We start from the raw sequence: 72089 nt of genomic DNA on the forward strand, positions 1-72089 counted from the left end.
CTTTGTATGTAATCTATGAGGGCATGAATGTAATATCATACGAAGTTGTACGACTCCCTATAAATAGATGAACAGTGCCCTCAATATGGGACCTTTTTTTGGTGGACGGTACGATTGCTTTGTAATTCTCTCTCCACAGCATCTCTGTTGTAATTCTCTCTACAACGGCCAAAGGTATACTTGTAAAGTTAATTTAAGTTAAGAAAAAGATATCAGGAGGATATCTCAATCGAGTTATTATATTTGAAATCTTTTGTATTCCTTGCTCGTTTATGAAAGGGAAATGTGTCCTTGGGCAATTTCTATAAGCATTTTGGTGATTAGATGTCCAACACATTATTTGAGTACTTATGTGCTAAATATGTGAAAGGTGCAAATCAAAGTAAAAGGTACATTTCTAGACTTAGTACATTGTTTTTGTGAACTAACATTGTGTGTCTAAGTGCTAGAAACAGTGCGGAAAAGAGAGGAATCGGATTGCAAAAGACTTGGCTGTGAGCAGCCAAACTTCAGCTCAGTCTGGCACACCGGACTATCCAGTGGTGCACCAGACAGTGTCCGGTGCGCCAGGCTGGTTCGCGGTGAACTCGCCGCTCTCGGGATTCGACGGCGGCGTACGACTATAATTCACCGGACTGTCCGGTGGTGCACCGGACTATCCGGTGAGCCAACGGTCGCCAGTGCAACGGTCGGCCATGCAATCTTCACGCGACATGTGGTCGCGCCAACGGTCGGTTGGGCACAACGGACTGTCCGGTGTGCACCGGACAGTGTCCGGTGCGCCAACCGATCCCGAGGACCAATGGTCGGCTGTTCTCCGTATGGAAAGAAATCGAGCACCGGACATGAACAGTAGCTATCCGGTGCACCACACGACAGAAGACAAGATTGGCCTTCCAAGATTATCTCCAACGGTTCCTAGCTACCTTGGGGCTATAAAAGGGACCCCTAGGCGTATGGATGACATATCCAAGCATTCACTAAGCATTCTAAAACTCCCACACTCCGTCTCCGCGCATTTGATCAATTGTGTTAGTGATTTGAGCTCCGTTCGAGTTGTGAACTCTCTGTGCTACGTTTAGAGCTCAAGTCTTGGCTTGTGTGCGTGTGTGCTGCGGATTTCTGTGTTGTGTGTGTTGCTCTCCTAGCCTTACTCTTGTGCCTTCTTTGTGATCTTTATTGTAAGGGCGAGAGGCTCCAACTTGTGGAGATTCCTCACAAACGGGAGAAAAACTATAAGGAAGAAAGACGTGGTATTCAAGTTGATCATTGGATCACTTGAAAGGGGTTGAGTGCAACCCTCGTCCATTGGGACGCCACAACGTGGAAGTAGGCAAGTATTACTTGGTCGAACCACGGGATAAAAATCGCGTGTCACTTGTGTTGCTTTCTTTGTGATTATTGTCTTCACAAGAACTCGCAACTTAGTCGTACTAACACCTGTAAACTAAGTTTTTGTGGCTATTAGTGTTTGATTTTACAAGATCACCTATTCACCCCCCCTCTAGGTGCTCTCAATTGGTATCAGAGCCGTACTCTTCATCTAAGGGACTAACCGCCCGAAGAAATGGATCCTAAGGGAAAGGGGATGGTGGTCAACGACAAGGAGAAGGAGTCCCTCTTCAACGAGCCAAGGGACGACAAGCCCACTGACTCAGGATCAAGTCACAAGAAGGGGGACGGGAAGAAGAAAAGGCGCATCAAGAAGATCATTTACTACGACAGCGATGCCTCCTCTTCTTCACCAAGAGATGACGACGACGACTCTTCGTCGAAAAAGAGAACGGTTAATCAAAACTACTCTTTTGACTATTCTCGCATGCCATACAATTCAAATGCACATCTACTTTCAATTCCCCTTAGAAAACCTCCACACTTTGATGGAGAGGATTATTCGTTTTGGAGTCATAAAATGCGTAGTCATTTATTCTCTCTCCATCCTAGCATTTGGGAAATTATAGAGAATGGGATGCACTTTGATAGTACGGATAACCCTGTGATAATTAATGAACAGATTCATAAAAATGCCCAAGCGACTACTGTCTTGCTAGCTTCACTTTGCAGGGATGAATATAATAAGGTGAGTGGCTTGGACAACGCCAAGCAAATCTAGGACACCCTCAAGATATCTCATGAGGGAAACGACGCCACCATGATCACCGAAATGGAGCTAGTGGAAGGCGAGCTGGGGAGATTCGCGATGATCAGGGGAGAGGAGCCAACTCAGACTTACAACAGGCTCAAGACCCTGGTCAACAAGATCCGAAGCTATGCAAGCACAAGATGGATGGATCATGATGTCGTCCGACTCATGCTAAGGTCATTTACTGTAATTGACCCCCATCTTGTCAATCTTATTCGTGAGAATCCTAGGTACACCAAGATGACGCCCGAGGAGATTCTTGGAAAATTTGTGAGCAGGCGCATGATGGTGAAGGAGGCTCGATACATGGACGATGCTCTAAACGGTCTGCTACCCGTCTACGAGCCTCAACCTGTTGCTCTTAAGGAAACCAGTAGCAGGGAGGCGCTTCCAAGCAAGGTGGCACAAGTGGAGGTTGCTGGCCTCAACGAGGATCAGATGGCGCTTATCATCAAGCGCTTCAAGACCGCGCTTAAAGGATGCAAGGAGTACCCCAACAAGAACAAAACAAGGGGAAAGCGCTCCTGCTTTAAATGCGGTAAGACTGGTCACTTTATTGCAAAATGTCCCGATAATGATAGTGACCAGGGATAAGAAAAGAGCGGGAATAAGGAGAAAAAGAAGAACTACATGAAGGCAAAGGGCGAGGCGCACCTTGGAAAGGAATGGGACTCGGACTGCTCCTCTTCCGACTCTGACGACGAAGAACTTGCTGCCTCAGCCTTCCACAAATCCTCACTCTTCCCCAACGAACGCCATACATGTCTTATGGCCAAGGAGAAAAAGGTACGTGTACGAGACACACCCAAGTACACTTCATCTAGTGAAGAAGAATCCTCCGATGATGAAGTAGATTACTCTAGTTTATTTAAAGGTTTAGATAGAGCCAAAGTAGAGAAAATTAATGAATTAATTGTTGCTCTAAATGAAAAGGATAGATTGCTAGAGAAGCAAGAAGATATTTTGTATGAAGAGCAAGACAAATTTATTAGTGTGCAAAAATCCCTTGCTTTAGAAACTAAGAGAAATGAAATGCTTTCTTCTGAGTTATCTGCTTGCCATGAATCTATCTCTAGTTTAAAGAGTTTAAATGATGAATTAAATGCTAAGCTAGAGAAAGCGAATGAAACTAGTTCATGTGTAGAGCATGTTGTTATTTGTAATAGATGCAAGGATTTTGATGTCGATGTCTGTGATGAACATCTTATTGCTATTACTAAATTGAATGATGAGGTAAACCCTAAACCCTAAACCCTAAACCCTAAACCCTAAACCCTAAACCCTAAACCCTAAAACCCTAAAACCCTAAACCCTAAACCCTAAACCCTAAAACCCTAAACCCTTAAACCCTAAACCCTAAACCCTAAACCCTAAACCCTAAACCCTAAACCCTAAAACCCTAAACCCTAAACCCTAAACCATAAACCCTAAACAGTAAATCCAAAACCTAAACACCTAAAACACTAAACCTCAAACTACAAACCCATAACACTGAACCCCGAACACCAAAATAATAAACCCTAAACCCCGACCCACAAACACTAAACCATGAACCCCCGAACCTTAAAACTAAAACGTGACCCCCAAAACACAAAACCTCAAACTCAAAATCCTAAACCATAAACCCTGAACATTAAATCCCAAACACTAAACCCAAAACCCTGAACCCCAAACCCAAACACTAAATCATGAATCCTAAAAGACCTAACCCTAAACCCCTAGCCCCAAACCCTAAGCCAAGAACCCTGAACCCCAAACCATGAATTGTAAACCCTACACACCGAACCCTAAAACAAAAACCCGACCCCAAAACATAAAACCCCAAACCCCTAACTCCAAACCATAAAACATAAAACCCTAGGGAGTAAACACGAACTCTAAATCCTAAACTCAAACCCCAAACACTAAACCCTGAACACCGATCCTTAAAACTAAAACGTGACACGCAAAATCCGAGCCTGAAACCCCCAAACTCAAAACTATACACCATAAATCCTAAACTTAAACCCCAAACACTAAACCCTACACCATAAAACTAAAACCCAACCCCAAAACACAAATGGGGGTGGAATGGCCATTCGTGGCTATTTTCGACAAAAATGGGGGTGAAATGGCCATTCATCATAGACCTGAGGCTCGTACACCTCTGGTCTATGATGAATGTCCATTCAACCCCATTTTTGTTGAAAATGGTCTTGAATGACCATTTTCAATAACACCGAAGGCTAACATCTACGGATTTTTGACCAAGAAATGGTCTCCAGACAAAATCCAAGAATGTAACCTATGGCAAGGAAATATATATGGGGTGAGGTGTACGAGCCTCTGGTGTTGGGACCCTTCGTCTTCCGAAGGTCCTCAAAAACACGACTAATCATTTGTTATCAGCATATTGCTAAGTGTTACAGGAGCTTCAGAATCAGAATAGCTTCGGCGCAGAACGGTGGAAGCGCAATGAAGTTAGCTTCGTCACAACAACGCAGGAAGACGGTACAAGGAGAAGGTGTTATTCAAGTTGCTAATAGCAAATGACAATGTTGTCCCTGTGCTATTTGTAAACTTTGTATGTAATCTATGAGGGCATGAATGTAATATCATACGAAGTTGTACGACTCCCTATAAATAGATGAACAGTGCCCTCAATATGGGACCTTTTTTTGGTGGACGGTACGATTGCTTTGTAATTCTCTCTCCACAGCATCTCTGTTGTAATTCTCTCTACAACGGCCAAAGGTATACTTGTAAAGTTAATTTAAGTTAAGAAAAAGATATCAGGAGGATATCTCAATCGAGTTATTATATTTGAAATCTTTTGTATTCCTTGCTCGTTTATGAAAGGGAAATGTGTCCTTGGGCAATTTCTATAAGCATTTTGGTGATTAGATGTCCAACACATTATTTGAGTACTTATGTGCTAAATATGTGAAAGGTGCAAATCAAAGTAAAAGGTACATTTCTAGACTTAGTACATTGTTTTTGTGAACTAACATTGTGTGTCTAAGTGCTAGAAACAGTGCGGAAAAGAGAGGAATCGGATTGCAAAAGACTTGGCTGTGAGCAGCCAAACTTCAGCTCAGTCTGGCACACCGGACTATCCAGTGGTGCACCAGACAGTGTCCGGTGCGCCAGGCTGGTTCGCGGTGAACTCGCCGCTCTCGGGATTCGACGGCAGCGTACGACTATAATTCACCGGACTGTCCGGTGGTGCACCGGACTATCCGGTGAGCCAACGGTCGCCAGTGCAACGGTCGGCCATGCAATCTTCACGCGACATGTGGTCGCGCCAACGGTCGGTTGGGCACAACGGACTGTCCGGTGTGCACCGGACAGTGTCCGGTGCGCCAACCGATCCCGAGGACCAATGGTCGGCTGTTCTCCGTATGGAAAGAAATCGAGCACCGGACATGAACAGTAGCTATCCGGTGCACCACACGACAGAAGACAAGATTGGCCTTCCAAGATTATCTCCAACGGTTCCTAGCTACCTTGGGGCTATAAAAGGGACCCCTAGGCGTATGGATGACATATCCAAGCATTCACTAAGCATTCTAAAACTCCCACACTCCGTCTCCGCGCATTTGATCAATTGTGTTAGTGATTTGAGCTCCGTTCGAGTTGTGAACTCTCTGTGCTACGTTTAGAGCTCAAGTCTTGGCTTGTGTGCGTGTGTGCTGCGGATTTCTGTGTTGTGTGTGTTGCTCTCCTAGCCTTACTCTTGTGCCTTCTTTGTGATCTTTATTGTAAGGGCGAGAGGCTCCAACTTGTGGAGATTCCTCACAAACGGGAGAAAAACTATAAGGAAGAAAGACGTGGTATTCAAGTTGATCATTGGATCACTTGAAAGGGGTTGAGTGCAACCCTCGTCCATTGGGACGCCACAACGTGGAAGTAGGCAAGTATTACTTGGTCGAACCACGGGATAAAAATCGCGTGTCACTTGTGTTGCTTTCTTTGTGATTATTGTCTTCACAAGAACTCGCAACTTAGTCGTACTAACACCTGTAAACTAAGTTTTTGTGGCTATTAGTGTTTGATTTTACAAGATCACCTATTCACCCCCCCTCTAGGTGCTCTCAATTGGTATCAGAGCCGTACTCTTCATCTAAGGGACTAACCGCCCGAAGAAATGGATCCTAAGGGAAAGGGGATGGTGGTCAACGACAAGGAGAAGGAGTCCCTCTTCAACGAGCCAAGGGACGACAAGCCCACTGACTCAGGATCAAGTCACAAGAAGGGGGACGGGAAGAAGAAAAGGCGCATCAAGAAGATCATTTACTACGACAGCGATGCCTCCTCTTCTTCACCAAGAGATGACGACGACGACTCTTCGTCGAAAAAGAGAACGGTTAATCAAAACTACTCTTTTGACTATTCTCGCATGCCATACAATTCAAATGCACATCTACTTTCAATTCCCCTTAGAAAACCTCCACACTTTGATGGAGAGGACTATTCGTTTTGGAGTCATAAAATGCGTAGTCATTTATTCTCTCTCCATCCTAGCATTTGGGAAATTATAGAGAATGGGATGCACTTCGATAGTACGGATAACCCTGTGATAATTAATGAACAGATTCATAAAAATGCCCAAGCGACTACTGTCTTGCTAGCTTCACTTTGCAGGGATGAATATAATAAGGTGAGTGGCTTGGACAACGCCAAGCAAATCTAGGACACCCTCAAGATATCTCATGAGGGAAACGACGCCACCATGATCACCGAAATGGAGCTAGTGGAAGGCGAGCTGGGGAGATTCGCGATGATCAGGGGAGAGGAGCCAACTCAGACTTACAACAGGCTCAAGACCCTGGTCAACAAGATCCGAAGCTATGCAAGCACAAGATGGATGGATCATGATGTCGTCCGACTCATGCTAAGGTCATTTACTGTAATTGACCCCCATCTTGTCAATCTTATTCGTGAGAATCCTAGGTACACCAAGATGACGCCCGAGGAGATTCTTGGAAAATTTGTGAGCAGGCGCATGATGGTGAAGGAGGCTCGATACATGGACGATGCTCTAAACGGTCCGCTACCCGTCTACGAGCCTCAACCTGTTGCTCTTAAGGAAACCAGTAGCAGGGAGGCGCTTCCAAGCAAGGTGGCACAAGTGGAGGTTGCTGGCCTCAACGAGGATCAGATGGCGCTTATCATCAAGCGCTTCAAGACCGCGCTTAAAGGATGCAAGGAGTACCCCAACAAGAACAAAACAAGGGGAAAGCGCTCCTGCTTTAAATGCGGTAAGACTGGTCACTTTATTGCAAAATGTCCCGATAATGATAGTGACCAGGGACAAGAAAAGAGCGGGAATAAGGAGAAAAAGAAGAACTACATGAAGGCAAAGGGCGAGGCGCACCTTGGAAAGGAATGGGACTCGGACTGCTCCTCTTCCGACTCTGACGACGAAGAACTTGCTGCCTCAGCCTTCCACAAATCCTCACTCTTCCCCAACGAACGCCATACATGTCTTATGGCCAAGGAGAAAAAGGTACGTGTACGAGACACACCCAAGTACACTTCATCTAGTGAAGAAGAATCCTCCGATGATGAAGTAGATTACTCTAGTTTATTTAAAGGTTTAGATAGAGCCAAAGTAGAGAAAATTAATGAATTAATTGTTGCTCTAAATGAAAAGGATAGATTGCTAGAGAAGCAAGAAGATATTTTGTATGAAGAGCAAGACAAATTTATTAGTGTGCAAAAATCCCTTGCTTTAGAAACTAAGAGAAATGAAATGCTTTCTTCTGAGTTATCTGCTTGCCATGAATCTATCTCTAGTTTAAAGAGTTTAAATGATGAATTAAATGCTAAGCTAGAGAAAGCGAATGAAACTAGTTCATGTGTAGAGCATGTTGTTATTTGTAATAGATGCAAGGATTTTGATGTCGATGTCTGTGATGAACATCTTATTGCTATTACTAAATTGAATGATGAGGTGGCAAGTCTTAATGCCCAACTTAAGACTTGCAAAAGTAATTTTGATAAATTAAAGTTTGCTAGGGATGCCTACACTATTGGTAGACACCCCTCAATTAAGGATGGACATGGTTTTCGAAAGGAAACCAAGAACTTAACAAGCCAAAAGGATCCCGTTCTCAACAAGGAGAAAGGGAAGGCCCCTATGGCTAGTAGTCCTCAAAGGAATCATGCTTTTATTTATGATAGGAAAATTGCTAATCATAATAAGAGTTATGTTCATACTGCCTACAATGATGCACATGCTATGTTTGCCTCTAGCTCTACTTTTGTGCATGGTAGAAGTAGGCCTAGGAAAAATCATGTTGTGCATCATGTGCCTAGGAAAATGTGTAATATACCTACTACTGTTTTCCATGCTTGCAACACTTCGTTTGTACTTTCATGTAAGAATGAAAAAGTGGTTGCTAGGAAGTTGGGATCCAAATGCAAGGGAGACAAGACTTGTATTTGGGTTCCAAAAATTATTGTGACTAACCTTGTAGGACCCAACAAGAGTTGGGTACCTAAAACCCAAGCTTAAATTCCTTGCAGGTTTATGCATCCGAGGGCTCAAGCTGGATTATCGACAGCAGATGCACAAACCACATGACGGGGGAGAAGAAGATGTTCACCTCCTACGTCAAGAACAAGGATTCCCAGGATACGATCATCTTTGGAGATGGGAACCAAGGCAAGGTCAAAGGCTTGGGCAAGATAGCCATCACCAACGAGCACTCCATATCGAATGTATTTCTAGTAGAGTCGCTTGGTTACAACCTTCTGTCTGTAAGTCAATTGTGTCACATGGGTTACAATTGTCTTTTTACAAACATTGATGTATCTGTCTTTATAAGGAGTGATGGTTCATTAGATTTTAAGGGTGTATTAGACGACAAACTCTACTTAGTTGATTTTTCGAAAGAGGAGACCGATCTAGATGCATGCTTAATAGCTAAGACTAGTATGGGCTGGCTGTGGCATCGCCGTCTAGCACATGTTGGGATGAAGAACCTTCATAAACTTCTAAAGGGAGAACATGTGTTAGGACTAACCAATGTTTGTTTCAAGAAAGATAGGCCTTGTGATGCGTCACAATGCCCGATCTTCACGACGTAGGATCAAACTTCAGATAACTAGCTTCAAAGAAGCTAAGATAACTTGCTGCAAGCAGCGATAACTAGTGCAACCTGACAAATAAAACTTGAAGCCAACCACCGTCTTTAACCGGCAGCCTGAATCGAGGATTCGCCCAACCACACTCTCAAAAACCAACCAACACAACCTACAATCAATCGAGGAGACCTCGAAGGGAGTAGGAGCACCAATTGGGAGCGGATGAAGCCGCCGCTTCTGCAATCCCGCGAAGGAATTCACAAGAGCAAAGGGGTAGAGATCACTCTCAATATTTGTTAGCACATAGCTGAACAAAAGGGGTTCTGTTTTAGATTATCATAAGCTGCCTTACATCATAGACATAGGGGGGTATTTATACTAGTAACAACCAGCCTTAGCGAGGTATAAACACGAAACAAAAGTATTTTCACGTGCTAATGTGAAGGAGCCTCTTCAGGAGATCTGCAGAGCTGATTTCCGTGTGGCTGTTTGACTTCTGCGCAGCCTTCAGTATTTTGACAATAACTTCTTCTAGGAATCTTCAAATGATGTGGGGCTGGATGCGTTGGAAAGCTGACTTGATAAGCTTTCTCACCATATATAGCATGCTTAATGAAACTTCGTAGAATGATGCAGTTTAATACGAAAACTTGGTCATCAAGCTGACTGTTGACCTTCTGACCAGTCGGTACTAAAGTAGGTTGGCTGCATTTCTGGTAGATGTGGTTAAGTCGGCTTTAGAAGCATTGGAAACTAGACTTCAAGAGCTTTCCAAAAAGTACTTATGGGCCCTCATAGCTTTTGGGAATCAAAAGATATGACTGTTTCTTCTGAATGGTTCTGTTGCACTGGACTGACTCGGATATAGCTCTTCTTGCTGATTCGCCCTTGATATGTTTTGTCCTTCCTCTTTGGTGAACCTAAGTAATATCAACATACACGACTTAGGTAGCATAAAATTCTCATTAGTGTTTAAATGAAATTCATAAAGTAGCGCGTGCACCTCTTGCTGTAGCTTCTTAGCTCGGCTACGTGTAATTGGTCCATCAAAGGCTTGAGTTGGTGATGATGTTGGTTGTACTTGAGTTGATGTAGTATGACTTGGGGGTTGTAATGTGTTACTTAATGGCATGGTCATATCATCCTCCCCCCTTGAAAAGGAGTCGTCCTCGACTCTGAAGTGTCTTCACTTGTATATGGTAAGAGGTCAGCAACATTGAACGTGTTGCTCACGCCATAGCTTGGTGGAAGATCTGTCTTGTATGCATTATCATTGATCTTGGCAAGAACACGAAATGGACCATCCCCTCGTGGCATCAATTTGGATTTGCGCTGCTCAGGAAAATGCTCCTTACGCAAGTGAATCCAGACCAAGTCCCTCGGTTCAAATAACACTTTCTTCCTATGCTTGTTCATACTTGCAGCCTTGCGCACTGCTTTGAGCTCAATTGCTTCCTTGGTCTTCTCATGTATCTTGTTTATATATGCAGCACGCTTGGAAGCTTCCATATTGGTTCTTTCCTGCAATGGAAGGGGCAACAAATCTATGGGAGCAATAGGGTTTAGGGTTTAGGGTTTAGGGTTTAGGGTTTAGGGTTTAGGGAATGTGATCTATGGCGAGGAAACATATGTGGGGTGAAGTGTACGAGCCTCTGGTCGATGATCAATGGCCACACAACCCACATTTTTGTAGAAAATTGCATGAACGACCATTTTCAATAATACCAAAAGATAATGTCACACCCAATTTTGGAAGGCAAACCGAATGCGAACCATGTACGTGCCAGGATCAGAAACTCACGTACACAGCGATTACATAATTAGACATCATCACACAATGCTTGAAATAAATAGCGGAAATGTACTTTATTACATCAAGATGTCTGAGACATCCACAGAGTCTAATACATAACCATTGTTCAACATAATTATCAAAGTGCGGAAATACGAAACGTAGATGCTAAGCCTACACAGGCAACTGACTGGGGGTTTGCCACTAAGAAAGAACTAGAACTCGTCGTAGTCCTGAAACTCCTCAAAATCTTCCATGTTGCCAGCATCACCTCCTAAGCATTGGGCACACTGGGGACAGCCTGGGGTGGGGGTGGTGTGTAAAGCAAGGGTGAGTACACATCAACGTACTCAGCAAATGTCCCATTTGGCTAAAGTGGACTAGCCGTATATGGAGTTTGAGGTCAAGCAGTTGCTTTTAGTTGGTCAAATATTTATTACTATTAGTAGAGCCAAGATTTAGTAATAAACATAGTTATTACCCAGTAGTACTCCTTCAAAAGAGGAAATATCAAAGATCAGATTTTATAACATCGTTATTAATCATCATCATAAAAGTATCCAAAGTTCTTCTAATCAAAGAGGATCCCAAGGCTGCTCTTAACCGTGAGCTCGGCTGATATACCAGTTTTTAACACTCTGCAGAGGTTGTACACTTTACCCACAAGTCATGATCCCTTTCCAGCCTGGGTTGTACAGACCCGATCTTCACTACCAAGGTGAATGGCCAAGAATACACTACATAGCCTTTACAAAGACTCCCCTGGTGCATAGCTGCTCGTTAGGTTTCGCCAGTCATACAAACGCAGTACACCTCTCGAAGGTGGGTGACTAACAAAACCAAATCGAAAGAACCTATGCATCCCAACCTTGGCAGAGCGAGCACTACGCCCCAGCCCCCAATGACGGCCATCCGGCAAAGCCAACTACACCCCCAGATTCATCTAATTAATCAGCTAAGGGCGTCCCATTCCACCCTCATGGTTGTACTGTTATCCCTGGTGGTCACTCCATGAACAGGTCCTTACGGAGAGGTACTCAGGAAAAAGGCCTGAGCCCCCTAAGGTATCACAAGATCATCCACAATATCAGGATAACAGTATCGTATCATAAATGTTCACATCATGTTCATTGATTAAGTCAAGGCAATAGCAACATGCTAACCATGATAACCCAAAAAGGTAAGCAAGGATAAGTGAATACAGACTAGTCAATCGTTAGGTTTCATAAAGTAATGCAGGACAATGAATCATAAAGTATGTAGGACATAATGGGTCAGAGGACACTTGCCTTCACTAGGTTGTTGCTCAGGGAGGTCTCCAACAACACACTCAGGAACCTCGGACTGCTCGTTGTCTAAATAAAGCAAGCATGCATTCAATACATTTGGAAAGTATAAATGAACATCACACCAAACATGTACCAACATTGGAAAACATCTTAAAAAGACACAATACTACATAAGGGATAATGAATTCAGGGTATAACATAAACTATGGCATAGATTGACTTTATTTGACAATAGATTATTATTTCTCTAAGTGTTATTTACAAGTACATAATCATATAACAATTTATTTTATTGTGACCTATAATTTAAAACAGAGATGAACTCATGCAATACCTATCATTAATCTCACAAGTTTAAACATGGTTAAATCTCTAAGGTTCTCCTTTTATTAAATAAATAAAACTACATATATACTAGTTCATATTCAATCATAAAAATTAGAATGTGCAGACAATAAGTGAAACCATTTTATTTAAACAGAGAATAATTCTATGAGCATTTTCAATTTGAATCACAAAATTTGGAGTTCATATGAAAAAGTTATGAAATAAACAAGTTTGGGAATTCAAAATATGAAATTAGGGCTAATTCTGTGAATATTTAAAAGTCCAGGGCTACATCTGCAAGATTACAGGGGTCTGCGCGTGAAAATCAAGGACGGCGGGTTGATTTCCTAAACCCAGGGGGTTTCTTAAGCAAAACAGCCACGTGAAGGGGTATCGGGTGAATCTAACCGCTAGATCAGAAACCGACGGCTGAGATTAGATCACACGGGCGCGGGCGCGAGCGTGCAGGCGCGGCTGACAAGCAGGGCCAGGGGCATCAGCTGCAGAGGGGGAGGGCGCGCTGACCGAGCGGGCCCAGCGCCACGGGGTTTGGGCGCTGACAGGCGGGCACTGGCGAAGGTGAAATTGGCCTAGCATAGGGCGCAATTGTAACACCCTGAATTTGGGGTATAAAATTTCTTTTCCAATATCCACCAAATTCAGGTGTTACTCTCTCAGTTCTTCGCTTTCCTTCTCTTTTCCTAAAAATGGAGAATTAATTTTTTATATATAAGTTTTAAGCTTAGTAAAATAAAATCCTAAAAAGCTTCGATGGTTGCATTCATGCCATTGCATAGTGTTTATGAGTGCTAAGATTTCTCGAAACATGTTGAATTATCTCACGAATATTTTCGTGAACTTCTAAAACCTTTGGAAAGATTTTCGAGTATTAAATGTGAGCTTCAGTCCTTCTGTTATTATTTTTTATTTCAAAAACTTAATGTTTGCGGAAACCAAAATATTCTGAAAATCCGATAATATCTATCTATATATATTTCTTTCTTTCTCTCGTCGAGCTCGTTCCAGAACTCGTTTCCTTTTTGCGAGACCGACCATTGCCTCTCCTCGCGAACCACATACCACTCACGTCTGTTAACCCAGTCTACCCTTTGTCTACTCCTCAGCATCTACCCCTCCGTCTAACCTTGTCTACCCCCGACATCTAACTTCATCTACCCCTATAAACCCCAGCTTGCCTTGTTTCGTCGTGCAAATGTCTCATGCGTCGTGCACGCATCCATCTGTTTCTCTCACTCGTTCCTCTCACTGTCATCCTGGGTGCACGCCCGCGTGTCAGTTTATTCTTTTCTCAAATTGTTGCTCGTTTGCACGCGCGTCTGACTTAGACGTGATCCGCAGTGAATTTGGTAACCTCCATCCACGCTCCTTTATATATATATCTACCCCTACCGTCACATAACCCTTGGTACGGATATGCACCTCCTCCCATATCCAAATCACATAGCAGCGCCCCCACACGGAGCGTCCGCGCCCGGCCTCTGCCTAGCCGCAGGTCCCACGCGCCCCCACTTCTCTCCCCTTCAAACCGTCTCTCCCACGATGCGAGGACCCGACAACCATGTGCCCAGCGTATCTGCTCCTCCCTCATCCCTGGCGCGTAGCCATGGAGGTCGCCGGCCTCGGCTTCTGATCCCTGGTGTGGCGTGGCCAGCCAGCGCAGCCCACCAACGCAGTCTTCCTCCGGCGAGCCTTCTTCTCTGGTAAGAAATCCTCTCCTCCCCTCTCTCCCCTAGCCTTCTTCCCCGTCGCTACCTGCGTAGCAAGTGCTCAGCCCTTATCCCTGTGCGCTGCGTGTGCCCCACTCCCTCCTCCCATGGCCGACGCGACCATCGCAGCGGCACCGCAGCAACTAGTGGGCGCGCGCCCCTGCGGGCCCCAGCAGGCGCGGCTGGCAAGCCTCGCCTAGGGCCGGCCAAGGCCCCTCGTGCGGCACCTCCCCTGCCAGGTCTCCAAGACGGCGACCTCCGTGCTTGCGCTCCCACCCGCGCGCAGCGCAGCAGCGCTACCATGGTGCCTAGTTTGCCCCTGCAAGGAATCGAGCCCAGCCCCCTAGGCGTGGAGACCGTCGTGGTCGAGGATCCCATGGCCGATCCTCTTCTACCCTTCCTCCATTCTCTCCGATTCGATCTCATGGTGGAAGAAACCCATGGCCGGTTCTCCATTCCTATGTGCGTGAGATGTGGGTGGAGATTCAGGCCACACCTGATCCCACCTCCCCTTGATCCTTTGTGGCTATGACCCATCTGGTCCATCGTGTGGTCAGCTTTTAACCAATAGAATCGTGCCACGTAGTTTAAATTCGAGTGACGCTATTCATTCAATATAATTGTCGGGTACCGTAATTAGGGGTACCCCCAACACTCCTAAACACGACTGGTAACCACCATCAGCACAAGCTGCAAAGACTGATGGGCACGGTTCAGGTCAAGGCTTCGTCTACCCAAGGGACGCGATCTCGCCCGAGCCCGGCCTCGGGCCGGGACTGTAGTCCCAGACGAATTCACGCCTCGCCCGAGGGTCTCCTCAGACAGCGGGCGCACCCTCGGCTCGCCCGAGGCCTAGCTCGGGCAGGCTTCGTCGAGAAGCAACCTTGGCCAAATCGCCTCACCAACCGACCGTATTGCATGCGCATTCAATTCGAGGATCGCCTGACACCTTATCCTGACACGCGCGCCTCAGTCGGCAAGGTCGAAGTGACCACAATCACTTCGCCCTTCCATTGACCGATCTGACAGGAAAACAGCGCCGCTCACCCCGCTCCGACTGTCGTGCCAGCCACCCGGGCAAAGCTGACAACAGCAAGTTCAGCCTCGGGCGCGACAGGAAGCTCCGCCTCACCCTACCTTGGGCCTCAGCCTCAGGAGGAGGTCTCCGCCTCACCCGACCCCAAGACTCGGCCTCAGCCTCGGCCTCGGGAGGAGATCTCCGCCTCGCCCGACCCCAAGACTCGGCCTCAGCCTCGACCTCAGGAGAAGTCTCCGCCTCGCCCGACCTTGGGCTCGGACCGACCACGCCACAGGGGATACATCATTACCCTACCCCTAGCTAGCTCAGGCTACGAGGGAACAAGACCGGCGTCCCATCTAGCTCGTCCCGGTAACAGGCAATGATGGCTCCCCGCGTGCATCCATGACGACGGTGGTTCTCAGCCCCCTACAGAAGCAAGGAGACGTCAGCAGGATCCCAGCAGCACCGTCAGCTGCGCTTCTACAGGGCTCAGGCACTTCTCCGACAGCCACGTTATCGCATACGCAGGGCTCTAGCACCTCTCCGACTGCCACGTTGGCATGTACACAGGGCTCAGGCACCTCTCTGCCAGACACGTTAGCGCATAGCTACACCCCCCATTGTACACCTGGACCTTCTCCTTGCATCTATAAAAGGGAGGTCCAGGCCTTTCCTGCGAGGGAGGGTCGGTCGGGAGAGGGGGTCGCGCGAAGGGACGAGCATACGAACAGGCTCTCTCTCTCTCCCTCTCGCGAATGCTTGTAACCCCTACTACGAGCACACCCCCTGGTGCGAGATAATACGAGCTGCGGTTTCCCCTTGTGTTCCATCTCGCGCCAACCCATCTGGGCAGGGGCACGCAGCGACAAATTTACTTGTCGGTCCAGGGACCCCGCGGGTCCGAAACACCAACAGTTGGCGTGCCAGGTAGGGGCCTGCTGCGTGTTAACGAACAACTTCCCATTGAGTTCCAGATGAGTAGTCTTCAACAACCTCTTCAGCCCGGGACGATGATCTGCTTCAGGAGTCTCGAGTTCATGTCCCTAGACGGTAGCTACGACATGGTACTCCTCCCCCCGCAGCGCGACAGCAACAACGACGGTCGTCAGCTCGCCCGGCGGCGGCGAACTCGACAACGTCTTCCCCCCGTGGCGGAAGAGCAGCATCCTGGTTTGCCTCATCACCCTCCTCGCCGCAGAAGGAGGAGACGGGGCAACCATGGCCATGCAGGAGGCGGTGCCTCGTTGGCTGTCGAGCGAGTCGACGACGCCAGCACCCCAGTGGGGTACGTGTCGAGCGTTGTCCTCGCGCCTAAGACAACGACGGATGTCATTTCCCCGCAACGTGCCAACCCCAAGCGGACTGATGATGCCAGCACTATTGCGAAGGACTTGCTAGGCGTTAGCCTCGTACCTGAGATGACGGTGCAGTCCGTCCCCGACGGGACTTCCTCACCGTCCGTCGACCAAGAGGTACCGTCCGTTTTCCATCTTGTGCCTTTTAGATTCAGCTTCGATCCACCAAGCGACACCGCTTTCGTGAGCGCTTTCGTAACGGCATACCCTAACCTTCCGGGGTACCATATGTGGTCAACCTGGGACCGACTGACGACCGTCTCAACCTACGGGCCCCTGGGTTCTGAGGAAGAAGATGGGCCCGACTCTGGTTGGGATTTCTCCAGGCTCTGTGATCCTAGTGCCATGCGAGACCTCATGACCGCATGTGACTACTGCCTCTTTGATTGCTCCGATGATGGCCACAGTCTTGACGATGAGGGTTGTGGCCCAAGTCGCAAATGTTTCCACGTCGATCTAGGGGGTCACGACGAAGGCAACCACCTCGGTATGCCAGAGGATGACGATCCCCCGGGCCTGTGCCTCACATTGACATCCTGCGGGAGCTAGCTATGGTCCCAGTCCCTGCGGGGGGACAGGACACACAGCTCGAGCAAATCCGCGAGATGTAGGCCAAGCTCGACGAGGAAGCAGGGCAACTTGTGCAGCTCCGTCAAAACATCGAGCAAGAGTGGGCAGGCCGAGCACTCACCGGAGAAGCGTGTCATCGGGCCCGAGACGTCCAACGCCGTATCGTTGACGACGCCAGGGCAAGGCTGCCCCTGGCCTCCAGCGGGGTCGGCCAGAATCTGGCTGCAGCGGCGATACTACTCCGAGCAATGCTAGAGCCATCCACCCCCGAGGGGCGGCGTATCCAAGGAGAACTCAAGAATCTCCTGGAGGACGCTGCGGTCCGGCGGGCCGAAAGCTCTGCCTCCCGAAGGCAAGGGTGCCCCCCGGAGCATCGCACAATGACTTCCCGACTCATGCGGGAGGCCTCAGTCCACATCGGGCGCACGCGGGACGGGGCGCCTGCAGCCCCGGGTCGCCTCGGCGACGAGCCACACCATCACAACCGTCGAGCCCGCCTCGACGAGACGGTGTGCCGAGGCTACCACCCCAGGCGCGGAGGACGCTACGACAGCGAGGAGGATCAGAGTCCCTCGCCCAAACCACTAGGTCCGCAAGCCTTCAGTCGGGCCATACGACGGGCGCCGTTCCCGGCTCGGTTCCGGGCCCCGACTACCATCACCAAGTACTCGGGGGAGACAAGGCCGAAGTTGTAGCTTGCGGACTACCGGCTGGCATGCCAGGTGGGAGGGACGGACGACGACAACCTCATCATCCGCAACCTCCCCCTGTTCCTCTCCGACGCTGCCGAGGCCTGGCTGGAGCATCTGCCACCCGCGCAGATCTCCAACTGGGACAACCTGGTCACGGCCTTCGCTGGAAACTTCCTGGGCACATACGTGCGCCCTGGGAACTCGTGGGATCTCCGAAGCTGTCGCCAGCAGCCAGGGGAATCCCTGCGAGACTACATCTGACGGTTTTCAAAGCAGCGCACCGAGCTGCCCAACATCACCGACTCGGATGTCATCGGGGCGTTCCTCGCCGGCACCACTTGCCGAGACCTGGTGAGCAAACTGGGGCGCAAGACTCCCACCAAGGCAAGCGAGTTGATGGACATCGCCACCAAGTTCGCCTCTGGCCAGGAGGTGGTCGAAGCCATCTTCCGGAAGGACAAGCAGCCTCAGGGACGGCAGTAGGAAGACGTCCCCGAGGCGTCCGCCCAGCGCGGCACGAAGAAGAAGGCGCAAGCAAAGCGCGACGCCGCTGACGCGGATCTCGTCGCTGCTGTCGAACACAGGAACCCACAGAAGCCTCCCAGAGGGGCCAACCTGTTCGACAAGATGCTCAAGGATTCGTGCCCCTATCACCAGGGTCCCATCAAGCACACCCTTGAGGAATGTGTCATGCTTCGGTGCCACTTTCATAAGGCCGGGCCCCCGGCGGGAGATGGCAAAGGCCGAGACGACACCAAGAAAGAGGGCGATAAGGAAGAGGAGTTCCCCGAGGTCTACGGCTGCTTCATGATCTACGATGGACGAGTGGCGAACGCCTCGGCTCGGCACCGCAAGCAGAAGCGCCGGGAGGTCTGCTCGGTGAAGGTGGCGGCGCCAGTCTACCTAGACTGGTCCGACAAGCCCATCACCTTCGACCAGGGTGACCACCCCAACTGCGTGCCGAGCCCAGGAAGGTACCCGCTCATTGTCGATCCTGTCATCGGCAACGCCAGGCTCACCAAGGTCCTCATGGACGGAGGCAGCAGCCTCAACATCATCTATGCCGAGAGCATCGGGCTCTTGGAGATCGACCTGTCCACGATCCGGGCCGGTGCGGCGCCCTTTCATGGGATCGTCCCCGGAAAGCGTGTCCTGCCCCTTGGGCAGCTCGATTTGCCCATCTGTTTCGGGACTCCCTCAAACTTCCGCAGAGAAACCCTCACGTTCGAGGTGGTCGGGTTCCGAGGGACCTACCACGCGGTGCTAGGGAGACCATGCTACGCCAAGTTCATGGTTGTCCCCAACTACACGTACCTCAAGCTCAAGATGCCAGGCCCCAACGGGGTCATCACCGTCGGATCCATGTACCGACACGCGTACGAATGCGACATGGAGTGCATGGAGTATGTTGAGGCCCTCGCCGAGTCCGAGGCCCTCATCGCCGACCTGGAGTGCCTCTCCAAGGAGGTGCTTGATGCGAAGCGCCACGCCGGCAACTTCGAACCGGCCAAGGCGGTTAAGTCCGTCGCCCTCGACCCTAGCAACGACGCCTGCAAGCAAGTCCGGATCGGCTCCGAACTCGACCCCAAATAGGAAGCAGTGCTCGTCGACTTTCTCCGCGCAAACGCTGAAGTTTTTGCGTGGAGTCCCTCGGACATGCCCGGCATACCGAGGGATGTCGCCGAGCACTCACTGGATATCCGAGCCGGTGCCCGACCCGTGAAGCAGCCACTGCGCCGTTTTGACGAAGAAAAGCGCAGAGCCATAGGCGAGGAGATCCACAAGCTGATGGCTGCAGGGTTCATCAAAGAGGTATTCCATCCCGAATGGTTATCTAATCCTATGCTTGTAAAAAAGAAAGGTGGGAAATGGAGGATGTGCGTAGACTACACTGGTCTAAACAAGGCATGTCCGAAGGTTCCCTACCCTCTGCCTCGCATTGATCAAATTGTGGACTACACTGCTGGGTGCGAAACCCTGTCATTCCTCGACGCCTATTCAGGGTATCACCAAATCAAGATCAAAGAGTCCGACCAGCTCACGACTTCTTTCATCACACCTTTTGGCATGTACTGTTATACTACTATGCCATTTGGCTTGAGGAATGCAGATGCAACATACCAAGGGTGCATGAACCACGTGTTCGGAGAGCACATCGGCCGAACGGTCGAGGCTTACGTCGATGACATCGTTGTCAATACGAGGAAAGCCTCCGACCTCCTCTCCGACCTTGAAACAACATTCAAGTGTCTGAGAGCGAAAGGCGTGAAACTCAATCCCGAGAACTGTGTCTTCGGAGTCCCCCGAGGCATGCTCCTAGGGTTCATCGTCTCCGAGCGGGGCATCGAGGCCAACCCGGAGAAAATCACGGCCATCACCAACATGGGGCCTATCAAAGATTTGAAAGGAGTACAAAGGGTCATGGGATGCCTTGCGGCTCTGAGCCGCTTCATCTCACGCCTCGGCGAAAAAGGCCTACCCTTGTACCGCCTCTTAAGGAAGGCCGAGCGCTTCACTTGGACCCCCGACGCCGAGGAAGCCTCGGAAACTTAAAGGCGCTCCTTACAAACGCGCCCATCTTGGTGCCCCCTGCTGCAGGAGAAGCCCTCTTGATCTACGTAGCCGCAACCACTCAGGTGGTCAGCGCTGCGATCGTAGTTGAGAGACGAGAAGAAGGGCATGCACTGCTCATCCAGAGGCCGGTCTACTTCATCAGTGAGGTGTTATCCGAGACCAAGATCCGCTACCCACAAATCCAGAAGCTACTATATGCAGTAATTCTGACGCGGCGAAAATTGCGACACTACTTCGAGGCTCATCCGGTGACTGTGGTGTCATCCTTCCCCCTGGGGGAGATCATCCAGTGCCGAGAGGCCTCGGGTAGGATAGCAAAGTGGGCGGTGGAACTCATGGGCGAGACAATCTCGTTCGCTCCTCGGAAGGCCATAAAATCCCATGTCTTGGCGGACATCGTGGCTGAATGGGTCGACACCCAACTGCCAACAGCTCTGATCCAACCCGAGCTTTGGACCATGTACTTCGATGGGTCGTTGATGAAAACAGGAGCCGGTGCGGGCCTGCTCTTCATCTCACCCCTCTGGAAACATGTGCACTACGTGCTGCACCTCCATTTTCCGGCATCAAACAACGTGGCCGAGTACGAGGCTTTGGTTAACGGGCTGCGCATCGCCGTCGAGCTAGGGGTTCGGCGCCTCCACGCTCATGGCGACTCGCAGCTTGTCATCGACCAAGTCATGAAGAACTCCCACTGCCGCGACCCGAAGATGGAGGCCTACTGCGACGAAGTTCGGCGCTTGGAAGACAAGTTTTACGAGCTGGAGCTCAACCACATCGCTCGACGGTACAACGAGACTACGGACGAGCTGGCGAAAATAGCCTCGGGGCGGACAACGGTTCCCCCGGACGTCTTCTCCAGAGACATACATCAACCCTCCGTCAAGATCGACGACACGCCTGAGCCCAAGGAGGCCTCGGCCCAGCCCGAGGTACCCTCGGCCGCTGAGGGTGAGGCCCTGCGTGTCGAGGGGGAGCAGAATGGGGTCACGCCAAACCCGAACTGGCAGACCCCGTACCTGCAATATCTCCACCGAGGAGAGCTACCCTTCAACAAGGTCGAAGCTCGGCGACTGGCGCGGCGCGCCAAATCGTTCGTCTTATTGGGGGATGAAAAGGAGCTCTACCACTGCAGCCCCTCGGGCATTCTCCAACGATGCATATCCGTCACCGAAGGACAAGAGTTGTTGCAAGAGATACACTCGGGGGCTTGCGTTCACCACGCAGCACCTCGAGCCCTCGTGGGAAACGCTTTCCGATAAGGTTTCTACTGGCCGACCGTGGTGGCCAACGCCACTAGAATTGTACGCTCTTGCCAAGGGTGTCAATTTTACGCAAGACAGACGCACCTACCCGCTCAGGCCCTACAGATAATACCCATCACCTGGTCATTTGTTGTGTGGGGTCTGGACCTCGTCGGTCCCTTGAAGAAGGCACCCGGGGGCTTCTCGCACCTGCTGGTCGCCATCGACAAATTCTCCAAGTGAATCGAGGTCCGACCCCTAACCAGCATCAGGTCCGAGCAGGCGGTGGCGTTCTTCACAAACATCATCCATCGCTTTGGGGTCCCGAACTCCATCATCACCGACAATGGCATGCAGTTCACTGGGAAGAAATTCCTAGACTTCTGCGAGGACCACCACATCCGTGTGGACTGGGCCGCCGTAGCTCACCCCATGACGAATGGGCAGGTGGAGCGTGCCAACGGTATGATTCTGCAGGGACTTAAACCGAGGATCTACAACGACCTCAAAAAGTTTGGCAAGCGGTGGATGAAAGAGCTACCCTCGGTGGTCTGGAGTCTGAGGACGACGCCGAGCCGAGCCACGGGTTTCTCGCTGTTCTTTCTAGTCTATGGGGCCGAGGCTATCTTACCCACAGACTTAGAATATGGTTCCCCGAGGACAAAGTCGTACAACGACCAAAGCAACCAGACCAGCTGAGAAGATTGACTGGACCATCTCGAAGAAGCTCGGGACGTGGCCTTACTACACTCGGCACGGTATCAGCAGTCTCTGCGACGCTACGACGCCCGAAGGGTCCGGTCCCGAGACTTCCAGGTGGGAGACCTGGTACTTCGACTGCGACAAGATGCCCGAGGGCGCCATAAGCTTACTCCTTGGGAAGGGCCATTCATCATCGCCAAGATTTTGATGCCCGGAACATACAAGCTGGCCAACGATCAAGGCGAGGTCTACAACAACGCCTGGAACATCCAACAGCTACGTCACTTCTACCCTTAAGATGTTTCAAGTCGTTCAAGTACCTCATTTTCTTTACATACACAAATAAAGTCTAACCGTCAAGGAAGGATCAGCCTTGCCTCGGCAAAGCCTGACCCTCCCTCGGGGGCTAGAAGGGGGAACCCCCTCTGCGTCAAAATTTTCCTCGGAAAAGTTTTCTACCAAAACCACTTTCGTGCTTTCCGACTATATCGATAACAGAATCCTGCAAGCGAGTAAGAGCGCACGTAAGCGGCAAGGCCGACCGAGCCGAGGGACTCCTACACCTCTGGTATACAGATACCTCACTCGTCACCTTCCGCGAAAAGTAACTCTCGCTCGAATAAGCGATTCTGCTACCGACGAACAAGTCCGGATACTCGAAACGAGAGGAAAGGAAACGCAACTTTATAACACGATAATAAGATGTTTAAGCCTCGACGGCCGCGAAAAACATATGCATACTCCAAACAAACTGCTCCGACAGAATCAGACATCGTCAGGGGGAGGAGCGGCACCCTCGGCGTCGTCTCCACCCTCGGCAAGATCTGGCCCGACCCCAGACGGCGACGCGAGCGGAAGGATCTCCACCTCGAAGGAGGACGCCAACACTGTGCTTGGGCACGCGACGGCCGCGTCAAGCCTCTGGACCTCGGCTAAGGCAGCCTCGTCTTCGTCGGGTAGGCAGTACCCCTCGCTGACCCGCTCCAGATCCACGTCGTAGTGGGAAGCGAGCACGGCAAAGGCCCGCCTAACGTCGTGGTGTAGCGCCCCGCGGAGTCTGCTGCGCACATGGCCGCACAAGGCCCGCAGGCGACTCTCGGGGGAGCTACCCGAGGGGACGTCATCGAGGTCAAAGGCCTAGCATAAGGCCGAGATAGCCTCGGACATGGCCACGCGGTCGGCCTCCTTCTGCTCAGCCGCCTGGGCAAGCGCCTTGACGGACTCGTTAAGAGCCGTCTCGAACTCTGCAGACAGCCGAACAAAATTCTTCAGACACGAGTTGAAGAATGAAGCTGAATCGAAGTCACAAAGCGGTCGAAACGTACCTTCGGCCCGGGCACGCTGCTCTGAGGCTACGGCTTGGGCGGACTGAGCAGACCCGACGGCCATGGCCAGGTCCTCCGCAAGGGCCCCGGCCCGAGCAGACACCTCGGCCAGCTGACCCCCAAGGGCCTCAGCCCGGCCCACAGCCTCGGCAGCCTGACTCCGAGATTGGTCCCGCTCGCCAATGACCTGGCCAAGTGTTGGGGGCCTTCGGCTTACGAAGGTCCTCAAAAACAGGATTTAACAGTATTTCTGGAGTATAATGTGTGAACAGGTATCTTCGGACTCGAGTCGGTATCACAGTAGGAGAAGCCCAAAATAATACGAAGGTTGATACAGCGCCGAAGATGTGAGCAGGAAAGCTTCGGTGTGGTAGCAGAAAATGAAACCGACTTAAAGATGAAAAGGCTATTCAGACCTCGGTGGATTACTATAGAATTATTACCAAATGTAAAGGGCATGAATGTAATTTTGTATGGGCTGTGTCCCGTGCCTATAAATAGGTGAACAGTACCCCCGTACTGTTCACGCTGATTTGGCATTGGCTTTTGCGTCACACCTGTACTTTCATCTCCTTCCAAGCTGAAGGTACATTTGTAATTCGATGTCATTTCTGTTTCTTCATAATAATAATGCAAAAATAAGTTGATAATAATATGTAATGGTCTATGTTATCCTTCATATTCCTTATGATTCATTCTTCGTCATCGTATGCTGTGTTTATGAAGGTACGTCCTTCATAACCTTCGTCCGAAAATCATTATATCCTAAGGGAAATAATGCTTCGAAGGACGAAGGACTTTACCGATTAACATTTTCTGTGTTGCCTTGTTCTTAACTCATAGCATTTGAGAACAAGTCCCCAACATTGGCGCCCACCTCCGGTGAACTCACTTCCACTCTTTGAGTTTTTGAACACCTTCGGCGATCATAAACCTTCGCTATGGCGCCGAAGAAAGCTTCAGCAACTGGGGCTGCAGCTCTGCAACCGCTGGACCACAATCAGGAGACTTTCTCTCTTCGGGAGGCTCGAAGCCAGAAAAGGAAGGCTGTTAGCCCAACACCACCAGAGGATGAGATAGACCAAGAAATCAGAGACATGGAGATGCTTCATCAACAGGTGCAGAGGAAGAAGGAAAAGATGGCCAGGCTAGCTGAACTGCAAAGGCAGATAGACGAAGCCTCTGAAGAAGTTCGTCATCTTACTCAGGATGAGCAACACCAAAGGCCTCAACACCAAGACCTTCATCAGGAGGGTTTCCTCAACGAAGATGACTGGTATGACAATTTCCATCATGGGAATTTTGTTTTTGATGATGCTTCTCCTCTGTCCGCTGAGCTGCAGGCTACACCTTGGCCTCCGTCCTACAAGCCGCCTCAGCTTCCCATATTCGATGGCCACTCAGACCCGAAGCAATTTTTGATGAGCTACGAAGCAACAGTATCTTCGTATGGTGGCAATGCTGCAGTCATGGCCAAATCTTTTGTTATGGCTGTCAGGAGTGTTGCTCAAACCTGGTATTCCTCCCTTCGACCAGGAACGATCACTTCATGGCAAAAGCTGAAGGACTTGTTGTTAACCAGCTTTCAAGGGTTTCAGACGAAGCCGGTCACTGCTCAAGCTCTATTCTAGTGCACCCAGGATCACGAAGAATATCTTCAGGCGTACGTCCGGAGGTTCTTGCGTTTGAGGGCACAGGCACCAACAGTGCCCAACGAAATTGTCATTGAGGCCATGATCAAGGGGCTTCGGCCAGGACCTTCAGCTCAGTACTTCGCTAGGAAGCCTCCTCAAACTTTGGAGAAGCTGCTCCAGAAGATGGACGAGTATATTCGGGCCGATAATGATTTTCGTCAAAGAAGGGAGGAGGCTTTCAGATTTTCTGAAATGACCAGGGGCTTCGGAGGAAGATTCTATCCGAGGCACGTTAGGTCAATCCATAACTCTACTCAAAATGATGATAGGGGGAGCCAGCAGCAAAGGCCACAGTGCTCCTCACAGGCTTCGGGGCAACAGCAAGGCTCCTTCCGACCACCAACTCCAAGAGGCAGAGGCGCCAGGGGCTTCGACGGAAGATTTGGAGATCAACCAAGAAGAATTTTTTGCTTGTTCTGTGGTGAGAACAAGGGCCATACCACCAGGATGTGCCATGTTACCATCCAGAAGCAAAAGGAAATAGCCGAAGCTGCGGCACAACAGGCTCAGCCGAAGCAGGTCATGCACACTGCTTCGTATCATTCGCCTTACATCCCAGAATATGTAGGCAACCACCCTGCAGTTTCTGTTGCTTCGGCGAGTCAACCTCAAGCTTCTTGGCAACAGCCTCCGCCTCCACCACCGCTGCAACAAGGCCAACAACTAGAAGGGAGCCAATATGCTCCACACCAAAGGGACTTCAGAGAACAGTCCGAAGCTCGCACAGTCAACAGCACTGTGCCAGAGTCAAAGCACATCTATTGACAAATATCCTACCTTGATAGCAGTCTTTTTCATTCAGTTTTATTTTCTGTGTAATAAAGGACATTTTTCAAATTTCATGTAATAGTTTCGTTGTTTGCCACAAGGAAAATATATTTTCTTCACAGGTTTAAGTCGTTGAAACTTAAAGATTTGCGATAACAAGGAGGACCTTCGAATTATCAAAAAATTCTTCGAAGCAACAAAAAGTCGTTCTAAGGAACGCAGAGTAAGTTTGCCGAAGTCACAAAAAGCCGTTCCAAAGGGAGCGCAGTGTAAGTTTTCTGCTCCAAAGTCGTTCCAAAGGGAATGCAGAGCTTACAGCGAAAAGTCAACGCTGATACCGCCTAAGTAAAAGGCGAAGCGCGAAAAGTCAACGCGAATACCATTGAAAGTAAAAGGCGAAGAAGCTCCTAAGGGAGGCTTACAGCGAAAAATAAACGCTGATTCCGCTGAAGTAAAAGGCGAAGAAGCTCCTAAGGGAGGCTTATAGCAAAAAGTCAACGCTGATTCAAAAAGATTATGTCTTTTATCACAGGGATGTGTGTGTATCTTCGGAATAAACACCATCTTGCATAACATAACATCATCGCATCATTTCGCATAGCATAAGCATCATACATCATGCTGCATATGGCACAAGAGGGGGACACAATATCGATCTTCAGAAGAATGTTTTGAAAAAGGGGAAAATCATGCTAAGTCGCAAGGAGACACACTATTGATCTTCGGAAGTGTAGCTTCGGAAAATATCTTCACGAAGTTTGGATATTATTCATCAGAACATTACGGATATTGTTGTGACAAATAAAAATTCTTCTTCACGAAGCATGAAAAGAAGGGAAGGTGTTTTTTCGTCAAAGACTCAAAAACGGTACGTGTGTAAAATTTCATGCATCGTAAAGAATTGAACAATAAAAACAGGTATATTATATTCAGGGTTACAAGATGTTACACATGTTACATTTCAGAAGTTTTTACAATAGTACTTAATCTTCTCTCAGAACAACTTCCGCAGCCTCGTTCAGGAGCCGATTAACAACTTCATCCATGATAGCTTCAGCCATCTTTTTAATTTCGTCGTCTCCTTTCGGGTGAGGGCCCGGAGACGCTTTAGTAGGATCTGAAGGAGGACAGGATACGACTACATTGCTATTACAAATTGCGAACGAAGTTTAAAACCAAAAATTACAACACAATAAAAACCATTAGTTAATACCTATTTGCCCTTCGGGCTCTGCGCTTTTCTCAGCAGCCTCAGCCACTTCTCTAGCATCGTGAATGCCCTTCTCGCTTTTTTGGATAATTTCTCGAGCCATTTCTCGACCACCATTATCCCAGACATCGGTGAAAAATTTTCCACCAACCATGCTAGCTTCGGCTGTAGGATCTCTCGCATCTTCGAAGGACAAGGTAGCTTCGGATTGCGCTAAAATCTTTACATGCTTGCAGCCCTTTTTCTCCAAAATGGTGGCAATCCCCCTAGCACCCGAGAAAGCACATATGTCTCCGCGGCTATTTAAAATTTCCTCGAAGGCCTCAGCTTCGTGATTCATCCATTCGATGGGACCTTCGGGGTTGCCTCTTGTAAAGTTTTCTTCGCTCGAGAATGCGCCGACGCTGGCGAAGCTAGCTTTCAACTTCTTAACACACTCCATAGATTTGTTATAGCATCTTTTCTTGGACGAACGAAGATCTTCAACAGTTCCCTCTAAATGATTTGCCCATTGGTCGCTAAGTTCTCGCTTCGTTTCTTCAAGTATGCGTTCCTCTTTGGCTCTGGCCAGTTGTTTTCGAAGATCTTCAATTTCCCGCTTCTGAGCCTCAGCTTGACCTTTAAAAGTAGCTTCGTCTTCTTTTATTCTATTTATCAATGAATGTAATATTTTATCTTTTTCGAGACCTTCGTTCCTCAGTTCAATTACTTCGGAACGAAGGTTGCTCAGGGCTATAGCGCACCCTTCGTCTTCGGCATCTTTTTGGGCCCTGAGGGCATTGCTAAGTATAAGGCCCTGCAAAGAAAAATGTGTGTGCGTCAATAGATTTAAGCAAACGAAAAATTTTGGTCTCAACAAAAATTACAAAGATCTCATCTTTTGCACCTTTAAGCTATTGTATGCCAGGCTGTCGGCCAGTTCGTTTTTTGACAGCACCGAGAGCCCGTCTTCTAGTGTTGGGAATCCGAAGCTCTTGCTCATCTCCCGACAGACAGAAATCTCCTTGCTGTCAGGGAGACAATACAAAAAGTCTTCTTCTCCACTGCCGTTGAATATTAACGCCCCCTTTGGATACTTCAGTTTTTGGGCGTAAAGCTGGGCCTCTTGCTTCTCTTTTTCTGATAATTTTTTCCCCGAAGCATGACGAACAATATAATCAAGGACTTTGGGGGATGCTTCGGGGGCAACAACACTGATTTCTTCAACAAGAATTGGCTCCGTTATTTTTTCTTCCTCGGTTTCCAAGGATTTTACCTTCGTAGGCTCTGAGGGCTCAGCTTCAGCTTCAGCTTTAGTTTCTTGCTCTGCAGCCTTAGTATCAGAAATTTCAGTTTTCGCTTCGGAAGTTGCAACAGTCTTCTTCGGAGTTGTGCTTGAGGACTTAATTGTTTCCAGAACGTCTAACACATTGACCATCCTCTTTCTTTTCGGAGTCACCGCTGGCCCCTTTTGATTTTTTATTGTCTCAACATTTGCTGAAGGACTTAAAACTTCTGATATTTTTGATCCCTCGGTTGATCCTTTTACTTCTTCCATTTTTTCTGTCGATGGCGCTTCGGCCATCTCTTTGGTTTCTGGTAACAAAATCTTTGGTTCTTCCAATTCTATTCTTGTTGGCGCTTCGGCCATTTCTGCGACTTCTGGCAGCAAGGTTGGTTGGGTTGGCTTTTCAGCTTCGGTGGCCGAAGAAGTCTCTCCGGTGAACTCAGGCACCGAGTGTAATACCTAAATTTGTAACTCATATGAAGAGAGAATATTTCCTTTATATATATGTGTATATTGTATTTACTTATCATCGCATGTGAAAACCGCACTTAAACAAATAAACAATTAACAAAAGACACCTAAACAACCTATGCATCATGTTGGATTTATTTGTCTGTGCATTTAATACCAGCAATATTAATAAAAATGTATTATTATCTAAATTTGAAGTTGACCTAAGTTACACTTAGAAATTTGGAACATAACATGGAAAAGGAAAAAAAAGAAAGAAGTTTTTCTGGTGCATGCTAGGCTTAAAACCCTTCTCTGGCCTAACTCCTTGACTCTGCGCGGCCCGTTTCGGCTTCTGTCCTCGGCCCATCCGGATTTCACGTGACCACGCACCCAGACCGCACTGACCAGCATGCCTCCTTCTCTCTTTTCTCGCCGACTTGTGGGGTCGTATGTCAGGTCCACCGTCTATCTCGCGCCGAAATCGGAACTAACATTGCTTGGGTTGCGCGGACCCCGGAAATCCTGAACCCGACCCTCGGCCATCCGCCAGCATAAAAGCAAACCGCGGCCGGCGTATCCGTCCAGCGAACACCGAATCCTATCCCTATCGAATCTGGGGTCTTAACACCATTGTCGTGCTTGCGGAGTGAGAGTCGAGAGCACAGAGAGAAGAACTTCCGCCATTGTCAACCTGATGCTATTCATCGCCGCGCCCCTGGTGTCGTGCGGGGAGAGCATCCATGGGCGGGGGAAATCACCTACCAGAGCTGCTGGGCGCGCCGCCGCACTTCGTCGTCCAGAACCCCGCCGTGGCTCGCTTCCACCCTTGTCCCGCGCGCCGGTAAGATTTCCACCAGCCGCTTCGCGTCCGTCCGCACATCTTGCATCGCCTCGCCGTGTCTGGCCGCCAGCGAAGCCCAGGAACAGCTAGCGCCGTGGTGCCTGCGTCGTGGTCAGAGTACTTGGTCGAGGGATCTCGCAAACACCGGTGTAGACGCTCGTCGTAGGCACGCGTCTCGGTCGCCATCCATGGTAAGGTCACCTCCATGCCGTGCGCCTCATTCCTTTTATCTGTGTAGCGCCCGGAAAAAGTAGAAGATCTCGCAGACACCATTGTAGTGCGCGCATCTCCGGCGAAGCCCTCGCCACGGGGCTGGCTGCCGCCGTGCTTGCGCCGTTGGCTTGTGCCGGGATAGAGAAGAATGCCTGGCAGTCGTAGGATTAGGAGTTAATGGCTGGGATTAGAATGGAGGGGAGCGGCGGTTCGGTGGGCAGACCGTCGATTAAACCCAGTATATAGCAGTGTCTGTGCGGGGAATCCATGGGTGGCGTGTTCCCCGGCGGGTTGTGTCGTGCGGAGGAGGTGTCGCCGCCACCTGGGATCGGCGAAGGGAGAAGACGACCTCTCTGCCGTCCATCCGAGTTTGGACGGTAGATCTTAGATCTGGGGGGAGATGATGAGTTAACCGTTGGATCTAGATAAACGGTAGGGATTTGATGGGTTGGGGAAATGCCGTGATCCATTGGATCTGTAGAGAGCGGCCAGGATTAGATTCACATGTGGCAACTTTAAGTCTCATTTCATAAAATCTGAGCCCTCAGTTTAGATCGAACGGCCAGCGGTGAAACCCTCTCCGCAATCTAATCTAAACCACAAGATGTAGATCCAACGGCCCACACCCTTCAGCCGAGTCCTTATTCAAAAGAGACCCTATCATTTTAGATAATAAACCCGCGGTCCATCTTCGGGGTTTTCTGAGTCATTATATATTTAGCGTATAGGCCCCTGTGCTTCCAGCTATTCTTGCGCCCAGTCCAGGAATTAAAGAAAATAGGAAAAAGAGATTTAGAAATTGATTTTGAGTATAAAAGTAATTGTAAAACTTATATAATTCATAGAAAATGCATATGAACTCCAAATTGGTCCATTCCAATTTCTATAATCTTTTAATAATATTGTTTATCATCTAGTGTCTCTGTTTTGACATGAAAACAATAATAAAATTGATCTCCCAATTAATCTCATATCAAACACATAAAACCTTCAAAAAAATCATAACTAATTCGGTTTAACTCCGATTTGATCCGTTCAAGTTGCGTTAGTCTCGTAGCAATGCGTAGATCATTATTATGCAGTATGTTCTTATGTTTGGTGTGATGTTAATTTTGCCTATACCATGTCTGTTTGTATTGCTACGACTAGCAGAGAGGTTACGAGGATCTGAAGTTCATCTTGTCACCTGGAATCTCAAGTGCCAGGCAAGTTGTGCCCTTGATCACTTCTTTTTACCCAGCCATGTTCTGATTAATCATAATGATCTGCATAGGTTAATTTTGATGGGACCCAATAGGTTACCCTAGTTTGATTATCTTTATACCTTGTTACCACTGAACTTTTTGGGTAGTACTTGCTAGTGCTTTATGTGGTTTTGGGTATGAAGATACATTACACATGATTATACTTTTGTTATCCGTTGTTATTTATCGTTCATGATAAGATCATTATGTTAATTGGAACATGGAGCGACCACCCGGGAAAACAGTGCTACCACAAGGGTATAATGGGACGCCCTTGGCTGATTAATTAGGAAAGCTAGTGGAGGACTACCTTACCCGAAAGGGGCAAGGGCAGTAGGGGAGTGGTCAGTGTAGGGAGGCCCTCGGGAGGATTTTGCTGCGATGGCGGTCCTGCAAGGGAATTCCTGCATTGGAGCTTCCTATAAACTGTACCGGGTTTTCTGAAGCTAGTGGAACTTTGTAAAGGCCTCGTAGTGTTACCCTGCCTCGCCTCCTCGGTAGAGGTGTATGGGAAGTCGCGATCCCTTGGCAGATGGGTAACATGACTTGTGGGTAAAGATGCGCCACCTCTGCAGAGTGTAAAACTGGTATACTAGCCGTGCTCACGGTCATGAGCGGCTCGGACCCTCACATGATTAAATTATGGAACTAAATTCAATTTGTCATATGCATTGCATCGCAGGTGATGATGTTACCTTTGTTCTACTACTTAATTGGGTTGGTATTTACTTATACTTAGTAACTGCTAATAAAATTTTGACCAACTTTAAAAGCAATGCTCAGCTTCAACCATCCTCTTTGGTAAGCCTTACACTTCACGTGGGCTCCCACCTTTGGCGAGTTCATGCACATTATTCCCCACAACTTGTTGAGCGATGAACGTATGTGAGCTCACTCTTGCTGTCTCACACCCCCCCCACAGGTCAAGAACAGGTACCGCAGGATGAGGCGCTTGGAGGATGTTGTGACGAGTTCGTGAGAGGTCTAGGTCGTCGTCTCCCAGTCAACTTTGGGTTGCTGGACCGTTGTCTCCTTATAATGTAATTATTTATTTATTTTGTATAGAACTCCTGTTATGTAGTAAAGATGTGACATTCGATCCTGTGCCATGATTCATCATATGTGTGAGACTTGGTCCCAGCACACCTGGTGATTATGTTTACGCCCGGGCTTTGGACCCCTAAAACCCGGGTGTTACAGAAGTGGTATCAGAGGAATGTTGACTGTAGGACGAAACCTAGATAGAAATGGACAAAACCCTTATCTACTTACCTGACTATGATTCTTTCTATACTTATTTTGATCCTTTTCACCTCCTACTGTTCTACTCTGATTAACCTTACCTCTACTACTCTGATTCTTTTCTAAACTCACCTTAATCTTTTCTCATCTATTTCTGCTTTACTCTGATTATCCTTACCTTTTCTTTCTAAAGACAAAGGTGGATTTCACACTTTGAAATCTTGTGCTTAAAGTGACCTTTAGGAATAGGAGACCTATCCTTAGGAACAAAAACAAAACTATTTTTTTTATCTATGAACTTGAATGTTTGTTCTTATGATACTTGTCTGATTTGGATCTTTGATTGAGTGTGATGGGTTGTGGAGTAATGTCCACAATTACATCTACATATACATATAGAAAAAAATGCTTATAAAAATAACTACATAAACTAGATTATCCCTCATTAATGTAGCTAGCCTAACAATATTTATCTCATCTTAAAAGATTCTATCCTACACTCATAGATCCATCTCGTCTCAAAAAAAAAATCCTAACTTATCCTAATTAAAATATATCCAGCTTAATAGATCTACCTTATCTTAAAAGATACTCTATTGCCTTAATAGAATCATCCTATCTTGAAAATATTTTATCTCATCCTAATAGATCTAACTGACCTCAAAAGATTCTAACATATCCTAGTAATATATATCCTACCCTAGTAGATCTATCTAACTTTAAACTAGTCTAATCTAGTCATATACAATCTAATCTCGATCCTATCTAGTCTTATATGATCTGATCTAGTGTGAGTTACTTAATGCTGGTACAAAGGATAAGGCCATACTCCTAATTCACTTAAGCCTAAATTGGTGACTTAGATCAACTTGGCCATACACAATAACTTGACCTACATAACAGGTTGCATAACTTAGCCAACCAATCTAGAAGCAAACAACCAAACTAAATTCTAACTAATCTTGTTTAACTTATAGCTACCTACTAAACCTCTAGTCCCTAACTCGGATGAAGACACCATGGTCTGAGAAGAAGAGCTCAACCTCGACAAGGAAGGAGATGAGTCAAATCCAACTTCAAGGGGAATCACGATCCACAATTCAGGATGAAGTCTTTCCTTGCCACCAACTATACTTGCCATAACCGTACCTCATCTGACATAATAGATGGCTAGACTTACTATATTTTCCTAATCATCTTCTAACTAATATTTAAGAGCTTGGAACAAAACTTTTGGTTCCTAAACATAAACCATAAGGGAAACTAAAACCAAACTTATTGCATCCTTTTCTTAGAAATCTCGAGGACGAGATTATTTTTAAGGGGGGTAGGATTTGTAATACCTAAATTTGTAACTCATATGAAGAGAGAATATTTCCTTTATATATATATGTGTATATTGTATTTACTTATCATCGCATGTGAAAACCGCACTTAAACAAATAAACAATTAACAAAAGACACCTAAACAACCTATGCATCATGTTGGATTTATTTGTCTGTGCATTTAATACCAGCAATATTAATAAAAATGTATTATTATCTAAATTTGAAGTTGACCTAAGTTACACTTAGAAATTTGGAACATAACATGGAAAAGGAAAAAAAAAGAAAGAAGTTTTTCTGGTGCATGCTGGGCTTAAAACCCTTCTCTGGCCTAACTCCTTGACTCTGCGCGGCCCGTTTCGGCTTCAGTCCTCGGCCCATCCGGATTTCACGTGACCACGCACCCAGACCGCACTGACCAGCATGCCTCCTTCTCTCTTTTCTCGCCGACTTGTGGGGTCGTATGTCAGGTCCACCGTCTATCTCGCGCCGAAATCGGAACTAACATTGCTTGGGTTGCGCGGACCCCGGAAATCCTGAACCCGACCCTCGGCCATCCGCCAGCATAAAAGCAAACCGCGGCCGGCGTATCCGTCCAGCGAACACCGAATCCTATCCCTATCGAATCTGGGGTCTTAACACCATTGTCGTGCTTGCGGAGTGAGAGTCGAGAGCACAGAGAGAAGAACTTCCTCCATTGTCAACCTGATGCTATTCATCGCCGCACCCCTGGTGTCGTGCGGGGAGAGCATCCATGGGCGGGGAAAATCACCTACCAGAGCTGCTGGGCGCGCCGCCGCACTTCGTCGTCCAGAACCCCGCCGTGGCTCGCTTCCACCCTTGTCCCGCGCGCCGGTAAGATTTCCACCAGCCGCTTCGCGTCCGTCCGCACATCTTGCATCGCCTCGCCGTGTCTGGCCGCCAGCGAAGCCCAGGAACAGCTAGCGCCGTGGTGCCTGCGTCGTGGTCGGAGTACTTGGTCGAGGGATCTCGCAAACACCGGTGTAGACGCTCGTCGTAGGCACGCGTCTCGGTCGCCATCCATGGTAAGGTCACCTCCATGCCGTGCGCCTCATTCCTTTTATCTGTGTAGCGCCCGGAAAAAGTAGAAGATCTCGCAGACACCATTGTAGTGCGCGCATCTCCGGCGAAGCCCTCGCCACGGGGCTGGCTGCCGCCGTGCTTGCGCCGTTGGCTTGTGCCGGGATAGAGAAGAATGCCTGGCAGTCGTAGGATTAGGAGTTAATGGCTGGGATTAGAATGGAGGGGAGCGGCGGTTCGGTGGGCAGACCGTCGATTAAACCCGGTATATAGCAGTGTCTGTGCGGGGAATCCATGGGTGGCGTGTTCCCCGGCGGGTTGTGTCGTGCGGAGGAGGTGTCGCCGCCACCTGGGATCGGCGAAGGGAGAAGACGACCTCTCTGCCGTCCATCCGAGTTTGGACGGTAGATCTTAGATCTGGGGGGAGATGATGAGTTAACCGTTGGATCTAGATAAACGGTAGGGATTTGATGGGTTGGGGAAATGCCGTGATCCATTGGATCTGTAGAGAGCGGCCAGGATTAGATTCACATGTGGCAACTTTAAGTCTCATTTCATAAAATCTGAGCCCTCAGTTTAGATCGAACGGCCAGCGGTGAAACCCTCTCCGCAATCTAATCTAAACCACAAGATGTAGATCCAACGGCCCACACCCTTCAGCCGAGTCCTTATTCAAAAGAGACCCTATCATTTTAGATAATAAACCCGCGGTCCATCTTCGGGGTTTTCTGAGTCATTATATATTTAGCGTATAGGCCCCTGTGCTTCCAGCTATTCTTGCGCCCAGTCCAGGAATTAAAGAAAATAGGAAAAAGAGATTTAGAAATTGATTTTGAGTATAAAAGTAATTGTAAAACTTATATAATTCATAGAAAATGCATATGAACTCCAAATTGGTCCATTCCAATTTCTATAATCTTTTAATAATATTGTTTATCATCTAGTGTCTCTGTTTTGACATGAAAACAATAATAAAATTGATCTCCCAATTAATCTCATATCAAACACATAAAACCTTCAAAAAAATCATAACTAATTCGGTTTAACTCCGATTTGATCCGTTCAAGTTGCGTTAGTCTCGTAGCAATGCGTAGATCATTATTATGCAGTATGTTCTTATGTTTGGTGTGATGTTAATTTTGCCTATACCATGTCTGTTTGTATTGCTACGACTAGCAGAGAGGTTACGAGGATCTGAAGTTCATCTTGTCACCTGGAATCTCAAGTGCCAGGCAAGTTGTGCCCTTGATCACTTCTTTTTACCCAGCCATGTTCTGATTAATCATAATGATCTGCATAGGTTAATTTTGATGGGACCCAATAGGTTACCCTAGTTTGATTATCTTTATACCTTGTTACCACTGAACTTTTTGGGTAGTACTTGCTAGTGCTTTATGTGGTTTTGGGTATGAAGATACATTACACATGATTATACTTTTGTTATCCGTTGTTATTTATCGTTCATGATAAGATCATTATGTTAATTGGAACATGGAGCGACCACCCGGGAAAACAGTGCTACCACAAGGGTATAATGGGACGCCCTTGGCTGATTAATTAGGAAAGCTAGTGGAGGACTACCTTACCCGAAAGGGGCAAGGGCAGTAGGGGAGTGGTCAGTGTAGGGAGGCCCTCGGGAGGATTTTGCTGCGATGGCGGTCCTGCAAGGGAATTCCTGCATTGGAGCTTCCTATAAACTGTACCGGGTTTTCTGAAGCTAGTGGAAATTTGTAAAGGCCTCGTAGTGTTACCCTGCCTCGCCTCCTCGGTAGAGGTGTATGGGAAGTCGCGATCCCTTGGCAGATGGGTAACATGACTTGTGGGTAAAGATGCGCCACCTCTGCAGAGTGTAAAACTGGTATACTAGCTGTGCTCACGGTCATGAGCGGCTCGGACCCTCACATGATTAAATTATGGAACTAAATTCAATTTGTCATATGCATTGCATCGCAGGTGATGATGTTACCTTTGTTCTACTACTTAATTGGGTTGGTATTTACTTATACTTAGTAACTGCTAATAAAATTTTGACCAACTTTAAAAGCAATGCTCAGCTTCAACCATCCTCTTTGGTAAGCCTTACACTTCACGTGGGCTCCCACCTTTGGCGAGTTCATGCACATTATTCCCCACAACTTGTTGAGCGATGAACGTATGTGAGCTCACTCTTGCTGTCTCACACCCCCCCACAGGTCAAGAATAGGTACCGCAGGATGAGGCGCTTGGAGGATGTTGTGACGAGTTCGTGAGAGGTCTAGGTCGTCGTCTCCCAGTCAACTTTGGGTTGCTGGACCGTTGTCTCCTTATAATGTAATTATTTATTTATTTTGTATAGAACTCCTGTTATGTAGTAAAGATGTGACATTCGATCCTGTGCCATGATTCATCATATGTGTGAGACTTGGTCCCAGCACACCTGGTGATTATGTTTACGCCCGGGCTTTGGACCCCTAAAACCCGGGTGTTACAGAAGTGGTATCAGAGGAATGTTGACTGTAGGACGAAACCTAGATAGAAATGGACAAAACCCTTATCTAGTTACCTGACTATGATTCTTTCTATACTTATTTTGATCCTTTTCACCTCCTACTGTTCTACTCTGATTAACCTTACCTCTACTACTCTGATTCTTTTCTAAACTCACCTTAATCTTTTCTCATCTATTTCTGCTTTACTCTGATTATCCTTACCTTTTCTTTCTAAAGACAAAGGTGGATTTCACACTTTGAAATCTTGTGCTTAAAGTGACCTTTAGGAATAGGAGACCTATCCTTAGGAACAAAAACAAAACTATTTTTTTTATCTATGAACTTGAATGTTTGTTCTTATGATACTTGTCTGATTTGGATCTTTGATTGAGTGTGATGGGTTGTGGAGTAATGTCCACAATTACATCTACATATACATATAGAAAAAATGCTTATAAAAATAACTACATAAACTAGATTATCCCTCATTAATGTAGCTAGCCTAACAATATTTATCTCATCTTAAAAGATTCTATCCTACACTCATAGATCCATCTCGTCTCAAAAAAAAATCCTAACTTATCCTAATTAAAATATATCCAGCTTAATAGATCTACCTTATCTTAAAAGATACTCTATTGCCTTAATAGAATCATCCTATCTTGAAAATATTTTATCTCATCCTAATAGATCTAACTGACCTCAAAAGATTCTAACATATCCTAGTAATATATATCCTACCCTAGTAGATCTATCTAACTTTAAACTAGTCTAATCTAGTCATATACAATCTAATCTCGATCCTATCTAGTCTTATATGATCTAATCTAGTGTGAGTTACTTAATGCTGGTACAAAGGATAAGGCCATACTCCTAATTCACTTAAGCCTAAATTGGTGACTTAGATCAACTTGGCCATACACAATAACTTGACCTACATAACAGGTTGCATAACTTAGCCAACCAATCTAGAAGCAAACAACCAAACTAAATTCTAACTAATCTTGTTTAACTTATAGCTACCTACTAAACCTCTAGTCCCTAACTCGGATGAAGACACCATGGTCTGAGAAGAAGAGCTCAACCTCGACAAGGAAGGAGATGAGTCAAATCCAACTTCAAGGGGAATCACGATCCACAATTCAGGATGAAGTCTTTCCTTGCCACCAACTATACTTGCCATAACCGTACCTCATCTGACATAATAGATGGCTAGACTTACTATATTTTCCTAATCATCTTCTAACTAATATTTAAGAGCTTGGAACAAAACTTTTGGTTCCTAAACATAAACCATAAGGGAAACTAAAACCAAACTTATTGCATCCTTTTCTTAGAAATCTCGAGGACGAGATTATTTTTAAGGGGGGTAGGATTTGTAATACCTAAATTTGTAACTCATATGAAGAGAGAATATTTCCTTTATATATATGTGTATATTGTATTTACTTATCATCGCATGTGAAAACGGCACTTAAACAAATAAACAATTAACAAAAGACACCTAAACAACCTATGCATCATGTTGGATTTATTTGTCTGTGCATTTAATACCAGCAATATTAATAAAAATGTATTATTATCTAAATTTGAAGTTGACCTAAGTTACACTTAGAAATTTGGAACATAACATGGAAAAGGAAAAAAAAGAAAGAAGTTTTTCTGGTGCATGCTGGGCTTAAAACCCTTCTCTGGCCTAACTCCTTGACTCTGCGCGGCCCGTTTCGGCTTCAGTCCTCGGCCCATCCGGATTTCACGTGACCACGCACCCAGACCGCACTGACCAGCATGCCTCCTTCTCTCTTTTCTCGCCGACTTGTGGGGTCGTATGTCAGGTCCACCGTCTATCTCGCGCCGAAATCGGAACTAACATTGCTTGGGTTGCACGGACCCCGGAAATCCTGAACCCGACCCTCGGCCATCCGCCAGCATAAAAGCAAACCGCGGCCGGCGTATCCGTCCAGCGAACACCGAATCCTATCCCTATCGAATCTGGGGTCTTAACACCATTGTCGTGCTTGCGGAGTGAGAGTCGAGAGCACAGAGAGAAGAACTTCCGCCATTGTCAACCTGATGCTATTCATCGCCGCGCCCCTGGTGTCGTGCGGGGAGAGCATCCATGGGCGGGGGAAATCACCTACCAGAGCTGTTGGGCGCGCCGCCGCACTTCGTCGTCCAGAACCCCGCCGTGGCTCGCTTCCACCCTTGTCCCGTGCGCCGGTAAGATTTCCACCAGCCGCTTCGCGTCCGTCCGCACATCTTGCATCGCCTCGCCGTGTCTGGCCGCCAGCGAAGCCCAGGAACAGCTAGCGCCGTGGTGCCTGCGTCGTGGTCGGAGTACTTGGTCGAGGGATCTCGCAAACACCGGTGTAGACGCTCGTCGTAGGCACGCGTCTCGGTCACCATCCATGGTAAGGTCACCTCCATGCCGTGCGCCTCATTCCTTTTATCTGTGTAGCGCCCGGAAAAAGTAGAAGATCTCGCAGACACCATTGTAGTGCGCGCATCTCCGGCGAAGCCCTCGCCACGGGGCTGGCTGCCGCCGTGCTTGCGCCGTTGGCTTGTGCCGGGATAGAGAAGAATGCCTGGCAGTCGTAGGATTAGGAGTTAATGGCTAGGATTAGAATGGAGGGGAGCGGCGGTTCGGTGGGCAGACCGTCGATTAAACCCGGTATATAGCAGTGTCTGTGCGGGGAATCCATGGGTGACGTGTTCCCCGGCGGGTTGTGTCGTGCGGAGGAGGTGTCGCCGCCACCTGGGATCGGCGAAGGGAGAAGACGACCTCTCTGCCGTCCATCCGAGTTTGGACGGTAGATCTTAGATCTGGGGGGAGATGATGAGTTAACCGTTGGATCTAGATAAACGGTAGGGATTTGATGGGTTGGGGAAATGCCGTGATCCATTGGATCTGTAGAGAGCGGCCAGGATTAGATTCACATGTGGCAACTTTAAGTCTCGTTTCATAAAATCTGAGCCCTCAGTTTAGATCGAACGGCCAGCGGTGAAACCCTCTCCGCAATCTAATCTAAACCACAAGATGTAGATCCAACGGCCCACACCCTTCAGCCGAGTCCTTATTCAAAAGAGACCCTATCATTTTAGATAATAAACCCGCGGTCCATCTTTGGGGTTTTCTGAGTCATTATATATTTAGCGTATAGGCCCCTGTGCTTCCAGCTATTCTTGCGCCCAGTCCAGGAATTAAAGAAAATAGGAAAAAGAGATTTAGAAATTGATTTTGAGTATAAAAGTAATTGTAAAACTTATATAATTCATAGAAAATGCATATGAACTCCAAATTGGTCCATTCCAATTTCTATAATCTTTTAATAATATTGTTTATCATCTAGTGTCTCTGTTTTGACATGAAAACAATAATAAAATTGATCTCCCAATTAATCTCATATCAAACACATAAAACCTTCAAAAAAATCATAACTAATTCGGTTTAACTCCGATTTGATCCGTTCAAGTTGCGTTAGTCTCGTAGCAATGCGTAGATCATTATTATGCAGTATGTTCTTATGTTTGGTGTGATGTTAATTTTGCCTATACCATGTCTGTTTGTATTGCTACGACTAGCAGAGAGGTTACGAGGATCTGAAGTTCATCTTGTCACCTGGAATCTCAAGTGCCAGGCAAGTTGTGCCCTTGATCACTTCTTTTTACCCAGCCATGTTCTGATTAATCATAATGATCTGCATAGGTTAATTTTGATGGGACCCAATAGGTTACCCTAGTTTGATTATCTTTATACCTTGTTACCACTGAACTTTTTGGGTAGTACTTGCTAGTGCTTTATGTGGTTTTGGGTATGAAGATACATTACACATGATTATACTTTTGTTATCCGTTGTTATTTATCGTTCATGATAAGATCATTATGTTAATTGGAACATGGAGCGACCACCCGGGAAAACAGTGCTACCACAAGGGTATAATGGGACGCCCTTGGCTGATTAATTAGGAAAGCTAGTGGAGGACTACCTTACCCGAAAGGGGCAAGGGCAGTAGGGGAGTGGTCAGTGTAGGGAGGCCCTCGGGAGGATTTTGCTGCGATGGCGGTCCTGCAAGGGAATTCCTGCATTGGAGCTTCCTATAAACTGTAGCGGGTTTTCTGAAGCTAGTGGAACTTTGTAAAGGCCTCGTAGTGTTACCCTGCCTCGCCTCCTCGGTAGAGGTGTATGGGAAGTCGCGATCCCTTGGCAGATGGGTAACATGACTTGTGGGTAAAGATGCGCCACCTCTGCAGAGTGTAAAACTGGTATACTAGCCGTGCTCACGGTCATGAGCGGCTCGGACCCTCACATGATTAAATTATGGAACTAAATTCAATTTGTCATATGCATTGCATCGCAGGTGATGATGTTACCTTTGTTCTACTACTTAATTGGGTTGGTATTTACTTATACTTAGTAACTGCTAATAAAATTTTGACCAACTTTAAAAGCAATGCTCAGCTTCAACCATCCTCTTTGGTAAGCCTTACACTTCACGTGGGCTCCCACCTTTGGCGAGTTCATGCACATTATTCCCCACAACTTGTTGAGCGATGAACGTATGTGAGCTCACTCTTGCTGTCTCACACCCCCCCACAGGTCAAGAATAGGTACCGCAGGATGAGGCGCTTGGAGGATGTTGTGACGAGTTCGTGAGAGGTCTAGGTCGTCGTCTCCCAGTCAACTTTGGGTTGCTGGACCGTTGTCTCCTTATAATGTAATTATTTATTTATTTTGTATAGAACTCCTGTTATGTAGTAAAGATGTGACATTCGATCCTGTGCCATGATTCATCATATGTGTGAGACTTGGTCCCAGCACACCTGGTGATTATGTTTACGCCCGGGCTTTGGACCCCTAAAACCCGGGTGTTACAGAAGTGGTATCAGAGGAATGTTGACTGTAGGACGAAACCTAGATAGAAATGGACAAAACCCTTATCTAGTTACCTGACTATGATTCTTTCTATACTTATTTTGATCCTTTTCACCTCCTACTGTTCTACTCTGATTAACCTTACCTCTACTACTCTGATTCTTTTCTAAACTCACCTTAATCTTTTCTCATCTATTTCTGCTTTACTCTGATTATCCTTACCTTTTCTTTCTAAAGACAAAGGTGGATTTCACACTTTGAAATCTTGTGCTTAAAGTGACCTTTAGGAATAGGAGACCTATCCTTAGGAACAAAAACAAAACTATTTTTTTTATCTATGAACTTGAATGTTTGTTCTTATGATACTTGTCTGATTTGGATCTTTGATTGAGTGTGATGGGTTGTGGAGTAATGTCCACAATTACATCTACATATACATATAGAAAAAAATGCTTATAAAAATAACTACATAAACTAGATTATCCCTCATTAATGTAGCTAGCCTAACAATATTTATCTCATCTTAAAAGATTCTATCCTACACTCATAGATCCATCTCGTCTCAAAAAAAAATCCTAACTTATCCTAATTAAAATATATCCAGCTTAATAGATCTACCTTATCTTAAAAGATACTCTATTGCCTTAATAGAATCATCCTATCTTGAAAATATTTTATCTCATCCTAATAGATCTAACTGACCTCAAAAGATTCTAACATATCCTAGTAATATATATCCTACCCTAGTAGATCTATCTAACTTTAAACTAGTCTAATCTAGTCATATACAATCTAATCTCGATCCTATCTAGTCTTATATGATCTGATCTAGTGTGAGTTACTTAATGCTGGTACAAAGGATAAGGCCATACTCCTAATTCACTTAAGCCTAAATTGGTGACTTAGATCAACTTGGCCATACACAATAACTTGACCTACATAACAGGTTGCATAACTTAGCCAACCAATCTAGAAGCAAACAACCAAACTAAATTCTAACTAATCTTGTTTAACTTATAGCTACCTACTAAACCTCTAGTCCCTAACTCGGATGAAGACACCATGGTCTGAGAAGAAGAGCTCAACCTCGACAAGGAAGGAGATGAGTCAAATCCAACTTCAAGGGGAATCACGATCCACAATTCAGGATGAAGTCTTTCCTTGCCACCAACTATACTTGCCATAACCGTACCTCATCTGACATAATAGATGGCTAGACTTACTATATTTTCCTAATCATCTTCTAACTAATATTTAAGAGCTTGGAACAAAACTTTTGGTTCCTAAACATAAACCATAAGGGAAACTAAAACCAAACTTATTGCATCCTTTTCTTAGAAATCTCGAGGACGAGATTATTTTTAAGGGGGGTAGGATTTGTAATACCTAAATTTGTAACTCATATGAAGAGAAAATATTTCCTTTATATATATGTGTATATTGTATTTACTTATCATCGCATGTGAAAACCGCACTTAAACAAATAAACAATTAACAAAAGACACCTAAACAACCTATGCATCATGTTGGATTTATTTGTCTGTGCATTTAATACCAGCAATATTAATAAAAATGTATTATTATCTAAATTTGAAGTTGACCTAAGTTACACTTAGAAATTTGGAACATAACATGGAAAAGGAAAAAAAAGAAAGAAGTTTTTCTGGTGCATGCTGGGCTTAAAACCCTTCTCTGGCCTAACTCCTTGACTCTGCGCGGCCCGTTTCGGCTTCAGTCCTCGGCCCATCCGGATTTCACGTGACCACGCACCCAGACCGCACTGACCAGCATGCCTCCTTCTCTCTTTTCTCGCCGACTTGTGGGGTCGTATGTCAGGTCCACCGTCTATCTCGCGCCGAAATCGGAACTAACATTGCTTGGGTTGCGCGGACCCCGGAAATCCTGAACCCGACCCTCGGCCATCCGCCAGCATAAAAGCAAACCGCGGCCGGCGTATCCGTCCAGCGAACACCGAATCCTATCCCTATCGAATCTGGGGTCTTAACACCATTGTCGTGCTTGCGGAGTGAGAGTCGAGAGCACAGAGAGAAGAACTTCCGCCATTGTCAACCTGATGCTATTCATCGCCGCGCCCCTGGTGTCGTGCGGGGAGAGCATCCATGGGCGGGGGAAATCACCTACCAGAGCTGCTGGGCGCGCCGCCGCACTTCGTCGTCCAGAACCCCGCCGTGGCTCGCTTCCACCCTTGTCCCGCGCGCCGGTAAGATTTCCACCAGCCGCTTCGCGTCCGTCCGCACATCTTGCATCGCCTCGCCGTGTCTGGCCGCCAGCGAAGCCCAAGAACAGCTAGCGTCGTGGTGCCTGCGTCGTGGTCGGAGTACTTGGTCGAGGGATCTCGCAAACACCGGTGTAGACGCTCGTCGTAGGCACGCGTCTCGGTCGCCATCCATGGTAAGGTCACCTCCATGCCGTGCGCCTCATTCCTTTTATCTGTGTAGCGCCCGGAAAAAGTAGAAGATCTCGCAGACACCATTGTAGTGCGCGCATCTCCGGCGAAGCCCTCGCCACGGGGCTGGCTGCCGCCGTGCTTGCGTCGTTGGCTTGTGCCGGGATAGAGAAGAATGCCTGGCAGTCGTAGGATTAGGAGTTAATGGCTGGGATTAGAATGGAGGGGAGCGGCGGTTCGGTGGGCAGACCGTCGATTAAACCCGGTATATAGCAGTGTCTGTGCGGGGAATCCATGGGTGGCGTGTTCCCCGGCGGGTTGTGTCATGCGGAGGAGGTGTCGCCGCCACCTGGGATCGGCGAAGGGAGAAGACGACCTCTCTGCCGTCCATCCGAGTTTGGACGGTAGATATTAGATCTGGGGGGAGATGATGAGTTAACCGTTGGATCTAGATAAACGGTAGGGATTTGATGGGTTGGGGAAATGCCGTGATCCATTGGATCTGTAGAGAGCGGCCAGGATTAGATTCACATGTGGCAACTTTAAGTCTCATTTCATAAAATCTGAGCCCTCAGTTTAGATCGAACGGCCAGCGGTGAAACCCTCTCCGCAATCTAATCTAAACCACAAGATGTAGATCCAACGGCCCACACCCTTCAGCCGAGTCCTTATTCAAAAGAGACCCTATCATTTTAGATAATAAACCCGCGGTCCATCTTCGGGGTTTTCTGAGTCATTATATATTTAGCGTATAGGCCCCTGTGCTTCCAGCTATTCTTGCGCCCAGTCCAGGAATTAAAGAAAATAGGAAAAAGAGATTTAGAAATTGATTTTGAGTATAAAAGTAATTGTAAAACTTATATAATTCATAGAAAATGCATATGAACTCCAAATTGGTCCATTCCAATTTCTATAATCTTTTAATAATATTGTTTATCATCTAGTGTCTCTGTTTTGACATGAAAACAATAATAAAATTGATCTCCCAATTAATCTCATATCAAACACATAAAACCTTCAAAAAAATCATAACTAATTCGGTTTAACTCCGATTTGATCCGTTCAAGTTGCGTTAGTCTCGTAGCAATGCGTAGATCATTATTATGCAGTATGTTCTTATGTTTGGTGTGATGTTAATTTTGCCTATACCATGTCTGTTTGTATTGCTACGACTAGCAGAGAGGTTACGAGGATCTGAAGTTCATCTTGTCACCTGGAATCTCAAGTGCCAGGCAAGTTGTGCCCTTGATCACTTCTTTTTACCCAGCCATGTTCTGATTAATCATAATAATCTGCATAGGTTAATTTTGATGGGACCCAATAGGTTACCCTAGTTTGATTATCTTTATACCTTGTTACCACTGAACTTTTTGGGTAGTACTTGCTAGTGCTTTATGTGGTTTTGGGTATGAAGATACATTACACATGATTATACTTTTGTTATCCGTTGTTATTTATCGTTCATGATAAGATCATTATGTTAATTGGAACATGGAGCGACCACCCGGGAAAACAGTGCTACCACAAGGGTATAATGGGACGCCCTTGGCTGATTAATTAGGAAAGCTAGTGGAGGACTACCTTACCCGAAAGGGGCAAGGGCAGTAGGGGAGTGGTCAGTGTAGGGAGGCCCTCGGGAGGATTTTGCTGCGATGGCGGTCCTGCAAGGGAATTCCTGCATTGGAGCTTCCTATAAACTGTAGCGGGTTTTCTGAAGCTAGTGGAACTTTGTAAAGGCCTCGTAGTGTTACCCTGCCTCGCCTCCTCGGTAGAGGTGTATGGGAAGTCGCGATCCCTTGGCAGATGGGTAAAATGACTTGTGGGTAAAGATGCGCCACCTCTGCAGAGTGTAAAACTGGTATACTAGCCGTGCTCACGGTCATGAGCGGCTCGGACCCTCACATGATTAAATTATGGAACTAAATTCAATTTGTCATATGCATTGCATCGCAGGTGATGATGTTACCTTTGTTCTACTACTTAATTGGGTTGGTATTTACTTATACTTAGTAACTGCTAATAAAATTTTGACCAACTTTAAAAGCAATGCTCAGCTTCAACCATCCTCTTTGGTAAGCCTTACACTTCACGTGGGCTCCCACCTTTGGCGAGTTCATGCACATTATTCCCCACAACTTGTTGAGCGATGAACGTATGTGAGCTCACTCTTGCTGTCTCACACCCCCCCACAGGTCAAGAACAGGTACCGCAGGATGAGGCGCTTGGAGGATGTTGTGACGAGTTCGTGAGAGGTCTAGGTCGTCGTCTCCCAGTCAACTTTGGGTTGCTGGACCGTTGTCTCCTTATAATGTAATTATTTATTTATTTTGTATAGAACTCCTGTTATGTAGTAAAGATGTGACATTCGATCCTGTGCCATGATTCATCATATGTGTGAGACTTGGTCCCAGCACACCTGGTGATTATGTTTACGCCCGGGCTTTGGACCCCTAAAACCCGGGTGTTACACCGAGGCTGGTTCAATATAGCGTGGCCGATGTGTGAGGACCTTTATCCTTTTTCTTTTCGGTGCTGGCTCACTAGGAGCAGTTGCAGCTTCTTCTTTCGCAGAGGTTGTGCTTTTTCTTTTCTGCCCTCGAATGGGGTAACGATAATCAGGGTAGACGAACCCGATTGCGTCAAACACCCGGTTCAGTCTTTTCTTTTTTCGGCCTCCGAAGGCTGCTGATAGTGCAGTATCTTCGGCCTTCGAGTAAGCACCAAGCAGTTCGTCACTTAAATTTTCAATGCTTTTTAGTCAGTCATCATCTGGCTCAACGAATTTATCTCCGAACTTGAAAGTATACTTCAGCCTGATAAGTCCACCTTCGTCAGCCTCCTTTATGGTTTCTTGCGGCATTTCCCATTTTTCCGCGAGCGGCCATACTCTGAAGGCAATATGCTCTTGTACCAAATCTCTCGTTCCAATAAAAGAACAAATAACACCGAAGGCTCTCTGGCATTCTTCGGCAGCTTCATTCATCTCAACCTTCGGCCTCCGCAGGCCGAAGCTTTGCCAAATAGGACGCATAATTATACCTTTGATATCTTCCCGTACTTTCAGGTCATTCTTCACATAAAACCATTCTGTCATCCAATCGCCGAGCCATATCTTCCGAAAGGTTGGCACGGGACAGCTTGACCCAGACCGAGAAACGAAACTGTAGCAGCCAAAATTATTGTGATACTGTTCCTTACCCCAAGGTTTTGTCTCGTATGATAATTCGTGTATATTGCAGAAACTTTTCGCATCAGGTTCCAGATCTTGGCTTCTCACGGCCCACACGAAGATATTCAGCCTTATGATTGCTTCGGGGGTAAGTTGGTGAAGATAGACTTCGAATATTTTCAGCACCTCTACGACAAAGTTGCTCAGGGGAAATCTAAGTCCAGCTTTCAAAAAGCTTCGGTACACTACGACTTCATTTTCTTCAGGGTTCGGACAAGTCTTTTCTCCTTCGTCGGCCCTCACAACGGACAAGTCCCGGAAATACCTTCCTCTCATGTTGACAAGATGATTTTCTTTGATACTCGATTTGCCGAAAACCGCATGGCTTGGTCGCCAAGGGCGATCTTCGGAGTCTTCACCACCACTATCCACATCATAACTGTCGCTGTCATCAGTATCTTCAGACAAGCCTTCTAAAATCTCTTTGGTGATTTTTTCTGTATTGGTCTTCGACATTGCTATAAGAAACCCCAGATTCTTCTCTTCAGAGAGACTCAGCTTCATCTCGGCAGCAGCCTTCTTATCTTCAGACATCTTCGGAGACACTAAAAAACTGTTTTTAATGCCGAAGCTTCAAAACTTAAAAGCTAAGCAAATCTTGGTGCGCAAGAGCTAAAAATTGAGTGAGCGGGAGCAGATGGCAAGAGAGCGTGCCAAATGAGCTTGCGGTATGATCTTATTTATACGCCCAATGCGTTGAAAATTGAAAGACCCCGCCTGTCAGTGAATGTTGCTATTCTAGCAAAGGGAAGGTGTTTTTTCGGACCTTCGGCTTAAAGCCTTCGTCCATGTCGCAATCTAAATTTATTATTCTAACAAATTAACATTGCGAGGGGCTACTGTTGGGGGCCTTCGGCTTACGAAGGTCCTCAAAAACAGGATTTAACAGTATTTCTGGAGTATAATGTGTGAACAGGTATCTTCGGACTCGAGTCGGTATCACAGTAGGAGAAGCCCAAAATAATACGAAGGTTGATACAGCGCCGAAGATGTGAGCAGGAAAGCTTCGGTGTGGTAGCAGAAAATGAAACCGACTTAAAGATGAAAAGGCTATTCAGACCTCGGTGGATTACTATAGAATTATTACCAAATGTAAAGGGCATGAATGTAATTTTTTATGGGCTGTGTCCCGTGCCTATAAATAGGTGAACAGTACCCCCGTACTGTTCACGCTGATTTGGCATTGGCTTTTGCGTCACACCTGTACTTTCATCTCCTTCCAAGCTGAAGGTACATTTGTAATTCGATGTCATTTCTGTTTCTTCATAATAATAATGCAAAAATAAGTTGATAATAATATATAATGGTCTATGTTATCCTTCATATTCCTTATGATTCATTCTTCGTCATCGTATGCTGTGTTTATGAAGGTACGTCCTTCATAACCTTCGTCCGAAAATCATTATATCCTAAGGGAAATAATGCTTCGAAGGATGAAGGACTTTATCGATTAACATTTTCTGTGTTGCCTTGTTCTTAACTCATAGCATTTGAGAACAAGTCCCCAACACCAAGCTCCAGCTGCCACTGCTGCGCCTCCGTCCGTGCCGATGCCACCTCTACCCACTACGCCGCCGCCTCCGCCTTTAGCTCATCACGGAGCAGCCGAAGGTCCACCACCTCGGTGCTCCATTGGACGAGACGTTCATTAGCCTCGGAAAGCGCAGACTGCCTGCCCACACCACTCATTGGGATTGCGCCGCGCGGGGATAAGGTCGCTGCTCCCTGAGATGAGCCGCGGTTCTGCGCGCCCCTCCTCCAAGGCGTCGGGTCCCCCTGCAGTCGACGCCTCGGGTACCATCGCTGTCGACGTGCTGGACCTCCCCTCTACTAAGGAGGCGGGCCTCCGATCACCGACCTCGGCAACGGCGCCCGCCCTCTCCTTATGGCCGAGACTGGGGAGGTCGGGGGAAACCTCGAGCAGCGGCGCCTCAGCCATCCCAACATCAGCGGCAACAGGCGTCTCCACGGTCTAATCAGCGACGACCTCGGCAGGAGTTGATGCCGGCACCGGCAACACGTCAGGCGGGCTCGGGGCCGCGACCACGTCAGCAGCCTCCCCCGGCATGATGGCCGCCCCGATAGAGGGTTCAGCCTGGGAGGCTTGCCCCATGGCAACTCGTGCCGCCTGGCCCCCCCGCTCGAGGGCGTCTTGTGCGGAGGCCAGCCAACCGGCACGGCGCGCCGCGGCACCGGCTGCAGAAGCCGGCACTGTCTTAAGGGCCTTCTGGGGGGCCAGACCAGCCGAGCCCTGCCTCCGTTTGCTGAAAGGAAGAGATAAAGCAAGATCAGGGCACACGAAGAAAGAGCCAAAACAGAGGTATCCTCAGATACTTACCCGCTCCGGACCAAGGCCAATCGTGCCTGCAGGGAGGCCCCTCGGGCCTTGGTCCCCACAGGCGCGGCCGAAGATTGCCCTGCTCCCGCCTTAGGCGCCGCAGGCGCCGAAGAGACAGCCTGCCCAGGCGTCGTCACGACGGCCCGAGGATCAACCTCCTGTACAGCCGGCGCGGGCGCTTGCTCTTGGGGAACGAGCGGACCGACCTGACTCCCCGAAGTCACCTCAATTACCTCGGCCAAGGGGTCAAGTACCCCCCCAGCCTGCCTCCACTCCTCAGACCGGGACCTTGATGTTCCGGCCCCAGATGCTGATGGCGCCAGCCCACTTGGCTGGCTCGGCGACCCCTGGCCCAACCTCAGATCTGGACTGAGACCAAGGCGGGCTACCATGTCGTCGCCCTCGTCATCATCATCATCATCGCCATCATCGTTAGGCGTCTCCGGCGATGGCTCCCTCGGGAGCCCGTCCCTCTCCTACCTCCGACGAAGCTTCTCCAAGGCTGCCCGAGCCCGCATCCGCTCGCGGGCCCATGCCTTTTCCGCGTCCTTCTTCTCCTTTTTCTTCTCCGCGCGGCTCGGTCCACCACGTCCTCCAGGACCGGTGGCAAGGAGGGTTTGTAAAACCTCAACCCCTAAGGACGAACAAAAGCCCCAACAGTAAGAATCAAAGGCGACTCGATGCAAACAGAAGAAGGATTGGGCACTTACCAGAGAAACGTACCCGTGGTCGGGGCGCATCGCGGGCTGGGTAAGGGCGCCGGCATCCAGCCTCCCTACCGTACCCGCTACCCGCCTGCGGAGGTCGTCAACGGGGAGGGAAGCCGAGGACATCTGCGAGCCCTCCAAATCAACCCCCGGCTTCATCTCCGAAAGCGGCAACCGCCGCTCCACCAAAGGAAGCACCCTCCGGCGATGGGTAGCGACGACGACCACCGCGGCGGTAAGACCCCCATCTCGTAACCTCTGCAAGGCCTCTAGAAGAGGCTGGAGCTTCTCCTGTTTCTCGCGCGTGGCCCCCCTGCGCCAGTTGCTGCCGGCGGCAGTCACCACTCGTTGAGAAAACGACGGGAGCCTCCTGTCGTCGTTCCGGAGGTAAAACCACCGGCGCTGCCACCCCTTGTTCGAAGACACAAGGATGGCGGGGATATACTGCTGCACGCGCCCCTGCCTCAACTGGAGGGTGCAGCCACCGGCCCGCACCGCCATGTAGACCTTCTTTTCCCCTGTCGTCAAGGCGAAGAGCTCCGCAGAGAAGAGATGGGTCCACAGATCCCAGTGGGGGTCAATCCCCAAAAAACCCTCGCAAACCGCCGCGAAGATGGCCGCTTGCGCAATGGAGTTGGGGTTGAAGTTGTGCAGCTCCACCCCATAGTAGTGCAGGAGCGCCAGCATGAAACGACTCGCTGGCACTACGAACCCCCGCTCGTGGAAGGAGACGAAACTAACCACATACCCCAGCGGCGGAGTCGGGTCGGCCTCGCTCGCAGGGGCCATCCACTCCGGCTGCGGGTCACCGGAGAGGGGACGGAGCAAACCATCGGCAACAAGGGCCTCCAGATCGTCCACCGTGACGGTGGAGAAAGGCCACGGGTCGCGCGGCGGGACGACGGTCACCTTGTCAGCCATCGCTGAATGAAGGGGGTGGAGGCGGAGGGGACAAGGTGCGCAGTTTTCTTTTCTCTGGCTATTCTCTTAGGTTGTGGAAACCAAAGCAGAAGGCAAGCACAAATGGCAGAGTAAAGAACCACCGCCGGCCCCCGGGTATATAAAGGCCCGGGCGAGATCCATTCAAAACTTCGCCCGAACCCGCCACAAAATTCAAACTCGAAGGAGAAACGCCCGTTCCTCGAACGACTCGCGCACGCGCAACGGCCGCCCCGCGAACTGCTCGTCCCGTTGCATTAACTCCTCGGTAGGGCAAGCGACACCTTTGGCAGGCAAAGCAGGCGTCGTTTCGCCTCTGCCATGATGACCGCGTCAAAAAAGGTGCGCCACGCCATTTAAATTCATATCCTTTTCCTCTTCCCCTTTCTCTCTCTTGCTAACAGGGATCGGGAAAGGGGATACTTCGAAAGGTATCCTTCTCCGCGAAGGAAGCGGGCCTTCGATCCCTCCTACTGATCAGGGGTTCGAAGGCTGGCCCCTTGGTAGGGTTCGACAGCCGCCCAGAGCACTCGGGATCCAAGCTCATTACTGATCAGGGGTTTGAAGGCTGGCCCCTCGAAAGGGTTTGACAGCCGCCCCAGAGCACTCTGGCTCCAAGCTCATTACTGATCAGGGGTTCGAAGGCTGGCCCCTCGGAAGGGTTCGACAGCCGCCCTAGAGCACTCGGGCTCCGCGCCCACTACTGATCATGGGTTCGAAGGCTGACCCCCCGGAAGGGTTCGACAGCCGCCCCAGAGCACGCAGAGTAAGGGATGACTCTGGGTACGTCCGTTACATGGCCGAGGCTCGGGCTATGCTCCCGAGGTACCCTAGGACATTTCCGAGACCAGCAGGAGCGATTTTGTAACGGAATCCCACCAGAGGGAGGCATCGAGCCATTGGACCCTATCGAATGGGTCCGGGTCCGGCAAGTCACCTGCAGGTACTTTTGGAGCGCGCCTCTGGGCCACTAGCCGACCCTTATCAAACGGGGCACGGGCGTCCACTCGGATCACCCGTTAGCAACTCACTGAAGACACCATGTTCGACGCCCTCCGAGGGCAATGATAGTCGCCTAGAGGGGGGGTGAATAGGGCGAAACTGAAATTTACAAATATAAACACAACTACAAGCCGGGTTAGCGTTAGAAATAAAAACGAGTCTGCGAGAGAGGGTGCAAAACAAATCTCGACCAAATAAGGAGTGTGACACAAGGATTTGTTTTACCGAGGTTCGGTTCTCGCAAACCTACTCCCTGTTGAGGTGGTCACAAAGACCGGGTCTCTTTCAACCCTTTCCCTCTCTCAAACGGTCCCTCGGACCGAGTGAGCTTCTCTTCTCAAATCACTTGGGAATCAAACTTCCCGCAAGGACCACCACACAATTGGTGTCTCTTGCCTCAATTACAAGTGAGTGTTTGATCACAAGAAAGAATGCCAAAGAAAAGAAGCGATCCAAGCGCAAGAGCTCAAATGAACACTACAAATCACTCTCTCTAGTCACTAAGGCTTTGTGTGGAGTTGGGAGAGGATTTGATCTCTTTTGGTGTGCTTTGCAATGAATGCTAGCTCTTGTATAGTAGTTGGAAGCTGGAAAACTTGGATGCAATGAATGGTGGGGTGATTGGGGTATTTATAGCCCCAACCACCAAACATGACCGTTGGTGGAGGCTGTCTGTCGTATGGTGCACCGGACAGTCCGGTGCACATCGGACATGTCCGGTGCGCCAGCCACGTCACCAATGCCGTTGGATTCCGACCGTTGGAGCTTCTGTCTTCTGGGCCCGCCTGGATGTCCGGTGCACACCGGACATGCACTGTTTAATGTTCGGTGTGCCAGTGCGCGCGTGTCTGACTTCTGCGCGCTTCTGGCGCGCATTAAATGCGCTGCAGGTAGCCGTTGGCGCGAAGTAGCCGTTGCTCCGGAGTTGCATCGGACAGTCCGGTGTACACCGGACATGTCCGATGAATTATAGCGGAGCAGCCGCTGCGTTTTCCCGAGGCTGGCGAGTTCCTGAGGCAGCTCTTCCTTGGAGCACCGGACACTGTCCGGTGCACACCGGACAGTCCGGTGAATTATAGCGGAGTGCCTATGGAAATTCCCGAAGGTGGCGAGTTTGAGTTGGAGTCCTCTGGTGCACCGGACACTGTCTGGTGGTGCACCGGACACTGTCCGGTGTACACCGGACAGTCCGGTGTCCCAGACCAGAGGTACCTTCGGTTGTCCCTTTGCTCCTTTGTTGAATCCAATATTTGATCTTTCTATTGGCTAAGTGTGAACCTTTTACACCTGTAAAACTTATACACTAGAGCAAACTAGTTAGTCCAATTATTTGTGTTGGACAATTCAACCACCAAAATTATTTAGGAACTAGGTGTAAGCCTAATTCCCTTTCAATCTCCCCCTTTTTGGTGATTGATGCCAACACAAAACAAAGCAAATATAGAAGTGCATAATTGAACTAGTTTGCATAATGTAAGTGCAAAGGTTGCTTGAAATTGAGCCAATATAAATACTTACAAGATATGCATGGATCGTTCCTTTGTTTTTAACATTTTGGACCACGCTTGCACCACATGTTTTGTTTTTGCAAACTCTTTTGTTAAATCCTTTTCAAAGTTCTTTTGCAAATAGTCAAAGGTAAATGAATAAGATTTTGCAAAGCATTTTCAAGATTTGAAATTTTCTCCCCCTGTTTCAAATGCTTTTCCTTTGACTGAACAAAACTCCCCCTAAATGAGATCCTCCTCTTAGTGTTCAAGAGGGTTTTGATATACCATTTTTGAAGTACTTCTTTCTCCCCCTTTTGAACACAATAGGATACCAATTGAAAATACTCTTTGAAAAACTAAGTTTTTGAAATTGGTGGTGGTGCGGTCCTTTTGCTTTGGGCTCATACTTTCTCCCCCTTTGGCATGAATCGCCAAAAACGGAATCATTAGAGCCCTACGAAGTACTTTCTTCCCCTTTGGTCATAAATAAATGAGTTAAGATTATACCAAAGATGAAGTCCTTTTGCTTTCTCCCCCTAAGATGGAGAGAGGCGTGGAGCGACGGCGAAGGATGAGATACGTAGTGGAAGCCTTTGTCTTCGCCGAAGACTCCAATTCCCTTTCAATATTCCTATGACTTGGTTTGAAATAGACTTGGAAACATATTAGTCATTGCATATGAAAGAGACATGATCAAAGGTATATAAAAGAGCTATGTGTGCAATTTAGCAAAAGAAATTGCGCGAATCAAGAATATTGAGCTCATGCCTAAGTTTGTTAAAAGTTTTTTCATCAAGAGGCTTGGTAAAGATATCGGCTAATTGATCTTTAGTATTAATGTAAGAAATCTCGATATCTCCCTTTTGTTGGTGATCCCTAAGAAAATGATACCGAATGGCTATGTGTTTAGTGCGGCTATGCTCGACGGGATTATCCGCCATCTTGATTGCACTCTCATTATCACATAGCAAGGGGACTTTGGTTAATTTGTAACCGTAGTCCCGCAGGGTTTGCCTCATCCAAAGCAATTGCGCGCAACAATGGCCTACGGCAATATACTCGGCTTCGGCGGTGGAAAGAGCGACCGAATTTTGCTTCTTTGAAGCCCAAGACACCAAGGATCTTCCCAAGAATTTTGCTTCACGGCCGTAAGGTGAGTTTCCTTAGGGTCGGCTTGGAATCTTGCACACATGCATACGGAAAGCATAATATCCGGTCGAGATGCACATAAATAGAGTAAAGAACCTATCATCGACCGGTATACCTTTTGATCCACGGACTTACCTCCCGTGTCGAGGTCGAGATGCCCATTGGTTCCCATGGGTGTCTTGATGGGCTTGGCATCCTTCATCCCAAACTTGTTTAGAATGTCTTGAGTGTACTTCGTTTGGCTAATGAAGGTGCCCTCTTGGAGTTGCTTCACTTGAAATCCCAAGAAGTACTTCAACTCCCCCATCATAGACATCTCGAACTTTTGTGTCATGATCCTACTAAATTCTTTACATGTAGACTCGTTAGTAGACCCAAATATAATATCATCAACATAAATTCTGCATACGAACAAGTCATTTTCAAGAGTTTTAGTGAATAGAGTAGGATCGGCCTTTCCGACTTTGAAGCCATTATCGATAAGGAAATCTCTAAGGCATTCATACCATGCTCTTGGGGCTTGCTTGAGCCCATAAAGCGCCTTAGAAAGTTTATAGACATGGTTAGGGTACTCACTATCTTCAAAGCCGGGAGGTTGCTCAACATAGACTTCTTCCTTGATAGGTCCATTGAGGAAGGCACTTTTCACGTCCATTTGATAAAGCTTAAAGCCATGGTAAGTAGCATAGGCCAATAATATGCGAATTGACTCAAGCCTAGCTACGGGTGCATATGTTTCACCGAAATCCAAACCTTCGACTTGGGAGTATCCCTTGGCCACAAGTCGAGCTTTGTTCCTTGTCACCACACCATGCTCATCTTGCTTGTTGCGGAAGACCCATTTGGTTCCTACAACATTTTGGTTAGGACGTGGAACTAAATGTCATACCTCATTCCTAGTGAAGTTGTTGAGCTCCTCTTGCATCACCACCACCCAATCCGAATCTTGTAGTGCTTCCTCTACCCTGTGTGGCTCAATAGAGGAAACAAAAGAGTAATGCTCACAGAAATGTGCAACACGAGATCTAGTAGTTACCCCCTTATGAATGTCACCGAGGATGGTGTCGACGGGGTGATCTCGTTGGATTGCTTGGTGGACTCTTGGGTGTGGCGGCCTTTGCTCTTCATCCTCCTTGTCTTGATCATTTGCATCTCCCCCTTGATCATTGTCGTCATCTTGAGGTGGCTCATTTGCTTGATCTTCTACTTCATCAACTTGAGCTTCATCCTCATTTTGAGTCGGCGGAGATGCTTGCGTGGAGGAGGATGGTTGATCTTGTGTATTTGGAGGCTCTTCGGATTCCTTAGGACACACATCCCCAATGGACATGTTCCTTAGTGCCATGCACGGAGCCTCTTCATCACCTATCTCATCAAGATCAACTTGCTCTACTTGAGAGCCGTTAGTCTCATCAAACACAACGTCACAAGAAACTTCAACTTGTCCAGTGGACTTGTTAAAGACTCGATATGCCCTTGTGTTTGAATCATATCCTAGTAAAAAGCCTTCTACAGTCTTAGGAGCAACTTTAGATTTTCTACCTCTTTTAACAAGAATAAAGCATTTGCTACCAAAGACTCTAAAATATGAAATGTTGGGCTTTTTACCGGTTAGGAGTTCATAGGATGTCTTCTTGAGGATTCGGTGTAGATATAACCGGTTGATGGCGTAGCAGGCAGTGTTGACCGCCTCGGCCCAAAACCGATCTGAAGTCTTGTACTCATCAAGCATGGTCCTTGCCATGTCCAATAGAGTTCGATTCTTCCTCTCCACTACACCATTTTGTTGTGGCGTGTAGGGAGAAGAGAACTCATGCTTGATGCCCTCCTCCTCAAGGAAGCCTTCGATTTGAGAGTTCTTGAACTCCGTCCCGTTGTCGCTTATTATTTTCTTGATCCTTAAGCCGAACTCATTTTGAGCCCGTCTCAAGAATCCCTTTAAGGTCTCTTGGGTTTGTGATTTTTCCTGCAAAAAGAACACCCAAGTGAAGCGAGAATAATCATCCACTATTACAAGACAATACTTACTCCCGCCGATGCTTATGTAAGCAATCGGGCCGAATAAATCCATGTGGAGTAGCTCAAGCGGCCTGTCGGTCGTCATGATGTTCTTGTGTGGATGATGGGCACCAACTTGCTTTCCTGCTTGGCATGCGCTACAAATCCTGTCTTTCTCAAAATGAACATTTGTTAGTCCTAAAATGTGCTCTCCCTTTAGAAGCTTATGAAGATTCTTCATCCCAACATGGGCTAGTCGGCGGTGCCAGAGCCAACCCATGTTAGTCTTAGCAATTAAGCAAGTGTCGAGTTCAGCTCTATCAAAATCTACCAAGTATAGCTGACCCTCCAACACTCCCTTAAATGCTATTGAATCATCACTTCTTCTAAAGACAGTGACACCTACATCAGTGAAAAGACAGTTGTAGCCCATTTTGCATAATTGAGATACAGAAAGCAAATTGTAATCTAAAGAATCTACAAGAAAAACATTGGAAATAGAATGGTCAGGAGATATAGCAATTTTACCCAATCCTTTGACCAAACCTTGGTTTCCATCCCCGAATGTGATTGCTCGTTGGGGATCTTGGTTTTCTCGTAGGAGGAGAACATCTTCTTCTCCCCTGTCATGTGGTTTGTGCACCCGCTGTCGAGTATCCAACTTGAGCCCCCGGATGCATAAACCTACAAAACAATTTTAGTTCTTGACTTTAGGTACCCAAACGGTTTTGGGTCCTTTGGCATTAGAAACAAGAACTTTGGGTACCCAAACACAAGTCTTGGAGCCCTTGTGTTTGCCCCCAACAAATTTGGCAACTACTTTGCCGGATTTGTTAGTCAACACATAAGATGCATCAAAAGTTTTAAATGAAAGGTTATGTTCATTTGATGCACTAGGAGTTTTCTTCTTAGGCAACTTAGCACGGGTTGGTTGCCTAGAGCTAGATGTCTCACTCTTATACAAAAAAGCATGGTTAGAGCCAGAGTGAGACTTCCTAGAATGAATTCTCCTAATTTTGTCCTCGGGATAACCGGCAGGGTATAAAATGTAACCCTCGTTATCCTGAGGCATGGGAGCCTTGCCCTTAACAAAGTTGGACAATTTCTTAGGAGGGGCATTAAGTTTGACATTGTCTCCCCTTTGGAAGCCAATGCCATCCTTGATGCCAGGGCGTCTCCCATTATAAAGCATGCTACGAGCAAATTTAAATTTTTCATTCTCTAAGTTATGCTCAGCAATTTTAGCATCCAATTTTGCTATGTGATCATTCTGTTGTTTAATTAGAGACATGTGATCATGAATAGCATTAATATCAACATCTCTACATCTAGTACAAATAGATACATGCTCAACGATAGATGTAGAGGGTTTGCAAGATTTTAATTCTACAACCTTAGCATGTAATATATCGTTCTCACTTCTAAGGTTAGAAATAGTAACATCAAAATCTTTAGCCTTAGCAAGCAATTTTTCATTTTCATTTCTAAGGCTAGCAAGAGAAATGTTCAACTCTTCAATCCTAGCAAGCAAATCATCATTAACATCTCTAGGATTGGAAGTTGAAACTTTACAAACATGTGAATCAACCTTAGCTAGTAAATTAGAATTCTCATTTCTAAGGTTGTCTATAGTCTCATGGCAAGTGCTTAGCTCACTAGACAATTTTTCACATTTTTCTACTTCTAGAGCATAAGTATTTTTAACCTTAACATGTTTCTTGTTTTCCTTAATTAGGAAGACCTCTTGGGAATCCAAAAGGTCATCCTTTTCATGAATAGCACTAATCAATTCATTTAATTTTTCTTTTTGTTCCATGTTAAGGTTGGCAAAAAGGGTACGTAAATTATCTTCCTCATCACTAGCATTATCATCACTAGAGGACTCATATCTAGTGGAGGATTTAGATTTAACCTTCTTCTTTTTGCCGTCCTTTGCCATGAGGCACTTGTGGCCGACGTTGGGGAAGAGAAGTCCTTTGGTGACGGCGATGTTGGCGGCGTCCTCGTCGTCGGAGGAGTCGCTTGAGCTTTCATCGGAGTCCCACTCCCGACAAACATGGGCATCGCCGCCCTTCTTCTTGTAGTACCTCTTCTTCTCCTTTCTTCTCCCCTTCTTGTCGTCGCCCCTGTCACTATCACTTGATAATGGACATTTAGCTATAAAGTGACCGGGCTTACCACACTTGTAGCAAACCTTCTTGGAGCGGGACTTGTAGTCTTTCCCCCTCCTTTGCTTGAGGATTTGGCGGAAGCTCTTGATGACGAGCGCCATTTCCTCATTGTCGAGCTTGGAGGTGTCGATTGGTTGTCGACTTGGTGTAGACTCCTCCTTCTTTTCCTCCGTCGCCTTGAATGCGACGGGTTGAGCTTCGGATGTGGAGGGATCATCAAGCTCGTTAATCTTCCTCGAGCCTTCGATCATGCACTCAAAACTTACAAAATTCCCGATTACTTCCTCGGGGGTCATTAGTGTATATCTTGGGTTGCCACAGATTAATTGAACTTGAGTAGGGTTAAGGAAAATAAGAGATCTTAGAATAACCTTAACCACCTCGTGGTCATCCCACTTTTTGCTCCCGAGGTTGCGCACTTGATTCACCAAGGTCTTGAGCCGGTTGTACATGTTTTGTGGCTCCTCCCCTTTGCGAAGCCGGAACCGACCGAGCTCCCCCTCGATCGTCTCCCGCTTGGTGATCTTTGTGAGCTCATCTCCTTCGTGTGCGGTTTTGAGCACATCACAAACCTCCTTGGCGCTCTTCAACCCTTGCACTTTGTTATACTCCTCTCTACTTAGAGAGGCGAGGAGTATTGTTGTTGCTTGAGAGTTGAAGTGCTCGATTTGGGCCACCTCATCCTCATCATAGTCTTCATCCCCTACGGATGGTACCTGTGCACCAAACTCAACAACATCCCATATACTTTTGTGGAGTGAGGTTAGATGAAATCGCATTAAATCACTCCACCTAGCATAATCTTCACCATCAAAAGTTGGTGGTTTGCCTAATGGGACGAAAAGTAAAGGTGTATGTTTAGAAATGCGAGGGTAACGTAGGGGAATCTTACTATACTTCTTACGCTCTTGGCGTTTAGAAGTGACGAACGCCGCGTCAGAGCCAGAGGTGGATGTCGATGAAGAATCGGTCTCGTAGTAGACCACTTTCCTCATCCTCTTTTTCTTGTCTCCACTCCGTTGCGGCTTGTGGGAGGAAGACTTCTCCTTCTTCTCTTTGTGTGAAGAAGATTTCTTCTCCTTCCCTTTGGAGGAGTCCTTCTTCTTCTCCTTCCCTTTGGAGGAGTCTTTCTTCTCCTTCCTCTTGGTGCGGGACTCTTCCGATGAAGTGCTCCCGTGGCTTGTAGTGGGCTTTTCGCCGGTCTCCATCTCCTTCTTGGCGTGATCTCCCAACATCACTTCGAGCGGTTAGGCTCTAATGAAGCACCGGGCTCTGATACCAATTGATAGTCGCCTAGAGGGGGGGTGAATAGGGCGAAACTGAAATTTACAAATATAAACACAACTACAAGCCGGGTTAGCGTTAGAAATAAAAACGAGTCCGCGAGAGAGGGTGCAAAACAAATCTCGACCAAATAAGGAGTGTGACACAAGGATTTGTTTTACCGAGGTTCGGTTCTCGCAAACCTACTCCCCATTGAGGTGGTCACAAAGACCGGGTCTCTTTCAACCCTTTCCCTCTCTCAAACGGTCCCTCGGACCGAGTGAGCTTCTCTTCTCAAATCACTTGGGAATCAAACTTCCCGCAAGGACCACCACACAATTGGTGTCTCTTGCCTCAATTACAAGTGAGTGTTTGATCACAAGAAAGAATGCCAAAGAAAAGAAGCGATCCAAGCGCAAGAGCTCAAATGAACACTACAAATCACTCTCTCTAGTCACTAAGGCTTTGTGTGGAGTTGGGAGAGGATTTGATCTCTTTTGGTGTGCTTTGCAATGAATGCTAGCTCTTGTATAGTAGTTGGAAGCTGGAAAACTTGGATGCAATGAATGGTGGCGCGATTGGGGTATTTATAGCCCCAACCACCAAACATGACCGTTGGTGGAGGCTGTCTGTCGTATGGTGCACCGGACAGTCCGGTGCACACCGGACATGTCCGGTGCGCCAGCCACGTCACCAATGTCGTTGGATTCCGACCGTTGGAGCTTCTGTCTTCTGGGCCCGCCTGGATGTCCGGTGCACACCGGACATGCACTGTTTAATATCCGGTGTGCCAGTGCGCGCGTGTCTGACTTCTGCGCGCTTCTGGCGCGCATTAAATGCGCTGCAGGTAGCCGTTGGCGCGAAGTAGCCGTTGCTCCAGAGTTGCACCGGACAGTCCGGTGTACACCGGACATGTCCGGTGAATTATAGCGGAGCAGCCGCTGCGTTTTCCCGAGGCTGGCGAGTTCCTGAGGCAGCTCTTCCTTGAAGCACCGGACACTGTCCGGTGCACACCGGACAGTCCGGTGAATTATAGCGGAGTGCCTCTGGAAATTCCCGAAGGTGGCGAGTTTGAGTTGGAGTCCTCTGGTGCACCGGACACTGTCTGGTGGTGCACCGGACAGTCCGGTGTCCCAGACCAGAGGTACCTTCGGTTGTCCCTTTGCTCCTTTGTTGAATCCAATATTTGATCTTTCTATTGGCTAAGTGTGAACCTTTTACACCTGTAAAACTTATACACTAGAGCAAACTAGTTAGTCCAATTATTTGTGTTGGACAATTCAACCACCAAAATTATTTAGGAACTAGGTGTAAGTCTAATTCCCTTTCAGGCAACATGGCGCTTTACCCCCCTTCCTCCTTGAGGAAAGGCGATAAAGGGGCGTATAATAAAAGTCGAGACAGTCCTTGATCGTCCTCTCGCTCCGTGTAGAGGCTCTGGGGCTACTCTCGCAACCCGGCTACGGCCAAACCGTTGACAGCGTCAACAAACCAGCCTAAAAACTCGGAACCTGACCATGCACCCAAGCTACGACCAGGCCGCATGAGGGAACAACAAGGCCGACCGAAGCATCACAAAAAGCATTAAGACCTCAGAGGAGTCAAACCACTCCTCCGAGGCCTCGGGGGCTACACCCGGCGGGTGCGCTCGCGCGCGCCCACCGAAACAAAGTATAACCGAGGAAGGCCGGTCCCCTCGCAAAAAAGTGCGGCAAAGCCTCCAAGCGAGTACCAACACTCCCTTTGAGGCTCGGGGGCTACTGTCGGGTACCGTAATTAGGGGTACCCCAACACACTCCTAAACACGACTGGTAACCACCATCAGCACAAGCTGCAAAGACTGATGGGCACGGTTCAGGTCAAGGCTTCGTCTACCCAAGGGACGCGATCTCGCCCGAGCCCGGCCTCGAGCCAGGACTGTAGTCCTAGACGAATTCACGCCTCGCCCGAGGGTCTCCTCAGGCAGCGGGCGCACCCTCGGCTCGCCCGAGGCCTAGCTCGGGTAGGCTTCGTCGAGAAGCAACCTTGGCCAAATCGCCTCACCAACCGATCGTATCACAGGCGCATTCAATGCGAGGATCGCTTGACACCTTATCTTGACACGCGCGCCTCAGTGGCAAGGTTGAAGTGACCGCAGTCACTTCGCCCTTCCACTGACCAATCTGACAGGAAAACAGCGCCGCTCACCCCGCTCCGACTACCGTGCCAGCCACCCGGGCAAAGCTGACAACAGCAAGTTTAGACTCGGGCGCGACAGGAAGCTCCGCCTCGCCCGACCTAGGGCCTCGGCCTCGGGAGGAGGTCTCCGCCTCACCCGACCCCAAGACTCGGCCTCAGCCTCGGCCTCGGGAGGAGATCTCCGCCTCGCCCGACCCCAAGACTCGGCCTCAGCCTCGGCCTCAAGAGAAGTCTCCGCCTCGCCTGACCTTGGGCTCGGACCGACCACGCCACAGGGGATACATCATTACCCTACCCCTAGCTAGCTCAGGCTACGAGGGAACAAGACCGGCGTCCCATCTGGCTCGTCCGGTAACAGGCAATGATGGCTCCCCGCGTGCGTCCATAACGACGGTGGTTCTCAGCCCCCTACGGAAGCAAGGAGACGTCAGCAGGATCCCAGCAGCACCGTCAGCTGCGCTTCTACAGGGCTCAAGCACTTCTCCGACGACCACGTTATCGCATACGCAGGGCTCTAGCACCTCTCCGACAGCCACGTTGGCATGTACACAGGGCTCAGGCACCTCTCTACCAGACACGTTAGCGTATAGCTACACCCCCCATTGTACACCTGGACCCTCTCCTTGCATCTATAAAAGGGAGGTCTAGGCCCTTCTTGCGGGGGAGGGTCGGTCGGGAGAGGGGGTCGCGCGGAGGGACAAGCATACGAAGAGGCTCTCTCTCTCTCCCCCCCTCTCACGAGCGCTTGTAACCCCTACTACGAGCACACCCCCCTGGTGCGAGATAATAGAGCTGCGGTTTCCCCTTGTGTTCCATCTCGCGCCAACCCATCTGGGCAGGGGCACGCAACGACAAATTTACTCGTCGGTCCAGGGACCCCCCGGGTCCGAAACATCGACAATAATTTACGTTGTAAACCCGTCACGACTCGTTCCAGTTGAATTAAGTTCGTAACAACATCAATTTCGTGTTAGTAACGTTATTTTGGTATGTCGCATGTCTTAAATAATTAATTAGTTGTTCATTCGATAGTGGTTAAAGAACGACTTTCCAATTAAAACTAATTTATATTTGTAACTTGCGCTTTACAAAATACGCGTTAATTTGATTAATGCCAACTCAAATATTTTACATTAATACTCGCTTGGTGTATGCGCGACATCTATTTAAGTATTTCTCATATGTCGCGCATGCTGTTCCGCGCGCGTTGGCGTGCTGGATCACGCGTCATTTGCGCGCTGTCGCGCATGTCACCACATGTTGTCTTCGTGTGTCGCGCATGCGGATCATGCGCATTGCTGCGTGTTGTTCGCGCGCTAATCGCATTTGTCGCGCGTCGTCTGGGCGCTAAGTCGCATTTGTTGCGTGTCGTCACATATCATTCGCGTGTGTCGCGCACGCTGTTTTCGCATGTCGCGCGTAATGTCGTTTGTCGTTTGCGTGTATCACACGCTGTCCGTGCACTTTGGTTAATCGTTTCATTATAATCGTTCATGCTCATTAATTAATTCTTGATTAATCGTTGACTAATCGATAATTCAATTTATCTAAAATACCTTGCACAAATAATTTATGTGAACTAAAATCAACTTAGAAATATAGTTTTACGCGTTTAATCACAATCTAGTAGTATTCGTTGGTCGCGTCGTTTGTTAGCCGCAGATGGCCAGTTATTTGATATATAATGCGTCGTAAACCTATTTCTACTCGTCCTGGTCGCATGCTGATTCGTGTGTCATTCGCGCTGGTCGCGTGCACTGTTTCGTGCGTCGTTAGCACTGCTATGTCGCGTGTGTCCGCACGTCGTTCCGCACGCTATCATGTTGTTTCGTGCGTCGTAAATTCGCCTCGCTCAAAATCTCGCTTTAATTAAATTACTGGTTTAATTGACAGCTGTTAGTGTAGCAGATTTAATCAAAACTACATAGCAGTTATAATTTATATTTTATAATGTCGAATTAAATGTCCTGGCTATTACTTTCTTAGCGCAAACGTTATAACTTCTCGACCGTAGCTTCGATGATCACGTTTATTATCCTCGTGTAACCGTAGAAGCGCTCTCTATTTTTATATTGCTCGTTTCGATAATATTTTATCTTGTATGGTGTAATTTTATTATGCATATGTATATGTTTGTTTGCTTGTGCCTGTTCGTCTTTGCTTTGCGTTGAGATTAGATCGCGATTTGTTTCTGAGCTTCGAGGAATCGACGGTCAAGCTTCGGCGACCAAGAGATCAAACTCTTCGAGTTCTACGAGGCTGAAGATCCTGAGCATCTATTTGGTGAAGGCAAGTGTCCCTTGAGCTATCTTTATCCTATACATTCTTTAATTCACCTCCCGCATTTCATAGTTATACCTAAGGATTGACTAGCTTTTGTTATCCATGTCCTTGTTTACCTATTTGGGTTGGATTATTATTGTTTAGCTTTATGCTATTGCTCAACTCTAATCAATGAACATGATGAGATTTATCTATGATACGTTGTTTCCCTTCTTTATTATGATGTTATCCTTGTGGTATTCAAGGGGGCTCGAGCGGTTTCTCGAGTGCCTCTCCGTAAGGACCTGTTCGTTGGATGACCGCCCGGGAAAACAGTGCAACCATGAGGGTGGAATGGGATGCCCTTAGCTGAATAATTAGAGGAACCAGGGTGTAGTTTGCTTAGCCGTTGTGCCGTCAATGGGGCTCGGTGTATGCGGCTCGCTCTGCCAAGTTGGTTCACCCCTTGGGGAGGAGTGCGGTGCATTTAGGAAACCTAACGGGCGGCTACAACCTCGGGGAATCTTTGTAAAGGCTACATAGTGATACCCTGCTGGGTCACCTTGGTAGTGATCAATGGAGAGTCATGATCTCTGGGCAGAAAGGGAATCACGACTTGTGGGTAAAGTGTGCAACCTCTGCAGAGTGTTATGAAAACTGGTATATCAGTCGTGCTCGCGGTTATGAGCGGCCAAGGGAGCTCCATTGATTAGAGATACTTGATCAGAGATGGTTGGTTTACAGGTGGTGACGAGGATGATGGTTTTTTATTATGATTATGGTAATGGTAAGTGGTATTCTTTCCGTTTGGAAAGGGTGCTTTGGGTTAAGAACTTGGGTTAATGCTAAATTCTGGCTTTCTACTAGTAATAATAACCTGACCAACTAAAAGCAACTCCTTTACTTAACCCCACATAAAGCTAGTCCACTACAGCCAAACGGGACAATTGCTGAGTACGTTGATGTGTACTCACCCTTGCTTTCACAAAACACCAGGTTGCCTTTGGTGCAATCTATGCTTAGGTAAAGAAGGTGTCGAGGCAGATCTCCAGGAGTTCCAGGACTTTGACGAGTTCGAGGATTAGGCTAGCGACCTCCCCCAGTCAGTTGTCTGTGGTGGGTTGTTCACGTTGGCTACGTTTGGATTATGTGTACTTTGATTTATATTATGTAAATGTCTCTAGTATGTAATATTATTACTTACCCTTTATTGTAATTTGAAGCATTGTGCTATGATGAGTCATTTATGTAATCGCTGTGTACGTGAATTACTGATCCTGGCACGTACATGGTTCGCATTCGGTTTACCTTCAAAACCGGGTGTGACATAAGTGGTATCAAAGTCGTGCTGACTGTAGGACCGCTAACCTAGAGTAGCATTGGCCGTTTTAAGGACTTATTGATTATTACTTCACCTCATTCTTGATTCTGCTTCAAAATATTAGTCACCTCGACTAATTCTATGTTGTGCTCCTATATGCCCCCTTGTCAAAAGTATTTTATTCTAATATGGTCCATACTTCTGTCAATCTATTAGATCTGATCTCACTCTTGTGCTTGCGACATCCTTGTAGATGCCCCTGACCATAACCTTCTTGCCTTTTGGGATTTATTCCTCGTCCATCATTAAATTTCTACCATTTGGCAATCCTTGTTCCTCCGTTATTGACATACTTGTATCCTTGAATTCTTTAACACTCTTGTTTCAAATACTAATGCCTACTTAAACATTTTCGTTTATATGCTCATGACCTTCCGGTCTTTGGAAACCCTTTCCTCTTCTATTATTAAGTCGCTATCTTTCGGCAATTTCTTGTCTCTTGGTATTGGTATGCTCATCTTCTTGAAATCTTTCATACTCTCATCTTTTTATGCTTACCTTTATACCCTAAGGTCTGTTTAAGATATTTCATTTTACATACCCTTGAGCACCCTTGATTCTCGATGATCCATGAGCATTTATTTTATTTCGCACATTCCTGGAGATCTCGTTAATTGCTTGTAACTTTCTTCGGTAATGAATTTTTACTTCAACTCTTCTGTCGAAACCTCACTTATCTTATCCTTGATTGTTTTCTCCACTTCGTCCCTCTGCAAGTCTTGCCTTAACTCTGTCCATGGATTATGCTTTTCATCATTACCATCTTTATCCTTATCACCTCTATACCTTACCTCGTTGTTTATTTTATACCGGCCTTTAAGATATCCTCTTTTCCATCTCAATCTAGGCATCGTTAGGGATGGCAATCGGGCGGGTAGAACACGGATATATGGTTCGCGTATCCATACCCACGAGATAAAACCAAACCCATACCCATACCCATTTACGCTCGTGGGTACGGATCTGTATCCGTACCCGTACCCGCCGGGTATCCGTTACCCAACGGATATCCGTTACCCGCCCGCCCACTAAAATTTCAGCAACATTCTAATACCATTGTACCAGAAATAATTTCAACATTCAAACAATAATTTCAACATTCCAACAACATAAATAGATAACATTCCAGGCTTACAACAACATTTCACCATAGTGACATAGTCCATAGCAAGTAGTAGAAGTAGCAAAGACACTACAATACATCATAAAACATGTTCTTGGAATGAAATTACAGTCATACATAGTTTCCAAATGCAACAACAAATTATTGTAATGAGTATGGCTGAATGGCATTCAACTTCATTTGACATCTTATGAGCAACAACAAATCCCATTTTCTTCTACTTCTACTTCATCATCATCCTCATCACCATCTTGTTCAACATTTATCACATTCTCTGGAAGCCCACTTCCGCCCTCAACAGATGCTTGAGATGAGGGAGGTTGAAATTGAGTGTTGCTATTTTCGTTGGGAGTTGACATCACAATCTGTATAATCAGAGAAGGCCTAGTGTGGGCAGCAAACAAAAAAGCAACGCCTCACAATCTGTATAATTGAGTGTGTTGTGTCACTGTGTGCAAGGCAAGGACAAACAAATGATGCAAGGGCAAAAGCACTAACCTGCGCGGCGGCTGTGCTGTGCGCCTGTGCTGTGCGCGCCGTCACTGCTGTGCGCGCGCCTGTGCTGTCTGCTCGCCGTGGATCTGCTAGAGGCCGAGCGGTGGACCGGTGGTCGCGTAGAGCCATAGAGCGGTGGACCAGAGGACGGCCGAGCGAAGCGGTGGACGGCCGAGCGGGGAGCGAGCCTGGGCGCCTGGTGGTGGACGGCCGAGCGGTGGAGCCTGGGCGCTTGGCGGTGGCGGCTACCGGCTAGGGTTAGGAGTTAGGATTTGTTGAGTACTTGAGTTCTTGGCTGTTGGTCTGTCGCTCGCTGGATGCCAGGCTCCCAGCGACCCAGCCTCTTCAGTCTTCACCGCAGCACCGCTCAAGGAGACAAGGACTCAAGGTTTCACACTTTCATCGCTCATGGCCCACGGCCCACGGGGCTGGCGGCTGGCGCATGGGATTGGAGAATAAGATCTGGGTCCACATGTCATATACCCAAAGGGTGACGGATATGGATAGCCTATATCCATACCCGCGAAATTATTACCCGCGGATACTATATAGTATCCATACCCGTACCCGCGGATACAAAAACCCACCATATCCGTACCCGACGGGTAAATAACCGCGGTTATTTACCCATAACCGTACCCACTGCCATCCCTAGGCATCATACTTTACCTACTTTTCCCTTGGTCGTGTCCTCTTATTTGTCACCTGCGAGTTTTTAGCTCTACCCTTTGTTATGCTCTTGTTTGTTATTTCCTTTACCCTTCTCATCACTCTATCCTACCTTGTGATTACATTATGTCTGTTATCTAAAAATTTCCAATCTCCTATCCCAATTTGAGAATGGTGTTTTACTTATCCTTGGCAACATCCTCTTCTTTACCGCGTGTAAGCCTTGACATACCTCCATTCTTTATTGTAATTATTCCACTGACTCTTCTATACCTTCATCTTTTCTCTTATACCCTTGTATGTTGTCGCCTTTGACCCTTGCAATATTGAAGCCTTCTACCTAAATGTTTACTTTGAACTTATCCTTTAAAACTCTCCCCTTTCTTTCAACCCAGTTTGAGAGCCGTGAGTTACCTATCTCTCCCTTGATTTCTTTTCCCTCCTTGTCGCCTTACAAGTCTTGTCTAATTCCATCCTCTGTTGTGTTTTTATTTGCTATCACCATTACCTCGCCATCCATCGATCTATCCTTCATACTTATCTTTATTCTTGCTCCTTAATCTCCTCTCTTCCACCTCAATTTGAGTGGCAGTTTACCTATCTGGCCCTTGGACGCACCTTCTCCTTTTCCATTTGCAGGTTCTGTCTTAACTCCATCCTTTATGGTACTTATATCCGTTGTTCTTATGCTTATTTACCTTCTCTCCTATATCCTTGTTCGTTATCACCTTTAAAACCCTTGTGATACTTATGCCCTTGTCTTCCTACCTACCTTGAACCTACCCTTTGAAGCCTCCTCTTTTCCATCTCTGTTCGAGGATAATGCCTCATCTATTTCATCATTGACTGCTCCCTCTTCTTTGACACCTTGCCAGTTTTGTCCAAAATACATCTGGTGTTTGTGCGTTTGTCTGTTATCACCTTAACCCTTGTCATCCCTCGACCTTTACCTTGATGCTTATCATGTACCTGTACTTTAAAGCTTCCTCTCCCATTTCAGTTCAAGAGTGTTGTCTTACCCATCCCGCTCTTGTTCGTTCCCTTTTCCTCTGTCGCGTTGCAAGTCTTAGCTTTTGCTCGATATCACCCTTACCTTCCTAATATCTAGATCTTTCCATGATGCTTATCTTATGCCTACCTTTTGAATTATCATCTTTCCCATCTCGATTTGAGAATGGTGTTTTACCTATCCTGACCTTGGTTGCATTCTCTCCCTGTCGGTTACAATCCTTGCTTTAGTTCCATCCTTTATTATGCTCATGCCTCCATCCTGCATGTCTTATCACCCTCCTTGTCTTTTGATGGCCTTAGAGTAGTTTCCCCTAGGTAAGGAAAGACCACCAGCTAGTTAACATTAACGTGTAGCAACGAGATGTTTGTTGTTGTGTGCTCATGATGTTTGTCTTTGTGTTATGACTGATTTGCTTCTTTGTAATGAGTGTTGATGTGTTGTGGCCCTTGGTCCACAATGACATCAATTTACTAGTTGAGTGCCATAGAGTTAAGTAGTTGGGTTCTCCCCCTGCTCTCCCTAATCCGTCTATACTTACCTTTTCTCGCTATTCTTTCCTCTTGCACCTGTCCATTTGGCAACCTCCAACTCCTCCAAATCGGTCAAGGTCAGAGTCGGCAACATCTTCACCAAATGCATATCAATGCTCCTGTTAAGGGGGTTAGCCGTTAACCCCAATGAAGACAATGTGATCAACATCAACCAACAAGAATCAAAGTGCGCAGCGGAAGCGTGTGTGGGTCCTAACCCACAGGTTCAAGAGATCCTCAAGAATTGCATCAATCGGTCTCAAGCATCTGAAGGTCGAAGCAATCAGTCTGCAAGTTAAAGCTGGCAGAGCCAAAGATGAGTTAGAAGAAGCTATGAAAGATCAATGAACCAATCTCATTTTCTTGCTAGCCTCTTCTTGAATCTCGAGGGCGAGATTCCTCTTAAGTGGGTTAGATTTGTAACACCCTGAATTTGGGGGTATAAAATTTCTTTTCCAATATCCACCAAATTCAGGTGTTACTCTCTCAGTTCTTCGCTTTCCTTCTCTTTTCCTAAAAATGGAGAATTAATTTTTTATATATAAGTTTTAAGCTTAGTAAAATAAAATCCTAAAAAGCTTCGATGGTTGCATTCATGCCATTGCATAGTGTTTATGAGTGCTAAGATTTCTCGAAACATGTTGAATTATCTCACGAATATTTTCGTGAACTTCTAAAACCTTTGGAAAGATTTTCGAGTTTTAAATGTGAGTTTCAGTCCTTCTGTTATTATTTTTTATTTAAAAAATTTAATGTTTGTGGAAACCAAAATATTCTGAAAATCCGATAATATCTATCTATATATTTCTTTCTTTCTCTCGTCGAGCTCGTTCCAGAACTCGTTTCCTTTTCGCGAGACCGACCATTGCCTCTCCTCGCGAACGACATACCACTCACGTCTGTTAACCCAGTCTACCCTTTGTCTACTCCTCAGCATCTACCCCTCCGTCTAACCTTGTCTACCCCCGACATCTAACTTCATCTACCCGTATAAACCCCAGCTTGCCTTGTTTCGTCATGCAAATGTCTCATGCGTCGTGCACGCATCCATCTGTTTCTCTCACTCGTTCCTCTCACTGTCATCCTGGGCGCACGCCCGCGTGTCAGTTTATTCTTTTCTCAAATTGTTGCCCGTTTGCACGCGCGTCTGACTTAGACGTGATCCGCAGTGAATTTGGTAACCTCCATCTGCGCTCCTTTATATATATATCTACCCCTACCATCACATAACCCTTGGTACGGATATGCACCTCCTCCCAGATCCAAATCACAT

Source organism: Zea mays, chromosome 10 (genome assembly GCF_902167145.1).
Source record: "Zea mays cultivar B73 chromosome 10, Zm-B73-REFERENCE-NAM-5.0, whole genome shotgun sequence".
Lineage (NCBI taxonomy): Eukaryota > Viridiplantae > Streptophyta > Magnoliopsida > Poales > Poaceae > Zea > Zea mays.